Source organism: Castanea sativa, chromosome 7 (genome assembly GCF_040712315.1).
Source record: "Castanea sativa cultivar Marrone di Chiusa Pesio chromosome 7, ASM4071231v1".
NCBI classification, from domain to species: domain Eukaryota; kingdom Viridiplantae; phylum Streptophyta; class Magnoliopsida; order Fagales; family Fagaceae; genus Castanea; species Castanea sativa.
In genome coordinates, this window is record NC_134019.1 from 3394871 (window position 1) to 3466959 (window position 72089).

The window sequence follows — 72089 nt, forward strand, 5'->3', positions numbered from 1 at the left end:
TTATTTTTTAGGAAATATAATTGTATTGTATGAATGAGATATTTCCTAAAATATATCATAAGTTTTATTCTCATGTTACCACTCACAACCAAACTAATAAATAAGTTTAGTTATACTATTACAACACATTTTATTCCCGGTAATAAAGATTGTCATTCCTGTTGTAATCCACATTAAGTGTAAAATGTAAAGTAAGTGTAAGCCCATTTTTATGAACAAAGTTCCCTACAAACTCATCATATATCTTTATATTGAGTGTGAATTTTGAAAATCTAACCGTTAGATTGCATGCTCTTATTACATTCTTAATGCTTGCAAAATTTCAAGAAGATCAAAAATCAATTACTATGTCATCAAATAAATGTTATAATTTCAAGTTTTTGTGATCTAAAGTTGTATATAAAAAATAAGTTAATTGATCAAATAGTAAATAACATCCAATTTGAACGAAATTTGATACGTATGTTAAGAACATAAAGAACATGAAATTCAACGGTTAGATTTTCAAAATTCACAAAAAAAAAAAATATATATATATATATATACACGAAAAGTTTGAAGAGTAACTTTGTTCCATTTTTATCTATTTTCTCTTTTGGGAAGATAAATGACAATTTTGTAAATAAAGTGATCCGTAGTTCGAAACCCAACAGCCCTAATTCTCTTCTTTTTTTCTTGTAATTTTTCCTCCACCGCGCACCACCGCTGCAAAAACCAGTGAAGGAAAACGAAAACAATGGAAGAGGGAGAAGAACTTCGTCCAATGAATTAAGATTAAGAAGGAGAAGAAGGATGCTCCAGTTGTGTGAACAATTACTTCAGAGCCATCGAAACCATCGGATTGCAATGGCGATAGGGTGGTTACGGTTTTCGGAGTTCGATTATTATTGTGTGGAGACAATTACTTCAGAGCCATCGAAACCATCTCTAAGCTCTGTGGAGAAGATGATGAAAATTCAGCGTTTGTTTTTCCTCAACTCACTTTCTTAAGGTCAAAATACTAAACAATGCTCCTCCTACTTTTACTAATGATGTTATTGCTGAATTTCAGACTGTTTGGCAATTTCTATGAATAAAATGACATTTAAACTTGTTGGGTGCATTGTAAAATTGCTATCTACAGAAACTATATAATTGATGATTGTTATGCACATTTGCTAAATGCCTCTCATCAGACCTTGCTGCAGCAAAGACTTTGTTATGTATGTTGGAGGGCATGTTTTGGGCTTTGAATTGGTGTCCTAGAATCCATGAAATGCCTGATTATCTTATTAAATGTGAGGTGTGTGTGTGTGTAAATGTTGCTTTGTTGGAATTCTTTTTGGGGCATTTGTGTAAGCTTTACTTTTAATTGATACTTCTCAAAAAAAAAAAAAAAAATCTCTGCTATGATGTTTAGATAGTTTTTCCTTTTTTCTTTTTCTTTTTTTGGGCAAGTAAGAATTATTTTATTAAAGAGAAGATTGTTTATCCTAAAATGATGCTAAGAAATTTGATATTGGAATTCATCATCGACGGTTGAATGTATATTTTATAATTGGTTTTAAATATTATTAGATATTCAATTTGACTTTGGGAATTGTTAGGGAGGATTTGGGAAAAGTTTATAATTCTTACCTGATTGATACTTGAACATTGAGGAAACGTTTATCCATCTTTGATATTTACCACGAAAAAACCATTCTAGTTTTTTTTGGTAATCTTCGTTATTCTATATTATTATTCCCAGTTTCTTTAAAGAAAGCACACACACTCACATGTATGTTTGTTTGTTTGTTTGTATGTATGAATGTATGGGTTCTAAATGTTATTTGCAAAAGGCCAAATCTTTTTTTTTGGTTAGGCAGTGTGCCATTTAAGAAATTTGATGTAGTGTCATTTAGGCAATTTTTTGTGGTATTATGGGTAACAACTAAAGTGGTTAGTTGGGATAGTTAGAGGACATTGTCCTCATTAGTCCTGTTGAGCATTGTTCCACATTTATTGCTTTGTAGCAAAATTCTGTTTGCAAGAAAGAAAAATTAGATATACTGCTTTATTAGACTTTTAGATGTTGTGTGGTTTGATTTTGTGCAGAGAATTTGTGACAAATTATTTTGATTATTCACGTTAAATCATTTTTATGTGATTTCTTTCTGGTTTCTTACTTTCCAGTATATTGCGGTTGCTGCTCATCCTCCTGGGTCTTCATATCACAAGAATGGTGCCCCACTTACTACTAGAGGTGTAATTCAGATATGGTGTATTTTAAATGTCGACGTAAATGAGGAAGAGAAGCCACCTTCAATAGAAAAGTCAAAATGGGGAAATAAAAACAATGGGGCAATGAAGGATGAATCAACATTACCAAAGAGGCCTAGAGGAAGGCCTAGAAAAAATCTGATAGAAGAATCTCTTGATAATTTGGACTGCAACGGCCAGTATGTTGAAGCTCTTGGTGTTCAACTCCCAGAAGATTTATCAGAAGCACATGCTGTGGATGGGGTTTCTCGGAATGCCCAGGAACCAGCTGAACAAGAAGAACGTGGTAAAAAACAAAAAAGTTACAAGCAAGCAGCATCTGCAGGTGATCCAACACTTGAAAGTCCTGTCCAGGGAAGAAAATCGAAACAAATGAAACGAGCAGGGAGTCACAGCGATAACACAAGTTCACTGTCATTGACACGAAATGAAGACATGGGATCTTCTGTTTTGAATCATCAAATACAACACAACTCTGGACAGGAACCTGCTGCAAGTGATAATGTGTCACCCAATGGTTCCTTGGGAATTCACTCAGGCAGTTCCTTGATTTCAAAGGATGTCGCTTTGCCAAGAGTAGTATTATGCCTAGCTCATAATGGTAAGGTTGCATGGGATATCAAATGGAGGCCTTATAATGTATCTGAATTCAAATTTAAGCATCGGATGGGCTATCTTGCTGCCTTGCTGGGCAACGGATCTCTGGAAGTGTAAGAAGTCTGCTTCAGTTGTCCAGTTTCCATGTTCCTTTAATACTCTGTCTCAGCTTCTCTTGTCCATATCTGTTACGTCCTTTTTAGATGCTTTTGCAATTTCTTCTTTTCCCTTTTATTAGTTCAATTCTTTTGAAGTTGTTGGATCCTTTTCCTTGTTCGAGAATCTCGTCCCTAAGACCTTTTGTGATAGGTTTGCAATTTCTCTTTTCCCTTCTACTAACTGGACATTCAAGGATACTATTTTAATTTATGATCTATGTTATTATGAGGTTATAACTTATAGGATGTATGTAATAGCACCGATTGTCATGTTGAGGTTTCAAATATTTGCGTTTGCTCACACTGAGAATATATACTTGGTTCTGAACTAGTTTCAATATGTCAAATACTAAAAGCGACGATTACAATTGAGAAATGACAATATTACTTATCAAAAAAAAAAAAAAAATCAAGAAGTGACAATATTTTGAAATGAAATGCGTGGATAAGAAGTATATTGTGTTTGTGTAGAGGTGTCAAAAGGCGGGCATTGGTAAGTGAAAATAAAATCTAAAAAATTATCCTAGTTTGAATATCAAACTACTTTAACATTGTAAAATTGTTGTATTGCAATTTGCAACAAATTAAACTTATATTGACCGGTATCCTTTTCTGATTATGTCCACATATTACATCAATCTTCTGCACCAATTGCATGCTTCTGTAGTTCTAAAATATTTGTTACATTCTGTTATTTGTATCTTTTTTATGCCAACACTATATCTATCAATGCTGGTGGGAGGTTCTTCTTCCTCGAACAATGATAGTTCTCTATTCTTCTGTGCATCAGGAAGGTATTGATCCCCGTTTTGTAAAATTGGAGCCTGTATTTAGATGCTCAATCTTGAAATGCGGTGGCATACAGAGGTAGTGCAGTTTCTACCTTTTTTATGAATACTATGGGATTTACTGAAATTGAACAAAAAGTTATCTTGGCAATGGACTCTAGCTCAACAGGCATTTCCTCCCTCAATAAAGAATGGGGTAGAGGGTTTGTAAAACATGAAAATCTTCGTCCCTTTTTGCTACAGCCTTCAGGGAACTTGACATATTTAAATAATGTTGAAATGCATCATGTTCCTCTAACTATTTGCTACACGCGACCATCGTTGTTGACCTTGTTATTTAGTTTACTTTACAGTTTACATGATTAAAGGCTGATTTGCACTCAACTCTTGTTTTGTTATGTAGCATCCCTCTGACAATGGAGTGGTCAGCTTCACCCCCGCATGATTACCTGCTTGCTGGATGCCATGATGGAACAGTAATATTTTCATTTTAATATCTTGTTCTTTTTTTTCTTTTTTCTTTTTTGATAAGTAAGAATGATATCTATACAAAAGGCTACAGAGAAAATACATAAAAGAAAAAATAGCAACAGATTAATTACAAAAGTAAAAGCGAGCTAAGAAAAGAAGGGAGAAAATCACTAATCGTGAGTCCCCAAGCCCGAGACCAATCAAAAAGAGTTCCACTGAAAGAACCAAGCATCTGATCACCGGAACTATCCAAATCCTCAAAAGTCTGTCGATTCCGTTCCTTCCAAATACACCATAGTATGCACCACAGAACTAAATTCCAGATCTGAGACGAATGCTTCCCCAACCAATTCTTCCAGCCAAAAAGCAAATCTAGAATCGATCTAGGTATGACCCACGACAATCCAAAAGTTATAAAAACAAAGCTCTACAACCGATAAACCATCTCACAATGAAGAAGTAAGTGGTCTATTGTCTTCCCACAGTGTCGAAACATAATGCACCAGTCCACAAAATCCAAGCCCCTCAATCTCAAATTATCACCCGTTAGGATCTTATTCCAAGTTACACACCAAACGAAAAAAGAAACACGCCTAGGGACCTTAACCCTCCATATACCTTTCCAAGGAGAGACAACTGAGGGAGAATCCCGCAACTTGTTATAATATGACCAGATGTCAAAATCCCCATTAGGCTTTAACTTCCATCTCATCCGGCCTCCAACATCCATTGAAGGAGAATACTGCATTTTTTCTGCTTGGCTTCAGATTGCATCCTAGATGATATGCGTCTGTGCTTAATCAAGCTTTGGAATAATTGGGAATAAGGGAATAGGTTTTTGTTTTTGGTACAATGACATCTGGTCTGGACATTCTTGGTTTAGAACTTAAGAAGTTTGTCTTACATTAGGTTGCTTTATGGAAGCTCTGCAAGTTGTTCATCTGAAGGTAATGGGCAAATTGTAATATTGTTTCTTGGATTGGAATTATGGTGCAATATGAATTTCTCATGTGAATTTCATTTCCATTTTTTGCTCCGCAGATATGAGGCCATTGCTTTGCTTCAGTGCAGATACAGTTCCTATTACAGCATTTTCCTGGGCTCCACTTGAAAGGTAAGTGAAGCCAGAAGATGGCATTATTAAAATAAAATTTAGTTGTATTATGAAATATTCAGCTCTATGATTTTTTTTAGGCAAAATGTTAATGGTGGTGATTTTATATGGGACCCAGTAAGTCTGATTTTTTATTTTGAAGAGAATAACTTTCATCTGCAATTGTTTTTTCCTCTCTCTCTTTGTTTAGCTGTGATTTTGGTTTGTATGACCAACAACCTTATCTACAAACTGTAAAATGTTATCGTGTGATAATCTGAACTATTGTATGCATTTAATTTGAATCGAATATATCTTTTTTATTTGAGTTTGAGAATTATGAAAAAAATTCAGAAGGAATTGGCCATGGATTATTGATTATAAATCTCTATGAAATTCAAATTAAAGTCTGCTTTAATAGCAAATTTAAAATCACTTGCCTTTATTTGGCTGGTGGCTAACATCTGTGATGATGAAGACCACTGTTTTATTTGTAGAATCTATCATGCCTAAAATGGTTTTCTTATGTTGTTGACTTCAATTTTGGAGTGCATGCATTGCAACTCTTTTGAATTTATTTGAAAGTATGAAGAGAAATAGCCAAGAAATGAGAAAATATGGGTACTGGATGATTCCCCCCCACCCCCCCTTTTCTGTGGGCATGGGTTGGCTAAATTATTATTGTTGGAAAGTATAATTCACTTTCCATGTCATTGAAAACCAAATCAAGACATTGTAGAGAAAATTGTAGGATTGAGACAATCAATATGCAATTCAAGTTTAAATTGTTTTTTACTTTTGTATGTAATCCTATTATAAATATGGATTCCATTGTAATGTATTATCATGAAAAGTGTATGAGAAAATGCAGCCCTTTAGGCTCCTGTCCCGTGGTTGTGGGCCATCAAGCCAAACCACGTAATGCTCTATGTTCTCTCTATTTCTCTCTCATTGCTCCTGCTCTCACATCTCTAAATATTTTCTATTTCTCCTTTAATTTCTGCAATTATGTAATCACAATTGTTGTTATTACTGTTACTTTGCTTGATGAAAATATATAACTTGCTGTTGTTTATGATTATCAGTGTTCCAGAGATTGCAAATGTTATAGTTACTGCTGGATATGGAGGCCTAAAGTTTTGGGACTTATGGTACATATGATGCCTCTACTGTTTACATTCTCATCGATATGCGTTCAGCGGCTTTAGCCTTTTAACAGTTTTAAGCTTTGATGGTTTTGTAGCTCACATTCCTTTCATCTGAATAAAGATGCTTGGAATTGTATACAATTTAATTTATTGCACAAAAATATTTGAATATCTGAGTAAGTAGAACTTTAGTCAAATTTGTTACAAGTATCCATGATATACCTGTATGCTGTGCACTTGGGTAATAGTAAGTCCTTTTAAAGTACATAGATTGACATTCTTGAGAAGTTAAACTTCAATAAATTTCTATATACTTTGATTTGGGATCCACAAACTTTCATTGAATGATCTTGCTACGAGGGACAAAAGTTTCTTGTAACCTGAAAATTTTAGTCTCTGAATTTGTCAAACTTGCCGTTTTATATTGTGTCAGCTTGTTTTGATGATATATTTTAACGTGTCTTTATTTCCCGGGGGGAGTAATAAATGACCACAATCTGCAGCAAATTGAATCTTAATTCTTAATTATTGGTTTGGAAAGCACTCATCTAGCATTTGGTATTTAGTTCTGTTGTGCTTAATGTGGTGTATTTGGAGGGAGCAAAATTGGCGGATTTTTGAGGACATGGAAAAATCTGATGACCAGTTGCTTGCTTCTGTTAGTGGTTCTCTTTTTGACTGGTCTAAGGCTTGGAGACTCACCTCTAGTAATTCTCTCCCTTTGTTCCTTGGTTCTCTCCTTTGTAATTAGCTTTTTCTTTGTCTTTTCGTTTATTTTTCTATAATCTTTGGTCTGCCTTATGCTCTTTTTGTATGAGGTAGCTTTTTGAATATACATCTTTCTTACTTTTCAAAAAAAAAAACGTATTGATGTCTTGGTTTGATGATAAAGAGCAATTATAATGGAGCAGAGATGCCATGGTTGAAATTTTGTCATATCTATTAAAAAAAATGGAAAGTTAACGGATACCCTAACGGTATTTATTTAGGAAATATTTTCAAAAAATTTTTACAGGAAAAGAAAAAGGCAACTGATATTTTTGATAGTTTTTTATATTTCTCATGAAAGTGACATCAAATTTTCCTAAAATGGTCCATTAACAAATGCCCTAAGGCACCCCGTTAAACGGACCCTTTTAACTTGTTAACATCAGGGATATATGGTCCTTTTAGTGGGGAGGAGGTAGAAATGTCCTCATATAACCTTCTTAAGCTTCACTTCCAATATTCCATTTTGCCTGGATTTTGAAATTACAGAAATAGCCATGCTCTATGGATGATGAAATTTGAATGTGATGACTAGCAATATGCATGTCTTTGGGGAACACAGACATTATTGTGCACAAATTTATTGTTTTAATTAGTCATATGAATTATGCTTGTTGCATTTACTTCATTGCTTTGTTTTGAGTAATTAATCTTCACTTCGAGGTTCAAAGTTTTGATCGATTAGTAAGATAGGTTCTTTAGTTGATTTGACTCATTTCAGCCTCCTAGTTAGGTGACTGTCATTTTTTTATCTAGATAAGATTTCCCCCCAGTTCCTTAAATCCCTTTTTGGACCAGTATCTCAAATTTATATTTCCCAGAACTTTGGAAGTACTTAAAATTAAAAATAGAAATAATATAAAACTTTGAAGTTAAAGATTGCATTCTCGGAAACTTGATCTAATCCTGCAATGAAATTTCTTGCTTTGTGTAGGTTCCATTTATGGTATATTTTTCCATCTTGTCATGATTTTTAAGGAGATTAAGTGCTGAGATTTACAAGTCCATTTACGAAACATTGAAGCTAGGGTATCTCAAAGTTACATGGGGACTGGATAATCAGTTGGGATTAATATTTTAGAGTTTGATATGTTTAATTTATCAGTAGTGGTATAATGGTATGCCATACTCAAGCTATAACATTAAATTGTTTGCAGCGATCCATTCCGTCCTTTGTGGGACCTCAATCCTGTGCCAAGGAACATATATAGTTTAGATGTGTTATTGTATCCTTTGATGATGGAACAATGAGAATTCTCAGCTTATTTAAGGCTGCATATGATGTTCTTGTCACTGGAAAGTCCTTCAGTGGGACAAAACAATGAGGGTTGCACAGTTATTACTGTTCATCATTTGCCATCTGGAGTGTTCAAGTGTCACAACTAACAGGTAGATCCATAGGCTTTTATATGATTCTAGTAAAATTTGCTTGTATCACAGCCAGAAATGAGATTATGAGAATACATTGACTCAGTTTTCATACTTAAAACAAAGCTAGTAAACTACATCAACCTTTTCTTTTTAATATTCAAAATTATATCTGGATTAGCTCTAATGTTTCACTATTAGCAATTTGTTTCTTTGCATTTTTAATTTTGCATTCAGAAAGTATAAAAAGTGAGATTGATAGACCCTAAGAAGTTAATCTAGTACAGTCTAAATGCCAATGAGATCTAGCTCAAATGGTAAATGCTCACCTTGTAGTAAGAATTAGGTAGAGGGTGAGGTTGTAGGTTCAATACCCATTGGGTGCGTAACTTATCAATAAAAATATCTATTACAATCTGAATTGCCGCATGCATACAAAGTAAAATCTAGATTGTTAGATCCACATTTTAGTTTCTACACTCCATAGAATGTTTCCTTGTTTAAATTAAGCATCAGTTGATTGAAACTACAGAATGCATAAATCCTAATCCTTCCTTTTAAAAATGGCTTATGAATATTTCTGGATTGGCCTTTCTTGTCAAATTATTAAGCTACTCCTCAGGCAAAATAATGGATGATTAACAATGAAAATTTTATGCAAATTTGTGCAGTTATACATTGTCATCCAAAGTAAAATTTTATAGTGGATGGATGGTCATAGTTTTCACCTTTGATTATATCTCCTAAAACTCTGCATTAGGTCAATTGAACTGCTAATTTCCGGTATCAATTATTAACCAACTGTTGAATTTTGTTTTGAATGTCAGGCATGGTTGCATATTGCAGTGCAGATGGCACTGTTCTCCATTTTCAGGTCAGTTTTAGTTCCTACTATGAATCTTTTCCTTTTTCTTTTTGCTTTATTAATTGGTAAGTTATGCATGTACTAAGTGGGTCTTGAAAATGTTAAAATATGACGTTTGTTTTTTTTTGGACCAATATTTTACTTATTCTTGATAGCAGAGGGCAGAGCAATTTATTAGTTAAACTTGTCTAGTTAGAAGGTCCAACTTTTACCTGATCATGATAATAATGAAAATCAAAAAACGTTTTAATGGCTTATGTTCTAGGGACTAGGGAGTCTTTAAGCACTGTAAATTATCCACAATTCAGATAATTGTGTTCAAGAACTCATGCTTTGGCCCAATGGTTGGACACAGAGGGACCCCTTTCTAATAAATATCCTTCATTATTAGGACTAGAGACATAAAAGTGGAATATATAATAATTATATGCAGTTCTACGTTGATGCTAAGGTTTTAATAAATATGATTCTGTTGTGTTTATATTAGCTTACAAGCAAAGCAGTGGACAAAGTTTTCTCACGAAATCGGACCCCCCATTTTCTTTGTGGGTCACTAACCGAAGAGGAATCAGCTATCACAATCAACACTCCGTTACCTAATACCCCTTTCCTATTGAAGAATTCACTTAACAAAAGTGGGGACATCCCTTTATCCATGCTGGAGGTTATATCCGTGGCACAACAGGTGAAAAGAGGAAAGGATAAGATGGCAAAAGGTCCTAGCATGGATGCTCAAACTTCTTCTAATTGTCATGTCAATCTTATTGCAGCCCTTTGTTATGGCAATGACCCTGGTACAGAATCTGGACCTGAGGAAGCATTGACATATTCTAAGAGCAAAAAGAGACCAACTTGTAGAAGTGGCAATAACAGTAATCGAGAAGATGACCAAACCTTGGTATGCAGAGATGAAGAGCCATCAAAAACAGAGGGAAAAGAAAATGGAAAGATAGAAGCTCGGACTAATGAAGTTTTCCCTCTGAAAATGGTAGCAATGCATAAGGTAAGGTGGAACATGAACAAGGGTAGTGAGAGATGGCTGTGCTATGGTGGCGCGGCTGGACTTGTACGTTGTTGGGAGATTGTTTTGTCTGATTTTGATAGGAAATTGGCCATGAAGAGATGATGCAAGTCCCTAATTGTTCATGTAATCTATTCTGCGTGGGTGGATGCATGGGTTTCTTTTTTTGCTTCCCTGCACTTTCAAGTGCAACCGACCTGCCATGGAAGTGTGGAATGATTTATTTTACTATATTTAATTAAAATATAGTAAAATAAATAATTCAACATATATAGTTGTTCTTTTAAATATGATTTTATTTTCAATAGTTAGAACAGAGAGAGGGGATTTGAACCCTAGACACTAAGATGTGCTAACCAACTAAGCCACAAGACCCTTGTCTTTTAATTATGAATTTATTATACAAATTTGTATTATATCCGAACATATGTTCATCTACGGTTTTTTAACCATATATTTAAAAAAATATTTTAAAACCTTCAAATAAAAGTCATATATACTTGTTATATATATTTAGTCTCGTTACAAACATATTATTAGTAAGCTTTATACTCATTTGATGGGTTTTGAATTCACGACCTTGCTCTCTACTCAAACTCACACTCCTGAGAAGAAGCATAACATTTGAACTAAAGTTTATGAGCTCTTTAGTCTTGTTTCCACGGATTTTATTGAGCCAAGATCAATATTGTATTAAAAAAACTCAATCAACTAAAACTCTAAATTGCTTTTTTCTTGATAAAAAGTATTGTAAGTGTATTGAATCATTATTAACAATAAAATTTTGCTAATAGCTAGAGATTTTAACAAACCAATCTTTGACATGGGAGATTTTCAATGTTCGTCACTTCATTTGATTTACACACCAAATAATGTCTCTCTTTATAAATACCTAGACATTTTCATCCCAAATAAATTCATCTTTACTAAACTTTTTTGTTTTTTGCTAATAATATTTTTACTCATCGTTGTCATACAATATGCAATACGTATTGTCTCGTGTATTAAAAATTTATATTATAAGAGCATACCAAAAGTTCTTATAAATCGTGTGATACAAAGGTGTGTATCATATGTATTGGAAGATACATGAACATATGGTTGAAAATAGGTTTTTAAGTGGAATTATTGGGCTACTACTATATTCGGCCAATACAAAGATTTAGATGAAATTATTGGGCCACTAGCCTACTACTACTTTAGCCCAATAGAAAGGTCTGGCACAAAGAGTTTTATTATTATTTTTTCTTCCTAAAATCACATATTTATCTACTTTCAGATTTTATTTTCCTTGGCTCTCTCTCTCTCTCTCTCTCTCTCTCTCTCTCTCTCTCTCTCTCTCTCTCTCTCTCTCTCTCTCTCTCTCTCTCTCTCTCTCTCTCTCTCTCTCTCTCTCAGAGACAATGATAAATATGATGAGGAAATTTTTTTTATTTTGCTTTATATATTATATATTAACACATTTACATTTGATAATTTGAATATGGATGTTATAAATATATTTTCATGTTTTGTCTGTCCTCTCAAATATTATAGCATAAGTGATCATTAAGGTAATAATTAGTTGCACATGTTCCAATTTTATAATAAATATAACATTTAAATATATATATTTTTCAAAAATGTTATATAGTATTAGTGTATTTTACGAAACATGATACAATCAGATATACAATATATAAAAATGACAAATGATTTGCGATATAATTCATATTTTGACAATTATGCATTTACTTCTATTAATATTTGACAGTTATGCATTTAATAATAATGATAAAAAATAAAAAAAAGATAAAATCCTATTTAAGATTATTATGTAATAACAAATTAAGTGAATTAGCTATCATCATCATTAAAAAAAAAAAAAAAAAAAAAGGAGAGAGATGTTAACAAAAACTAAATTAGTAATTTGCATCTTAAAAATTAAAAAGAATTATTTTTAAATAAGAAAATCTATTATATAGAAAGTTAAATATAAAATCTGTGTGCTCAAAGCTCAACTCTTCCTTAGAAAGTTCTGTTTTTTTAGCTGATGGATCAAATGGGCCGAAATTCCAATGAAAAAGTGGGCAGACATATGCAAACCAAGAGGTAAAGGTGGTCTACTAGGACTAAGGAGGATGAGGAATTTCAACAATGCTTTGCTTGCAAAATTGGGAAGGGAATGTCTTGACAGAAACTTTTACTCAATCCCAAAAGCAAATTCCATCTTCTGCCTGTGGAAGCACATTTGTGATAGTAGGAATCTCATCAAGAGAGCAAGCTGTGATCTCACTACAATTTAGTAGTTGTGGTAAACAAATACTACAAATATTTTTGGTGTGGTTTTGCCTGAACCAAAAGAAACATAGATTCTACTACCCTAGTAACAATGCCCATGTCTATTCAATGGAATGAAACATCTTCAAAACACCAATTATCAAGTCTTTCATCCTCAACCTCATATTATTTAGGAAAAGTTACATTTTAAAATCCTAAAGTTTTAAAAGTAATAAATTAAACTCCTAGGTTTTAAAAAATAACAAATTAAACACTATAGGAGGAACTTCCAGTGCTGTTACAGAATGCAAAGCCAGCACATTTAGATGCAACTGACATACCAAATTTAGGTAACTTACAAATATTTTCCCTTGAAAATGGTGATCATTGCTGACTTCATTTTAATTGAGATTAAGGCTTAGGTGGGTTGAGTTAAATATTTAGCAAGGGCAATTTAGACGTAGCAGTCAAGTTTTTTTTTTTTTTTAGACTGGATGAACAATTCCAAGGATTTTGGGATACAACAATATAAAATGGTTTCAAATCTGACAAGAAAGGAAAATAATTCATTTGAATGCTCTTTTTTTCCTTTTTGGATTGAAAATAGAACACCGTATGGAAGCAGATTTATATAAACGAGTCAATTTTCTTAACAGATATCTAGGCTTGATGTCAGTTTTACATTTGTCACATAGAGAAAGATTGATTCATCCTTTCTTGAGAACAGAGTAATTGAGTACACCTTGTGCAAATAAAAGCTCAAATCTCCAACTTTTATGATAAGATAACTTGCAACTTTTGTCTAGACAATCCTGCAAAGAATAAATGGGATTTGTTGCCATAAAAAGATCACGAGTGCGTAAATATTGCAACAAGTACATCATCAACATTTCTTATAAATTTGTGCATAGATAGGAGGGTGTGTTGAATGAGAGAGGTGTTGTTTTGCTGGAAAAATAACACATCTATTACGCTTCCCACCATATTAACCCACAATTGGAATATTCACTATCAATACTTTTCCTTCCCACTGTAGATTTATCATGATCAGGGATGTCAAACCTGTATTTCAATTTTTTTTCCAAAGATTTTATTGATTGTATCTTTCTTGTTGCTCACACAGACCACTTAAAAATATAAATTATAAACAGATGGGACTTATACTTGGGATATACGAATTCAGGCATGTGATAGACATAAGTACCATGATGGCCCTCCTTACCGAGATTGTGCACCATTTAGTTTGAAGCAGTTATATCATTACGAAGGTTTTTTTTTCTTTTGGAACCCCTTGAGGTTTTAGATACAGATGAAAATAGTGGACAGAATGAAAAGAAAATCGCATATGATAATATATTGTTCTACAATCACAACCACCTTTCTTTATCAGTGTCACTCTTAAAATGCATTAAAGAAAATCGTTCAATTGATGAAATAATCTCTTAAACAAAATAAAAATGTAAAGAAAGATTTCCCAACCATTCAGTAATTTCATCATTTGTTCTTATGTGAATAAATGATAAGAACTGTGCATTATTGGGTGTGCTACTCTTTTATAAATTGCATATAATTTACTGTATAAAGTTCAGAATACATTTAGGCCCGAAGAGGTTCTAAAATAAAAAGATGTGATTAGTATTTCACTATTTTCCCTCTTCCAATTACCCTGGTTCAATTTCATCTCTTACTACAAATTTGAAATATAACAGGTTCAATAGCATTTCAGCATCCTCCTCTTTTTGATATCTCTAGTTATATCTTATCACTCACAACAAACATTAAATACACTTGACCTAATAAAAGACAGTCAACCATTAAGCAAGTATTTGTATTAATAATTCATTCATTCTTAAATTTGATAGAAGAAAGAATTTATAATAAGTTTAAAACAGACCCAACAAAATCTCATGTTGCACCCTTCAAAAGAGTAGAAGTTCTAACTAGTACGCCAAGATGCAACTTTGTAGTTATCATTAGCAACTTCTCTTAGCATGAAGAAATCTAAATTCTATCTAATCAAAGAACCACATTATAAAAACGTTAGAGTCTGTATTCCCCCTTGAAAATTCAAATAAACTTTGTGAGACCCCCTTTTAATGTATTATTGTGAGAACACAAGAAATGTCTCGTGCATGCTCAAATTGTACATCTCGGTTTCCATAGCAAAGAACAGGTAAACATCTCACAATTTCAATCTCAGCAAAAAATAGTATGCACCATCTTCTGAAGTAATACATAGCAGAAAAGTAACATCCATATGGTCTTAACCTAATTCAAGTGTAGTGTAGAAAAAGGTTACCAAACAAACATTTTATCAAACCAATCTTTTATATTGTCAATACTTCCACAGGCTGACAAAACAACATTTTATGAATAGCCGAAAAAGCTGCTACCCACCACCAAAGAGCCCAAAGAACATTTCTTCAAACATCTTGTGTCCAATAGCTCACCCATGGTTCAAAACTAAAAACACAAGACCATATTCAATATCATGCCTTGAGAATAAAATGGCCCATATAACAGTCAATACAGTATTTTACAGAAGGAGGAAAAAAGGGTCCCAAAATAAATAAGGCTAGCATCTTGTAACATTTTGTGCTTGATTAGGACACATTCTAAATACCAAGTCATTACAAAACAAGCTAACATGAGAAGCTCTTCAACACAACTCAATTACAGACTTTGAGTAACAAGGGAAAATTTTCTCATTTTAAAAATTCCAGAAAACTTGGTCTCTTTTTTTATTTAAAGCAAAAATTACAAATGCCATTAGAGAAACTTAGATGGTCTTCTGATAGCTTCTTGTGCTGTATATAACAAGAGTGCATGAATAAGATGTATCTACAAGGCCAAAGTACACAAACATAATTCTTCTTTCATTGAGAACTTCCCATTAGCTAGTCCTCCTGTATGCACTCATTTTCTGAAGTTCAAATTTATCATGCTTCTGACGATTGTCCCTCCTACCTCTCAAATTCTTAAGTTGTGCAAGTCCAATCTTGGTACATACAAAACTGGGAAGTCCAACTTCTCAACAGCTTTCCTACCTGATCATCTCAATCCAATATCTTGGTTCTAGTTGAAATTGCTTTACAATTTTTATAAAAGGCTCTATCAAATAAGCAAACTCTTCTCTTGCTTCTTCCAAATCATAACAAGCTGTTTGCCCCATATTGTTGCATAGGATAAAAGTATTTTTCCTTTCTCGAGTTCTCATTAAAAAGAGGTGTTGGTTTGGACCAAAAGGACTATCTTTTTTGCCAACTTTACAGGATACATTTCATGAGTATCAACCTCATAAATTGATCAGCTTTCCTACCTGATCATCTCAATCCAATATCTTGGTTCTAGTTGAGATTGCTTTACAATTTTTATAAAAGGCTCTATCAAATAAGCAAACTCTTCTCTTGCTTCTTCCAAATCATAACAAGCTGTTTGCCCCATATTGTTGCATAGGATAAAAGTATTTTTCCTTTCTCGAGTTCTCATTAAAAAGAGGTGTTGGTTTGGACCAAAAGGACTATCTTTTTTGCCAACTTTACAGGATACATTTCATGAGTATCAACCTCATAAATTGATATTTCAATAAAATGCCATTCTTTTAGAGCTTTATGGCTATCCTTATTCATGTTAACTAAAATATACTTAAACTCCTTGAAAGTGAAATCTTGAGGCTATCCCAACAAATATGATCTGTTGTAAGTTTAATATAATCCTAAATGGCCAAGAATTACTACTTTCTGACAAACTGATACAAACTTCCTTACCACTGTTACTACAACCATCTTCTCCTACGCCACTTCCTACCCTCCATTTTCTTCATCATGGAAATGAAATAGAAGTAAAGTAAGAGAGAGAAGGGTATGGAAAATGCTAAATCATTCAAAGACAATACTGATTTAGTGGATGTGAGTTTACATTAAGTCCATCAATAAAATGCTATATCAGTCAAATACAACACTGACTGTCTGGGGCTATGCTCTGAAATTTATCTAAAGAGATTAAAAGCCATTGAGCTTTAAAATATCCAATAAAAAAAAAAAAGTATGACACTACATTGATTTTTTTAATCAAAGTAAATTTTTATTTTGTAGATCTCAAGCTACTCAATTTTCAAATAATGTAATCATCACTTGGAATGAAAAAAATACCCATAGCTTGGGATACATGTATATAGAGTTTGTCATCACAATACCAAGCATCTTTTGGAAATGCTTCTGCAAGTGACTGAAAACTTTTTGCACTAAGGTTCTCATCCCTTGCAACTAGAGAAAGATAACCATGTACTAATTTTCCAATGGAAAATAGGTGTAAATTTGCTTGGAACAAAAGAAACATAAGATTCTACTGCCCTAATAACAATGCCCACATGATAGCCATTATCATTGGTTCCATAATTCTTAACCAAAAGATTTGGAACATGTCTATTTTTTTTTATAAGTAATAATTCAACAAGTGCACCGGGAGTATACTAGCTGATAGTTAAGGGATAATTCTAAAATTATAATAATCAATAAGGTCAAATAAATTTGAAAGGAAAAACCTCCCTGAAGCTTTCATCCACTCAAGCAGAGTCTTTATGAAATGCTCTTTTAACTCTAACAATGTCTGTTTCACAGCCTTCACAGCTCCTTGCATTTCTTTCCCAACAAATGCACCATGTCAAGTAGTGAGGAATGGCTTCCAATATTGCATAGTTATGACGTCTTCCTAAGTGACCTTGCCAACAAGCTAGTAAGTCAACCTCCTAGGCATCACCCACTGGATCCCAAACATAGCAAATACCATATATATCCCACTGTTCTCTTACAATAGGACAATGCAACAAAAGATGATCCACTATCTCCTTGTCTTTCTTGCACATACAACACCACCTTACCAAAATAATGTTACGTTTACTTAAGTTCTCCGCAGTTGAGATATTACCCAAAGCAGCAACCCAAATGGAAAAAGTCACCTTAGTGGGTACTTTGTGCTTCCAGAAGCTTTTCCAAGGGAATTTTCAGCTTCAGAGGGGGCTAAAACTCTATAATAATATGATCTAACTTCAAACTCTTCGTGAGTAGATGGCCTCCAACATAATTTATCCACTCCCACTCCATCCACTTTAGATGAATACAAAAGATCCAAGAAAATAGAGAGAGATTTCAATTTCCAATCCTGAATCGCTTGAGAATAATTTTGCTCCCTATGAATTGAACCATCTCTGACCTGCAATTGTTCAGCTCTGTAGCTTCCTTGTTTCAAGCAAGACGACACAAGTCAGGAAAAGACCCTTTGAGGGTAGTTTCACCACACCGAATATCCAACCAAAATTTTATATTAGTACCATCTCCCACCTTGTATTTGATATGCGAAGAAAATTTGTCCCACTCACGTTGTATGTATTTCCAAAGACTCACCCCATAAGCCTCTTGAGCAGCCTTCATGCTCCAACCACCCCCCATTGAGACATACTTTAGATCTATCACACGTCTACATAAAGCTTCCCTTTCTGAGCCAAACCTCCATAATCATTTCCCTAATAGGGCTTCATTGAATAATCTGATCTTCCTAATAGCCAACCCACTATCTGATATGATAAACACAGTTTATTCCAATTCTCGAAATGGAATTTGGATTCTCCCCTAATCCAATCCAAATAAAATCACACTGTAATCTCTCGATGCGTAGGGCTACATCTGCAGGAATAGGTAATAGAGATAGGAAATACGTTGGTAAATTAGAGTGTACTTTTATGAAGGGTTACTTTACCTCCCTTAGATAAGTACATGTGTGTCCACCCTGCTAATCGTCTCTCCATCTTTTCCAAATCATCATTCCAAATGGACTTCTATTTAAATTTAGCACCCAATGGTAATCCCAAGCATTTCATTGGAAAACTTGCTGTTTCACACCCCCAAGATATTATCTAGAGCCTCCAAGTTCAACACAGCCCCAACTGGGACCAAATCATATTTTCCCAACTTACCTTTCAGCCTAGATATAACTTCAAACCAGTTAAAAAGAAATTACAAATGCCAAATTCATCCAGGATCTTTTTCACAAAATATCAGAGTGTCGTCTGCAAACAGTAAATGAGAAATCAAAAGATTATTCCTCCCTTCCCTGCCCATTGAGAAACCCACTGCTTTCTCCATCATTTTGCTCAAAGCTTCCATAACAAGAACAAAGAGCAATAGGGATAATGGATCACCTTGACAAATCCTTCTGGAGCTTCCAAAAAGACTATGCGGACTTCCATTTACCAATAGGGAAAAGTGCACTGCTGAAATGCAAAAATAAATCCGATTCCTCCACTTATCAAAAAAGCCGCATCTCTGCAAAAGAAAGAGAAGAAATCCCCAATATAAATGATCATATGCTTTCTCTAAATCCAATTTACACAACACTCTCGGAATTCCTACCTTTAGTCTGCTATCTAAGCATTCATTAGTTTAACGCAACATCTAAACTTTGTCTATCCTAAACAAATGCATTTTGCAATCCTAAAATTATTTTTCCCAACATCATTTGCAGTCTTTAGGTTAGAACTTTAGCAATAAGCTTGTAGACTCCACCTATTAAACTAATGAGACTAAAATCCTTCTCCTCCATAGCTTTTGAGTTCTGATAAGAACTTCAGAGTTCAATAAGAACGATGAATGTTGCATTTAGACTCTTTTCAAATTGCCCATACCCATGAAACTCCCTGAAAACAGCCAGAATATCACGTTTCACTATCACCATTTGGTCCCAAGGCTTTATCACCATTGGAGCCCTTCACTGCATTGAATGTCATGCAGCCAAGGCCAAGGCACGCTGCCAAGGCCAAGGCAGCCTCTCATGGGCAAGCAGCCAAGGCCAAGGCAGCCCCATGGGCATGCTGCCAAGGCCAAGGCACGCTACCAAAGCCAAGGCAGCCTCTCATAGGCAAGCAGCCAAGGCCAAGGCAGCTCCATGGGCATGTTGCCAAGGCCAAGGCAGCCTCTCATGGGCAAGCATCCTCCTCAAAAGTTCTATCTAACCAATCAGCCCATCTAGAAGTGAATGTCAATAAACATCCTCTTTGAATCATTTTCATAAAACCCAGAAATATGCTCCCTAAGCATCTTGATTAGAAGCGAGACTGCCATTAATAAGAATCCAATTCATTGAATTCAAAAATCAATTGATTCTTCTTTACAATCATATGGCCAAACTCCTCTTCATTCCACTTCTGTAAATCCTCTTCCAAGGCTAAAGATTTGGAACATGACACTGCTCCAACATAGAAGCAATATTCAATAACTCAGAATTGAAGTTTATCCTTAAACCAACCTTGAGAAGGTGCAAGTCCCAGTCATTAATTTCCCAAAGGACATTACATTACATTCCAACTTCTTGTCCCCCCTCGCCCTATCTTATCAGAAACGATTCGCTAAAGATTCTCTATCAATGGAACTAGCCTACAAGACAGGCAAAGCCACCCTTAAAGGCTGATCTCCGTGCCAATGGTCACTTCAGAACTATCATAGCCAACATCAAAATTAATTTTCTGTAGAAATTTGTCATATTTATCCTAGTGCTTTTCCACATACTACATCCATGTCTGGGGAGTGGTGGGGGATATACTAGATATCTGGAGGTTACCTAGCTTAGTTGCTTTGCTTGATTTAATGTAGCAACCTTATCACATAGATGCCAGTCTTGACCATTAACTCTAGATGTCACTAACAGAATCTATTACGCCAGTTGTGGATCTAAAACCATACTGTCAAAAGGCAATAGCAAGAAATTTTTTATTTTTATTTTTTCTAAACTTCAATGCCTTTGATGTAAGAATATGAGTGAATAATATGACTACTACTAAAATCTTAGACAACACCGCCAACAGTACATTCTCTTTTAGTTACAATCCATCTACAATTTATCAGTGTCTTATTGTTCTATATTTTATATATTACAAATTTGTTTCTTAAAAAAAATAGTAAATCTCTGCACATACATAAATAGTAGACCTTTTGTTTTTCTTCCACTTTTTTTTGGGGGGGGGGGGGGAGGTGTTGAACAAGTGAGCTATTTGACATGTAAAATTCTAGATAATAATACAAAATGGATAATTTAAAAGCCAATTAGACTTGTAATACATTTTATTGGCGCTAAGTTCTATGACTCCATAGCCTACAATAACTTGCATTCAGATTTAAATCCACCTTCACCTAACCATCCTCCCATTGTTCTAACAATCTTTTTTTAAGTTTCTTACATATAAGATATTAGTGAAGAAATGGTGGGAAAGAAAAGAACAATTTTGTGGAAGTATCTACCTAACACTAATATTGAGCTATAACTCATAAATAAATTCTAATACCTTCTACGAGTATGCAAAGCTTTCCTTGAAATATCCAAGCTATTATAGCATCCAAACTTGAAGGACTGTGCCAAGTATAAACACTTGAGAAGTCAAATATAGCTCTTGTTCTCTGTCATTCTTGTGCTGATCAGCCACATTAATAAGATCCAGGATAAGTCCTTTCTATTCCCTCTACAAAGCATTTCAATTCAAGTGATACCGATCATATTATTTCCCATTGTTCATAAAATTCCTCTATCTTAGACCTTTTCATCAAAGAAGAACCCTCCATCTCTTAAGTGCTAACATCCTAAGCTAGATGATGGACAGTGTATGACCCATTATAGTTATCACAAAGATTCAACTTGAAAAAACATAATTTTTGACTTAAGCACTCTCTAATTTCAGCCTTGATTGTTGTGATAAAACAAGGTTATAAAATGAATTCATGAGCTGCACTACTATGAAGCAAAAGACTGAATTGATTAATAAATTTGGCAACACAAATAAGCTTTCTCAAAAGGGGGGAAAATAAAATGAAAGTTCCCCCTAAACTACACAAATGGACTGCCATAATAACACATTAGATTCAACAACAAAGAACTAAGGCTAAACCCAAATTGAAAATAAACAAATAAAAATTAAAACAACATCTGTCTTTCTATAAACAATTATCATGAATGCTAAATTACAGTGGGCACTTTGATAGACCATTGTGTCATTGAGGGTTGTCTTTACAATCAAATTAAGGTGTAGCATCTCTAAATAGAAAGCTATTTTATGGGTTTCTTTTGACATTTGGGTTTTTCTTAAGAATACATTTGGAATGAGCAGGATAACTGCAATCTTCACAGTAGTAGAACCATTGCTTGGGATCTCGTTCTTCTTCACAGATGTCACAGTAATATTCGCCGGAGTCATCTTCAGGAGTACAATGTAGAGTGAAGGGATGCTCATGTTGGTTGTACCATGCGGTTTGTGGTACTGTAGCACATTTGAAGTCTAGAACAAATTCACAAGTGGTACAACGGAACACTCTGTAATTTTCAGAACCACAAATACTACACTTCTGTTCATAGTTTGTGATTGAAAGGTAAAGAGGATGCTTATGACAAGCATGAGTAAGGGTGTTTGAGATCAAACTACAATGAAAATCGGCCACATAGAAGTAGCATTTAGAACACTTATAGTATAAGCCATTGCATATCTGCCAACAGGCATAACAATGACTAAATCCTTTGCTATAAGTGAGGGTGAGTAGGTGTTGATGAAGTGGGTGTTGTTTTATTTTGGGTAATTTAGTACAAGATATATGAAGAAAGAAGCTACAATTGACACAACTATAAAAAGATGGAGTGAGAATAGCTCGTACGCACCCGTCGCAAATTTTGTTATTTGGAACCTCATCAGTAAGCTTTAAGTGATGCTCATGGCTGAAGTGTTCGATTTCTGTGGCAATTTCAATTTCGTCCTCCCCCACAGCAGTTTTTATGACTTTGCAAATTTATGAGTCAACGAATTGATGGAGCTTTGAATCTTCATTTTCCAGCATAGCTTTTGACTCGGCGGACTCCTCCTCTTTAAATTCCAGCAAATTTATGTCCTCCCTGTTTCCCCCGCTCATAGCACAATGGAGATGGGCAGCGAAATCGCATCTGGAGCAATAGTAAAGGCCATAGTTTGTGTCCACTTTTAGAAAACAGAGTTGACATAATTGGGAGTTGGATTGATGGAGTTCAAGAGAATGGATGAGGTTGAGCAGGTGATTGTGCCGTATGACTTTGAGTCTGCCTGGGAAGCCATCACATCTTCTATGAATCAAGAAACCACAAGGGGTACACACATAGGGCATACCCTTGTCTTCTTTGCCACAAAGGTCACAAGTGAACATCATCCACCTCCATAAGGGAATCAATGGGTGGTGGTGGACTTCAGATGCTTCCGTGGCGGGCGCTAAAGAACCACATTTGATGTGAAGCTTAAAGTTGCATCGGTAACAAAAATAACAGTATCCCCAACGTTTTTCTTTGCAGACATCACAATTGCTCTTTTCTCCCTCAGGATGATCTGTCTCTTCATCAAAGAGAATAAGAGGATGTAATGGGTGCAAGGGATGGTGCAGCAACCCAAGGGGTAGTTCCGCACATGATTTATGATGCCTGTAGTCGTAGTCTCTGCATTCTTTACAACTATAGCTAGGACCCAATATTGGTTCTCTGCACCCAAGACAAATTTTGCCGTAAATTCTGTCTTCGTTGAAGACCAACGGATGCTCCGGATGAATAAAATGTTGAAGCTGCTTCATCTTCTAATGACATACACAGACACAATAAAACAAACAGAGAGAGAGAGACAGAGAGAAGCGCACATTAGATATTTGATTGATTCAAGTGTGGGGAGCATTTGTTTTGGTCTCTCGTGTTTTTGTAAATAGCAACAGATGTAAACATAAATGGTGAGATGATGATGTTAGCATTTTGGGCTTATAGTAGAACCTTCCATTCTGGATAACCCATAACACATGATGGTTGGTGGGCTTGGTTTTGCTCAAGTTTATTTTTGGGGTTTTGTGGGCTTGTTATTTTGGGCTTTCATGAATTAAATGAAATGCTGTGTAAAAATATTTTTTTTATTTAATTCTGGTTGTAGGCTAGCATTTTGTTTTTATACATTAAATAAATTTTTACTACATATTATCTTCCTCCCTAAAACATAATCCACATCTTCTCTTACTGTTATCCCCTAAATTATATTAATATATATTTAATTCTAGTTGTCATATAAAAATATATTGTTGCTTATTTTTTTACAATGTAAAAAATGGAAGGCAATATTAGAGAGTTAAAAATGTGTAGATATATATAAGTTTTTTTTAATAAATTTTTTAAAAACTTGTATTTTCAATTAACGATGTAGTTATATTTGAACAATGTGTAGATTTTTTGGCAAAATATTATTATGGAAAAAAGTTATCAAGTAATATAATTTTGTGTAAGTTACCTAATTTATACAAATGATTCACATTTTCTCTCACAATTAATTATACCCAAATTATCATATTATTTAATTTATTTACCATAACAATGTAGTTTTGATTTTTAAAATTTTTTAATTAAAAAGTAAGAAAAATTAATAAAAAATATTTTTTCTATAAAATTAAATTAAAATTGTATTTTCAAATTTTTAAACAAAAAAAAAATTCAGTAAAATCCCAGAGACAATGAAATGGAAAGAAAAATGAGAGAAAAACTCAGAAGATTGGGAATAGACAAAATGAGTGATAACCCAAATGATGAAATGGAAAGAAAAGTGAGAAAAGGTGTCACTCGATGAAGAAGATGACCATGTTTTAGAAGGTGATGGAAAAAATGCAAAAACAAAGTTAAAAAAGTGCTTTCTTAGGAGTCAAGTAATCCTAAGTCTTTCCCAATGCCTTCCTAATATCCCAAGCAAGGATATATCCTAACAATTTTTAACACAAGGCAAGATGAATATTTTAATAGGCATTGCCTTCGAGTTATACTTAAGGTAACTTTTACAAAATTATACTACTTTGTAACTTTTTTTCCATAATAATATTTTGCAAAACATATTATTTGTTCAAATGTCATTTTTGTATCTATCATGCTTCACAAATATCAAGGTGATTGGATACTACAAATTCACTAATCTATATATCAAGAACTCAAATTATAGTATTTTGGGTTTTTTTTTTTTTAATTTGAACAAATGGTAGGTGTTTTATCAAAATATTATTAAGGAAAAAAGTTATCATATAGTAAGATTTTGTAAAAGTTATCGTAAGTGTAACTTGAACGCAATGCCTATCAAATTTATAACCAAAAATATAAATAAAAATAGTTATTCTATTACAACATTTAATATTTATAATAATATGAATTTCTATTCCTAACATAATTTCCATGTAGCATACCAAACATGGCCTCAAGTTTTTTTTTTTTTTTTTGGACAAGTGTTAATCAATCATATTAACAATATGAATTTTGTCCTCATATCTTGGACCATTTTTATCAAGGGGAAGTCTAAACACATGTGAGAGGGTGTTAAAATATTAGTTAAATAATTAAATCTACAATTTTATTTTTCTCATAACACTTCCAAACTAACATTTTATTTTTTGTCACTCACTTACAAGATTTTTTTGCCCATATCTCTTCAAGTTATTAATATATGAGATTCAATCTCTTAGCATTGTCATATATTTTTTAGTCCTCTTTTTTAGGATTTCTTTTAACATGTTGCTTCGAAATAATTTCTTATCTTAAAAACAAAGCAAGATTCTAGCGGATGTAGACGACCCCTCCCCCCCCCCCCCAAAAAAAACTCCCCGCCCAACACACACAAAGAAAAAGGGAAAGAAAAAAAGAAGAAGAAGATTCTATTGTTAGCATCAAGCATGACCTTATAAGAAGTATATGACACCACCATCATTTGAAAATTCTAAAACAAAAGCAAAAGGTAAAAGAAAAGCAATAGGCGTGCTAAACAATATACGAGTCAAATGCTTCTCTCTCTCTCTCTCTCTCATTTGTTAGGTATTCCTTTCCTATATTATTAGTATCTAAACATTTCCTTTAATTGCCAAGGAATAAAAAAAAATTTAAAAGAAGAAGAAAATGATAAAGATCTTGAAAGAAAGGTAATGGGCCTTGCTATTTAATCTTAATTAAGATGCTACTCTCCCTTTGCCACCATTTCTTTTTCTATAATCTTATTACTTTTCATATTTTTATTTGTTAGACAATATTTTTAGTATCTTCTGTGATCTGTTCCAAGATGAATGACAATTAGAAACCAATATACTTTAGGGAACTACATAACTTTTATGATTGCCCAAAATATATTCAATTAATTTTTAAAATGAATCGTTCCAAATATAAAAGTTATATTGCATGTATCTAATTTAGTTAGAGCATTGTTCACCTTGTTTACCTTAAAAAAGGTAAATCATGATATTTTCAAACTTCATTAGTAAATTCTAATTCCTTTTATATATTTACAAATTTTCCAATAATAAATAAATATACGTGTGTGTGTGTGTGTAGAGAGAGAGAGAGAGAGAGAGAGAGAGAGGTAGGTTGAGAGTTATATACCCTAAATTAAAAATGTTCTAGCTTGTTTAGAAAATGAATTCATAGAATAAGGTTGGGAGTTGTATATCCTAAATTAAAACTAGGGCATAGACGAAAAAAAAAATTATTGGAGACCAATAGATACCTTTATAATTTTGTATTTATTTGATATGGCACGGGAACTCAAACTATGCTCACAAAGTCCTCACTTCCTCTAGTGCTACAGTGTCTCCAATCTCATGCGCTACTCAATTTGATGTGCAAAAGTAAGGATTAAACACTGTGAGAAAGAAAGTGTAAAAGAGAGTTTGAGAAGGGGAATAAAGGTGTTGACATAAAATTGAAATTTAAATTGGCGGTGGGGATTAGTATGGTTTAGTCTCCCCTTATGCTTACCAAATATTAAGCTAATTTATCATGATTTTCAAATATCAATGTCATTAGCCATAAAAAATAAAAAGACTCACTAATTTATGACGAGCTTTTTTTTTTTTTTTTTTTGTATTCCTAAATGTACTAAAAAAATAAACTTATAGACTTATTAGTATATGGCATCCAATTGTTGTGAAATTTTGCATGTGATTAACCTATAATAGACATTTAATAAAATTATGGATTCCACATAATAGTGATTTATAAAAAGTACACATAATGTACCTTTTATCAAGTTTACATTAGATGTTTCATGAACCAAACCCATTAGCAATAAATATCATTAATTCAAGTGAAAATTAAGATGTAGATAAACCCAAAATTCATTGCATTTTAAACATTTATAAGAAAAATTAAGAAGTAAAACTATAGACGTATAACAAAATTTGGAGAAACAACCATCAATATTTACAGGAACAAGAATAAAATTTTGGGTTAAAAACACCCTTAGGGAAGCTTCCAAGCTATCTCTAATTTCAATTTTGTTAATGTGAAGTTCATATTGAGCTCATCTACTTTATATAGACTTAATGGAATTGCATTCTAAGGATAAATATATGATATGCCTTCATGCCAAAACAAACAAAAAAAGCATCTCCAACACCAAAGACAAAGAATTAGAGAAAGAAAAAGAAAAGCATATGCTTGCCTTCTATACGCAATAAGGAAAGTAACTTATGCTTGTCAACCTAGATGTATATACTTATTTTCCTCTTTTCTCTAATTTTTTTTTTTTAAACTTTTAAGTGTCATAATAATATTTACTTTCCTCCCCCCCCCCCCCCTCCCTCCCCCAAAAAAAAAGCATCTCCAACGCCAAAGACAAGGAATTAGAGAAAGAAAAAGAAAAGCATATGCTTGCCTTCTATATGCAAGAAGGAAAGAAACTTATGCTTGTCAACCTAGATGTATATACTTATCTACCTCTTTTCTCTAATTTTTTTTTAACTTTTAAATGACATAATAATCATTATTTTTCCTCCCCCCTCCCCCCCAACATATCTACACTAACTTTTTTTTATATTCATTTCATGAAATTTCTTTGCCCATATTTATCTATGGTATACACCATCACTATCAATGCTATTGCCGGTATCACCACCACTTCATTTTTCTCACCTCAATGTTGTCACCATCATTCACCAGTGTTTGCCATTATCACCACCGCCACCAATACCATCATGTTTAAAAAAATCATGATACTCTAATTCCCAAAAAAAAAAAAATACTAAATTCTAAATTTTTAGATATACTCATTTAATCAATAAAAATTAATTGACATGTCTAAGATTTCCATTATTTAATAAAATTTAAGAATTTTTGGAATTTGGAAGAGAAAAAATGCTCAACGAAAAAGTGCTATGGAACTCTATGTAGATATATAAAGTCATTCATTCTTATAATTAAATCCATAGGAAGTCAATCTACATTTCATCAAAAACTTGTTTATAAATCAATTTGACATCCATCAAACAGAGGTAAAATTATAGAATACTCCAAAAGCACCACAGAGGCATACTCCCTCTTCTTATATGAATTGTAGATTCTATTATAAATTTAATTAATGAGACCCACAATTATATGATAGAATGAGTATGTATTTATGGTACTCCAGAGTATTCTGTAATTACCCTAAATAGAGGAGGTAGAGAGAGAAAATATTGTTTAGATAAGAAAAACCTAAATGAAACATGTCAACAATTTTACATTAATTTTCTAGAATAATGGAAGTGAATAGCAAAAATAGACTAATATTTCAAATTAAGACAATTTTATAAGTTTGTGATTTTAATTAACAAAATTAAAAGTTTAATTTTACCATTTTTTTTAAAAGATAAATGGCCATTTGGTAAATAAAGTGATCCATAATTTGAAACCCAGTAGCCCCCAATTAGTTCCTCTTTTTCTTTTTTTTTTCTTTTCTTAAACTAGTGAAAACAATATTTTAGCTTAGTAATATTATCGATATTTAGTTGTATTTCTTGTAATATTGAACAATATCATGCCCAAAAACATTAGAGATACATAAAAGAATCCATGTATGGCTGTATGTATGAGAAAAGTGTGAAAGAGAGGTTGAGAAGGGGAATAAAAAGCACGCATAAGAATTAAAATTTGAAATGGAGGTGGGGGAATTGGTGTGGTCTAGTCTCCCCTTAAGTTAATGTATCATGCTTTTCGAATATTAATATGATTGGTGGGCATTAAAATCTCACTAACCTATAAATTGCTTAATATTTAGTTTCTTACTTGGGTGTGTGTGTGTGTTTTTTTTTTAATTCCTAAATATACTAAACAAATAAGTGTATGGACTTCTCATAAAAAAAAAAAAAAAGAGTGTATGGACTAAATAGCAAGTGGCATTCAATTATTGTGAAATTTTGCATGTGATTAATCTATAATGAATGTTTAATAAATATGTCGACTCCTCAAAATAGTGATTTATAAAAAGTAGAGTGATATATCTTTTATCAAAATTGCATAAAAAAATAACATGAACCAAACCCATTTAGCAATAAAAATCATTTATTCAAGTGCAAATTAATAAGTAAATAGGCTCAAAGTTTATTGCATTTTTAATAGTTTTGACAAAAATGAAGCAGGTAAAGCAACCAAATGTTTATAGATAGCAATAGAAAAACAAAGACATACAAAAAAAGCTGGAGAAGTGACCATTAATACTTACATGAACAAGAATATGATTTTGGCTTCAATATACCCCTAGGGAACCTTCCAAGTTAGCCTTGATTTCAAATTTGTTAGTACAAAGTTTATGTAAGGATCACCTATAACATCTACTATATATAGACTAGATGGTGTTACTATATATAGACTAGATGGCTCGTTAATTTCAACAAGCCATGATTATTCCATTGTGTCATAAAAGAAAAGCATCTCCAACACCAAAGACAAAGAATTGGAGAAAGAAAAAGAAAAGGATATGCTTGCCTTCTATATGCAAAAAGGCAATGAATTTATGCTTGCCAACCTAGATGTATATACTAGTCTTCTTTTTTCTCTAATCTTTTTTTTTTTTTTTTGAAAGAAAAAAAAAACCTTTTTTCATGCCTAGATGTCATTATAATATTTATTTTCCCTTTTTCCCCCTAAACACGTCTACACTAACATTTTGTTTTTATGAATTTTATTTGCTCATCTTTATCTATGTTATACACCATTTACTATCAATGTTATTGTCACTATCACCACCACCCCATTTTTCTCATCTCAATGTTGTCACCATCACCTCCACCATCATTCATCGCCATTGTCATTACCACCACTACCACCAATAATATCATGATACCATACCATCACCATAATCAAGTTATTGTTATCATCATTGCTATAAAGGCCTTAATTCTTTACCCTTTGTTTATGTTTTTAAAAAACCATAACTCTCTAATTAAAAAAAAAAACCAATTGAATACTAAATTCTAAAATTTTAGATATAATCATTTAATCAATGAAAAATTAATTGACTTGTTTGAAATTTCCATCATTTAGTAAAATCTAAGAATTTTGGGAACTTGGAAGTCTTTTTTTTATTATTATTTTTATAGGATTTCCTATAATATGTTGTTTTAAAAACATTTCTTATGTGTAAATCAAACCAAGCATTGGTTTGGGTTTAAACACCCAATTTTATTTTATTTTTTATGAACACCACCACAATTCCCGCCCCCCCCCCCCCCCCCAAAAAAAAAAAAGAGATTTTGCTGCATGTTCCCTCAAAAGTCTCATACTTGCAATTGAAGGCAATGAAAAAAAGCAAGATTTTGTCATTAGCATCAAGTAAAGGCTTATTCTTGCACTTGAAGGTTATAAATGTGGATATTTTGTGGGTGAAGGTGAGCAATTTACCCCTAGAATATATATATATATATATATATATATATATATATATATATATATTTGTTGTGTTGTTGCTTACAAAAGCCTCATACTTGAAACTAAAGGCTATTAGAAAACAATTTTTTTTTTATTAGCTCCACATAAAGGCTCATACTTGCACTTAAAGGTGGAAAGGTATTCCGACTTGTTAAGCAAACTAGATTCATATTCCTCTCTCTATTTGTTTTCTTTTTCTATATTCTTATTATCTTACTGTTTTCATTCTTTCACATGATGTCTTATTTTCTTTTACAGTTTTTTCTCCGCTTGACTATATTAGAAAATAGAAATTATGTTTTAATGGAGAGAGAGAGAGAGAGACTACTAACACTATCTATCAAAAAAAGAAAAAAAAATCTTGACAAAAAAGTGCTATGGAGCTCTATGCGAGACATATAAAGCCATTCATTCTTACAATTAAATGTTTAGGGCCTAATTTTTTCTTTCTTTCTTTCCCTCCTTTTTTTTCTTTGTTGCATTTTGGACTATATCACAACTTTTTCTTTGTTTAGGGCCTAATTCACTATTAAACCCTCACAATTTTCCACGTTAGCACAATATTTAAATAAAATTATCATTTATTTTAATAAAATTATCATTTTATTTTAATAAAATTATTTTTGTTTAGTCCAAACTTAACAAGAAGTGAAACTCTATCTCTCTAACAAGTCCCACTTAAACTCAAACTCATTATTATCATTTTTTTAAAACAATATTATTTTTGTTTAATCCAAACTTAACAAGGAGTGAAACTCTATCTCTCTAACAAGTTCAACTTAAACTCAAACATTGATAATCTATATATATATATATATATATATAACCGAAGCTTCTAACTTTTGATTGACCTCTCCACAATGTTACACATCAGCATTATTTAAAAAAAAATAAACAGTCTTAAAAAAACTCCCTCCCCAAGAAACTCCCAAAGAAACAAAACCCGATAATAATGGTACATAAAATAATAGTAGTAAATGGTGACATCATTATCCCTTTATCTTAAATTACACATTTACATCTATGAAAACCACGTAAATTATTTATTGTGTTTTAGATAAATTTTGGCTGTGAAACGGATGGGCTTAGGATTTATCTAACATCATACATATTTTAATTGGAGTTTGAGTTGACTTTCTGAATTTGCATATATCATGTAAAACATGGAGTTTGAGTTTGATTAAATATCTAACTAATTAAAAAAAAGAAAAAAGTTTGACCTCTCCAAAACTTGCCACATCATTAGTATTTTTTTAAAACAATATTATTTTCTTAAAACAAAATTATGTAACTTTTTTTTCTAAATAACAATATCAACTTCAACCTAAGAAGGCCTAATCTTTCACATAAACAGCTAAACTCTAAACTTAATAAATGGTGAAACTCTATCTCTCTAACAAGAATAACTTAAACTCAAACTCAAAGGTTGATAATTTATCTCCAAATTTGCGAGGTTAATCATGAACACTAAAAAAGCAGCCCAAATCCCAATTTTTTTTTTTTTTTTTAAAGCCAAGTAGAAGTATGAGCTTTTCTTCAGTTATTTTCTTCTCCTCTACTTTGTCAAAATTTTATTTTATTTTATGGTTTTCATGTATTTTTTTAAAAGTGATTTTCATCTCCGTACAACTATTACCTATTCCCATATCCTGTTTACACACCACATTAACCCTTGAGATAAGAAGAAATATATATGTTTCAACAATATATAAGCCAATACGCACCAGGTTGCTTAAGAATAAGTAGGTTTTGAGTCAAATAAGTAGGTTTTGAGTCAATAAGTAGGTTTTGAGCCAAATTGCTAAACATTAAAAAATAAAGTAGATAAACTTACATAATAATTGAATTTTTGTCTTTGAAAATGAGGTAGGAGGCACCAAATTTCACCCTATCAAAACAAAATGTGTAAATATAAACTTCAACTATCCACAATTTGACCTGTTTTGGAGAGAAACGGTGATAAGTCAAATCATTTTCTTTTTTTTTCTTTTTTTTGAAGAAAAGTCTAATTGATTTCAAGTTTATGTCCCAGCATGGGCCATAAACTCACATGTTGAGATTCTTTTATGACGATTATATTGTAGCCTTCTTTACGAGAGAAGACCTGTCTTCTTTATGTGACCCAATTGACTCATGAACATCAGTAATGATAACACTTTCTTTTTCTTGAATAAATTAGAAACAAATTACTTGTCAAGAATAATATTAGGGATACATGGATTCTAGTTAGCTCAACTAGTAAAGTTTTTTATAGTTGAATAAGAGTCTGGAGTTTAATCTCAGCTTATACCAAAAACCGATTAATGTTTTGGTCTATTGATAAAGAGTTATTATTAGAAGCAAACACCATAGGTCGAAACTTTCTAAAAAAATGTAAATTGCAAATTATACTCCTAAAGTTTAAGGTTGCTTGGATTTTACACCCCAAAGTTTCAAAACTTTGATTTTAAACCCTAAAGTTTGGTTCCGTTAGCAATTCATTCCCCTCGGTTAGTTTCTACTGTTAAGTGACACGTGTATGTTGACGTGTTTTATTTTTGCCAAATCAGCCCCAAAACTACAGCGTTTCAATAAAAAATAAAAGCTTACAGAACTCCAATCCTAAACTACACCATTTCAGTCAAATTTTAAAATCTCAAATCACTCGTATCATCACTTTAGCTACTCCCAAATCACAAAATAGGCCTCATCGTGAGGACCCATCCACCACTACAACATAAATACTCAACAACAAGCTAACAAAATAAAAAGTATCTCTAGAGCAGATTCATCCGACTACAAAAATGGGGTCTGTGGAGCTAGATACCCTTCATTTTTTTTTCTTGGGACTTTCCGGTTTGATATACACAGCATGAAGCTTTGAAAGCAAAGGTCAAATAGGACTACATATAGGCGGAAATTCTGTTTAACGATTAGCAGAGAAGTGATTTCATTATCACTTTTTTTTTTTTTTTTTTGGGTTTGTTCTAAACTTATTAAAGACTGATTTTTCAAAATTGGGAGGACTACCTCTAAAATCTTCACGGTATGTCATCTTAGACAATGATGTTTTCAACTACTTTTTGGTTTATATGGAATTATGGATGGTATTGAGTTTGCTGGTGTAACAAATGTGCACTTGATAACGACCTCTCAATATCATTCAATCTAAATTAATGCCTCGAAAATTCAAAGAGTAATATAATGGCTCAAGAATCAAGATCCCTATATCTCCACATTGTTTCTTCTTTGTCTAGCGACTCCTCTATCCTTAATGAATTAGCTTGAATCCCAATTTTACGATCACAGGATTGAGTTATTATTACTTGTAAATTTTTTGAACCCCTTGAAACACGGCCTCAATGCCAGAATCAGGAATAATTAAAAGTGAAGTGTGATTTGAGGAGGTAGTAAGAATGTGTTCGACACAAGTGAAAAAAAAGAACTGGCAAAATTGGACCCAACCCAAAGGATAAATACCCCACCAGGATTTGAAATTTTTGTCCGACATAAAAATTAGGTTGACTTGTGATCCGACCAATTTTTTAAAATTTCTTTAAAAAAAATAATCAGATTTGTTTGTTTCGGCCTTGACGGAGCATTGGTCATCATTGCGTATTCTACCATTAAAATATTGCTTTTGGATTTAAAGTATTGTAAGGTGATTTCCTTTGACTCGTACTATATATTAGGTTGTAATACCTCTATAATTTAATTTGAAAACTCAAATGAGTGAGGATTTCTTGTGCCTCAATTCGTTTTGCATTTGGCATGAGGAAAAATGATGTCATGTTTTATATTTTATTACCTGTATTTTGTATGTATGATATTTTTAACACGCAGGTGTTGCCATTTTATAACATGCAAAATCGCCTCATAATAGTATATGCCTGAAAGATGATTATGGTCTTAACACTAAATCGTCTTTCAGAAAGATGCTTTCACTAATAAACTTAAAAAAATGATAAACAAAAGACAATTTTAGATGAGTTCATTTTGTAAGAGCATCCACACCAGCTCCTTCATTTTACACATTCACTTTTACACTAAAAATCCACTTTTTTTATTTTACACATCTAATTTTACAAAACATCCACATCAGTTCATCTATCCTACCACCTTTTTTAATTAAATAATTAATTTTCTTTAATATTTTATTATTTTCCCCCAACTACCTCTTAAATTACCGCTCTCTCTCTCTCCCAGCTCATTTCTCACTTTTGCTCTCTCTCTCTAAACCCATCTCTCAGACTCTCCCTCTCCCTCTCCCTCTCCCTCTCCATCAACTCCCTCTCCGATCACCAGCTCAGATCACCATCCGCGAGTCCGATCGGCGAGCTCAGATCACCATCCACGAGCTCCGATCGCCGATCCGCGAGCTCCGATCGCCGATCCTCGAGCTCCGATCGCGATCCGCGAGCTCCGATCGCCGATCCGCCAGCTCCGATCGCCGATCCGCCAGCGTCCGCGAGCTCCGATCCAGCATCCGCGAGCTCCGATCCAAAGCAAAACCCACGAGCTCCGACCAGTCAAGCACCGATCCGTGTTTGTTTGTGTATGTCTGTGTTTTTTTTTTTTTTGAGCAAAGTATATCTCTGTATATTCTGTGTTGAGAAAAATATGAGAGAATGAGTCTGTTGAAAACGGATCAGAGAGAGAAAAAAAGGAGCGAAGGAGAAATGATAAAATATTGTATAAACGAGCTACAGTAACCGTGTAAATATACACGGTACTGTAGCTCGGGGATGGTTTTACACTATTTTACCCAGTTTTAGCTCCACTGATGTAGCTCAAAATGTGTAAAATTGAAAAAATTTTGCATTATACATGATTATCCACCAACTGATGTAGATGCTAACTATGCAAATTAACATTGAAATCAATATTTGGAAATGTCAGTTTCAATACTTCTCCTAATATTTTCAAACATCGCTATTTTGGCATAAACAAAGTTTTGACGCCTCTTCCAAAAATAAAACAAAAACAAAAAGTTTTTTTTTGGTAAATTATAAATTAAACTCTTAAAGTTTGTGGTATTTAGATTTTACCTCTTAAAATTTCAGTATTTAAATTTTACCCCTTGAAGTTTGAAAGTGTCTAGATTTTAATTCTAAAATCCAAACACTCTCAAATTTCAGGAATTCTGAAATTTCAAGGTGTAAAATTCAAACACCTCTAAACTTTAGAAGTGTAATTTGTAATTTACCCTCTTTTTTTTTTCTTTTTCTTTTTTTTCTAGAAGTAAAACAAAAAGTATTTTGTTCATCCTGGAGAGGCTTTTGTTATGGACTAAATGCAGTGCAGCCTCTATGGGCTCACTTTATCATTGAAAGGAGGACGAATCAATTTAGCCCAGCAAAGGAAGAATCAATTGAGCTTGAGCTTGATTCTTATTATGCCTGTTACAAATTATTATGCCTCGGTGCAGTACAGCCTCTATGCCCACTTTATAATTGAAGCCCGAGCTTGATTAACTGCATATGAGAAGAGAATCTAGCCCACCGTCACATGGGCCATGTTTACTAGGTAGCTACACTATCAATTTAGCCCAGCAAGAGAAGAATCTATCGAACTTTATCCACACACACAAAAAAAAAACATAAATCTGTGATGCAGATCAGTGAAGGGAGAAGAAAATATTTTAATATTTTATGTTGTTTTATCATTCCTAGTGGAATTAGGATTTATTTGCTTTTATAAGGTCAAATAAAATCATTTTCCTAGTTGAATTAGGATTTTTAATTGTTTTTCTTTTTCTAGTTAAATTGTTTTTCCTTTTTCAAGTAGAAGTAAGTTTATTATTTCTTTTTTTAAAAGAAGAAGGAGAAATTTTATTCCTATAAGTACTCTTTATAGAGAGGTTGATTATTGTTATGTGTTGATTAATAAAAGCTTGTTAGAGAGATTTTCTCTATTATTTTACCTACTAGCCTAATGTTTTTGTAGAACTTAGGTTTCGTGGAAGAGTTGTAGTAATTGTGTGTTACAGATTTTGCTTTTACAGGCCTACGCTGCATCTGTCATTATTTTTTTTTAGAATTTCAACCAATGATGTTTGCTTCTAATAATAGTTATTTATCATCAAATCAAACAACAATCGGTTATTAGTATAAGTAGAAAATGAATCTTAGGTCCCTTATTCATCCAGTAAAGACTTTACGAGCTAACTGGAACCCACAACATAAATCCATCATTAATCTTACTGCTTCAAACAATTTAAAGACGAAAAAAAAAGTATAATATATTTGTATATTATAAAAGATAGAATATAAATAGGTACAAGAACAAATTAGGTCAACTAGTTAAAATTAAAGTCATAAATTAAACTCCCAACCCTGCTGTGTATTTGACACCCGTAGATGGTAACCACAAGTTCCCTTCAATGAATTGAGCCACAGTAAAGTTGTTAACTTGACTCGATTGCTTGAATGCATGGTAGCCGGGCCACTTAACTCGGTTAATTAGGCCTGCCCCTGGCCCATTATTCATGTACTCACCATAGTACAATGTACCCAAATGCAAAGTACCATTCCACTCAAGCCACCCTTCGGGCCTTGTGGCATTGCTAATGTAAGATTGCATTATAATGGTTCTTGAATATGCTTTCCATGGTCTACCAAGGTATGTGTACGTAGAATTAACTGAGGGTGCCAAATCTGAATCTGCTGAGATGTTACAAAACTGGATGGAGAAACCAGTTGGTTCACTTGGGTCCTTACGGCCTTGAGCAGTTACAGTGTTCTTTTGGTTGGGTAGGCCTTTCTTGACTCGAATGTCACAATTTTGGAACACCACAGAACCATCGCCAAATATGAAATCAATGGTGCCACTTATACGACATTCTCTGTAAAATTGGCGCATGGTGTGTGTATATAGTGTGTCTTGGTATCCCCTTATCCCACATCGGAAGAAAACCGATAAGTCGGAGTCGGATCTTAGTGCTACTGCTTGGTGTTTCTCTGGCCCTGCAGTGTTCTCGAATGTCATGTCTCGCGCTATGAACCCTTTCCCACTCACAGCTGCAAACAAAATACGTAAATGGCATTAAAAATTTTATGTATACATTTTTCATGCCAAGACTCTTATAGCTCAATCAATACTTTCTAATCAAATTTTAGATTGTTGGCTTCTTGCTTCGTAGTTCATATATAGTAGGGCCTTGCTTTCTTCTTACTCTTAGACCAATCATAGTGAGAGAAAAAGCAATATTTATTAGTTGCAAACTCCTAATAAACAAGTAACATGGCATATCTTACTTTATGGTCGACCCCATTGACAAACAGAAAAAGAACAACCAAATCTAGATTCAGAAAAGAAAAAAAGAACATTCAAATCTAGCTAGATTCAGACAAGAGCCTCTCTGTTATTCGAAACATTAACCATGTTTGAATGGTATCCTTAGTCTTTACTCTTACTCCAGCATATATTCTTGCTGTTGTTTCACCACAAAGACAACACATGAATAGGGTATCATTGATTTATAAATTTTATACATGTGTAGCCATAAATTCAGTAGAACATGCACAACCCCAACTTTAACTTGATGGGACTAAAGCGGATCAAATGTATCACTTTAATAATTTAATTTCACCGGCCCACATTAATTAGCATGCATTAATGTCTTTTTTTCACTTAACATCATTAGCTAACGAGTCTTTTATTACAAAATAATGGTATCATTCTAGCTCCTTCGGCTGAATTGTCCATGTTGATTGGAGATTGATTTGTAATATTTTCATCCCAACATCTAAAACTAACGAGTCTTTTAATACAATATAACTGTATAATTCTTATTTTTAGTTGAATTGTCCAAGTTGATTGGAGATTGATTTGCAATTTTCATCCCATCATCTACAATCAATGTCAAGATTAACAAATAAGTGTGCTCTTTCGTTTGAGTTGTAAGGTGCACTAGTGAATAAGTCAACATAGACATACTAATTTCCATGACTTTGAAATTTTCATCCCAATTAACCAGCCACTTATCTATCAATTTTAACATTGATTTGGATGATAGTGTGGATATTTTAAATCTATCACAAATTAATTAGGGTGTTAGATTAAAACTATTTACAAAACAAAATGAACAGCCAATCTTTTTTACTTTTTTTTTTTCCTCAATAATAAGATGGGAAAAAGCAAAATAAAAAGATACTTACCAAAGGTTGCTGAGCGAAATGTGGTCCAACCATCAACATTATTATGATTACCGGTTATGATAGTAGCATCCATACCATCTCCGATCATCATAAGGTTCCATTTCTTCTTCTTGATCTCCACTGTCTCATTATAGACACCCTTCTTGATGTATATAACATAACGCCGCATGCTATAATCAGGAGCGTCTTTGATTGCATCCATCACTTTTGTGTGATTCCCACTCCCATCTGCAGCTACTATAACATCAACCGTATACCCATTTGCTTGTAGCAATTTTCTGTCCTCGGATATCACCCATGACGGAAATTGCTCGTTAGCATTGCCTGACAGCCTACGCCTACGGGGGTCATTAGTAACCGGGTGCACCATGTGTAAAAGTTGTTGAACCAAAGAAGTCACTTGGTTAAGGCCATCGTCTATCAATCCTGCCACAATGCTACTGGTACCTTCAAATCCCTCAATGCATGTGTCTTGATTAACAAGTGCAGCACTTAACCATGTCCTTAAATCAGAACTTAGATCTCCAGTGCTATTATGATTACCTGTAAATTAATAATATATAAATTATAGATAGCTTATTAGGAAGCAAAAAATGAATTAGACAAAGGTAATCATGACTTTAAAACAAGATAATACAATGTGTTTTGGCATGCAATGGACATTTACTCAATTGATGAAATAATGAAAGTTAAGTTCACGAGAGTGCTAGCTAGCTATTACGCGATGAGATGAGCTAGCTTTAGAGGTACAACTCTAAACCTATCCATATCAATGACCCAATTCCAGTACAAAATGTTCCCCTTTGGACAAAGTCATCACCACCATACCAAAATAATGAGTCTTTTAATACAAAATAATGAGTCTTTCGTTCTTTTATTTTTATCTTTTTTTGTTTTTTTTACTATGCATGCATACCATACTTCTTTCTATAATTGCACAAATTCACTATTGACAAGTATAAACAAAATGAATATCTGACATAGCTTTAAATCGTACGAAATTACTTTATGTACCTTTGGGATTTTGGGAAGCTGAGAGAGACAATGCTAACTCATCAGCCGAGAAGTCAAGTAAATCAAGGCAGTCGGAAATGGCATTAGAAACGCGTAAATCGCCAAAAAGATTAGTAAAGGGAGAGATAATGGAAACCACGGTTTGCACAGCATCGATGGTGGTCTTCACAGAGCTGAGGAACTCGGATGTTGGTACTTTTAAGCACCACTGGTGGGTGTTTTTATGTAAGGGCCAATCTTATTGCTTGGATGAGTAAAAAACAAAATTATGTATCTCTGTCAACTGCAGAAGCAGAATATATTGATGCTAGACGTTGTTGTTCACAACTTCTTCGGATGAAAAAGCTTTTAAGTGACTATGGGATATCATAGGACACCATGATGGTCTATTGTGATAATTCTAGTGCTATCGATATCTCTAAGAACCCTGTTCAACATTCTAAGACTAAGTACATAGAGATTAGATATCACTTTATTAGAGATCTGGTTGAAATAAAGATTGTGACTCTTGAATATATCCCTACTGAACGTCAGAATGCTAACATCTTTACCAAACCTCTTGATAGAAGTAAGTTTAAGATACTTCGTCAAATGATTGGTGTGATTCTGTGTCCTTGGTCATTTTTGGCTCTTTTGGTCCTTGTGCTTCATCTCAATACTCTTTGTGACCATTCTTCTTTTGCTGTTTTGTTTTCTTTTTGCTTTTAGGATTTACATTGCATTACATTCATGCATTTCATGATAGGTTGTTTTTGCTATTAAAAAAAAAAAAGGGAAGGAAAAATGTGTTTTGTATCATATATTTTGGATTTGCAATCAATGTTGGCCTATTATCTTTACATAACATGCTTATGTACCTTGTTTAGCTTGGATGAACTTATTTTACTGCACTTTGCTACATTTAGCTATGTAGTGCATGTTGTGTATGAGTTGTTTATAGTTTTTTATCACATGCTTTTAATCATTAGGACTGGAACTTAATGAGAAAGGCATAAATAACCATCTCACCACTGTTTACTAGTCAATTATGAACACCTTAGTGCATATCATAAAATTTTGTGCTCAAGATAGTGTAGCATATGCACAAATAAATAAAATTGATGTGTACATTATCTGGCTATAATAAAGATGACACAAATAAATAAAATTGGTTTGTACATTATCTGACTTAAATATCAATTTAACAATGAAATAAAATTGGTGTGTACATTATGAGGCAAAATAAAAAGAAACTTACATGATTGCTAGCTTGTTTTCTAGGAGATGTGAGAGTTATATGATATAACTCTTTAGGTAATAGTCTCTTTCAAATTTATGTGATGAATAATGTAGAAATTGTGATTGATTACTATCTACATATCACCTCACATGTATCTCATGCTATTACTAGTTGCACACACTACATAAGTTATTTTTTGCTAAACTTAGTACGTGATATTGTGTGTGAATTTATTTTGGCCATCCAAGATTATATGCTCCTTGATTTTGATGCAAAAGATGTCTAATTTTTTAGTTTTGGGGACAAAAGTGTGAAAATCTTGTTTTTCGAAGATCTGGGTTGAATTCAAGTGTTTTTGAAAAAATTTAAACTCATACTCATGCATTTCATTCATGAAATAAAGTTGTTTGAGTGTTTTCTGCATAAAATTTCATTTGTTTTTCAAAAAAAAGTCACTTTTCAAGATTTTCGATCAATCGGAGCTATCGCTCGACCAATCGAAATTGCAATTAAAATTTGGTCTGAATCTGTCTAGCTTGATTGGTGCTCGATTGATGATCGATCGATTGAATCTATTTTTTGATCGATCGAAACTCAATTTCGACCGATCGAATTTTGAAAGTTGAGTTTTATAAAAAGCTTCTCCTCACGTGTTCTTCACTATTTCAAAAGCTTTTCCAAACTTTTTCTTACTTTCTCTCCTCGACTAATCCAATTTAAGATTTTTCTCACTTTCTCTCCTCGACCGATCCAATCTAAGATTTTTTGTTGTTTTCCTCCAAATTTTTCTCCAAGGTTTTTGTCCTCAAGCATTGGTAAGTCCTTTATTCTTTTTTCAATTTAATCACACGTTTCATGCATTTTTATTCACAATTTCGAACAAAGCATTTTAGGGATTTTTGATTATATCAATTGTTTTTTTTAACATTTTTAATCAATGGGTATTTTTTCTTAGTTCATATACATGTGATCCTCATGCATTAATTTGATCAATTTTGTGATTTGAGGAAAATTAAAATTTCTAGGGCTTGGAACTTTGCTCAATTAGGCTTAAATTGGTAAAATTGACTTGTGTTTTTGATAGATTAACTCATTATATGATGTTTTCTAACTAGTATAATGGTTAATTGATCAATTTGGTTAAAGTTTTTGAAATTGGGTTTTTCAAATTTGGGGTTTTTGGACTAAAACTCTATGTTCAAGTCAATTGGTTGTTTATAAAGTAAAATTGAACAAATTTCAATGCATTAGAGCATGCATCATATGTGCATTCATTACATGCATCAAATAGATTGTTATATATTGAGATTTTTGTGCTCTAACCCTCTCTAATGCAAGTTGCCCTTGTTTTTTTTTTCTTTGTTTTTTTTTTTCCTTTCTTTTTAAACCCTTAGTATCATGGTTAGGAAGACTAGAGCCAACAACAAAACCACCACTCCTTCTACCCCTGAGTTCCAGAGTGATAGGTTTAGAACCATTAAGTGTCAAGAAACCTATGAGAAATGGAACATCTTTAGGTCTGTTTAGGCTGAGAGCAAGGTCATTTTAGATGAGCTTGATCAGGAGATTCATAGGAATTTTGAGCGTAGGGGTTGGTTACCTCTTTTAGATGTCGAGCATCCTCCTCCGACAGCTTTGACTAGAGAGTTCTACTCAAACCTCTCTGTCCATTTTGATGATGCCAACATTCAGTTTGTGAAAAGTTGAATAAGAGGTGAAGAGTATGTCATTACTCCTCAAGTAGTGCTTTTTGCTCTTGGTGTACCTTTGGTACAGTAGCTCGTGTACCCTTACTCAGAGTCTCCTCCCCTTGATGACATTATGTCACTCATTACTAGTACTTCCATTAGATGGGGTACTAATCCTCGTATCACTTTCCATGAGCTTACCAAGCTCAATTATTTGTTTTTCCGAATTTCTTGTCATAATATTTGGCCTATCTCTCACCTTCATACTATTCCCATTGAGAGATGTGTGTTTTTGTATGCTCTCGTCACTGATGCTCCTATGAGTTTTTCTTCTCTTTTCATTAGCTCATTATTTGAGGTTCATAAGAGTAGTGCCAAATACCATGGTTTGTTTTTCCCGGTTTTCATTTATAGGATTTTGTTAGATTTAAGTTTAGATGATTTTCTCGCATCTGAGCCTGTCCATATCATAGCTCCTATAGGTGCCACCTTCCTTAGGCAAAGAGCTACTCAGTTGAAAGCTAGCTCTAAATGCCCTGGAGTCGAGTCTTCTACAAGTGATGCATCTAGGCCTCCTCCTTTCGATGATCCTTCTGCTGAGACTTATGTAGACCCCACAGCTGCCATGGATCCTCCACCGTCTACATCGAGCGACTCCTTTATACGTGCCACTTTGGATACGATTGTGACTGTCAGGCCGCGTATGGATAGAGTTTGTTGGATTTGCTTAATGAGGTTGCAGCCTTATAAGCAGATTTGGCACATGCTAGAGGCTCTACCCCACATGCTCCACCTTTTGATGATGATTCTTAATTGCCCTTTGGCAATTCGTCACAAAAAGGGGGAGCACATACAAATGGAGATAGGGGGAGATTTGGAGATTATAGATTGTATCTAGAAGTTTCATGATGTATTTTTTGTTATGGCATATGATGTATTTCTTTTTTAGCTTTGATGTATTTATTTTTATGGGTTGTTTATGTTAGGGGGAGACATTTTTTTTTGTTTAGTTGTTTTATTGTTTCTTGTTTCACATATGGTACATTTGATTATTGATTTATATTCATGAGGTTATTCATGATATATGTCTTCTATTTTAAGTTTTGTGAAATCAAGAAGTTTAATTTTGGTTTACTTGTATTTTCCACACATGCGTTTATGTGTTTGTTGAGTGTTTTAGGAACTTATAGGTTAATTCAGTTGTGACTGCTGTTTATATTGGCAACTGATAGATAGTAGTTAGGTTGAATTGTATTTAGGGCTTTTTAAATTTGAATGGGCTGTTTTACTTTAAGCATTTTAGGTTTTTGTAATGTGTTTTTGCATGAATTTCCAAAGGGAGAGATTGTTAGGTTCTAAGACCTTAAGGACTAATGTATTAGAACTTTGATATGTATTGTGTTGGCAAACTATGATCAAAACATGGAGTCTAGGTTTAGGCTTGCTCAAAGTGTTTTTAATTGTAAAATTGGAATCGAGTAATTGCATGATTTATTGGACAAAATCTACAAGGCTCGATTGATCAAAAATTAGACTCGATCGATCGAACCACGTACAGATTTATTTTTCTGCAGAATTTCCAATTCAGCCCAAGCCTGTTTGATGTGTAGGGTTAAGTGCTTTATTTCACATATAAAAGGAAAAACCCTAGCTACGTTTTAGAAGTCTTTTTGAGTGTCGTGTGTTGAATTTTTTGTGAGATCTAAAGGTATTTACCTTCATACACACACATAGGGTTATCAAGATCAAGATTCACGTCAAGAGTTTGATGATCGCTTTAGGTGCTGCTTAAAGAACTTAAAGAAGACCCGAGACCCTTGAGTAGAGTCTCAAAGTCATAAGTAGGAGAACTTGTGGTTGCAGCAAATCAAGGAAAGAAGTAGTCCGTGGACTAGAAACTGTTACGTGGTTATGGTAGTAAGTTTTCTACAGGACGTAGCAATAGGATGTTAGTGGTCTAAGTTTTATTGTAAAAATTTCAATTCTTTCATAGTGAATATGTTTTTACCTTGAGGATAGCTAGGTTAAATCCTCCTTAGGTTTTTTACCGGTTAGGTTTTCCTAGGCTATCATATTATTGTGTTCTTTATATTTCTACATTATTTACATGATATGATTTAAATGTATTAACCTAGGTCTGATTAATTTATCTAAGTAATCACTTGGTTATATAACTAGGTTAAACATCTTGCGTTTAAGGGTTCTAAAACTTTACATGATTTATTTTGCATTAAATTATGCAACAATTTTCTTGGACTCTAAAGTCATAGATTACCCTAAATTCTCTCATATAAGCGACATTATGTTGTCATATCTTATTTGGTACTTAACTCCAAACTAAAAAAAAAAAAAAAAAAAAAAGTCCAGCCTGGAGAACAAAAAAAAAAATTGGTGAATTAATGATTACGACATTGAGAGGAAAATATGATTTTGAGAAAATTGGAAAACTAAACAATTTGAACCCAAAAAAAAAAAGAAAAGCACTTCCAATTTGACTCTATCGAAACTATTTTATATTATGTTTTACTAAACAACAACAACAACAAAAAGAGGTGCTTTTTAGGGTATGATTTGTTTCCCATTTACTTAGCTATATAGCAGCTAAACATACAAGCACAGCTAGCCTCCAATTTCTTTTAAATTATTATAACTGAAATTTGTAAAAATAAAGGAAAATAAATGAAATGATATATTTTCCAATCTTAATGTTTAAACTTATTGTAGAAATTAAGGAAAACTAAATCATTAATAAGATCTTTTGTTTTTTTTTTTTTTTTTCGAAGTTACTTCCAAAGATAAGGCTAGTACATAGAGGGATGGGGGCACCTTGAAGTATTGGTGGTCCATAGACAAGAGTTTTTAAATATCTCTATCATCAAGATGAGACACTAATTGACTTTTGATTTAGACGGGATTTAAACCCAAGATCTTTTACTTAACACCAAGATACTTTATTAGTTGAGCTAATTCTAGAATCCACAATTTATGGACAAGTTAGTCACACTTCTTAATGTGGTTAACGTCTTCAATATGACAATATCCCTTAAATTTATGTATATATTAACAAAAAAAAAAATTTAAATTAATTTTTTAAAGAGGGAGGGTCATAGGCTCATATGTATGGGTTAATGCTTTTTTTTTTTTTTTTATAGGGGTTTAGTTGCTTATTTCTTTTTTCCTTTTTGTGTGTTTGACTAGCTTAAATCTTGAGAGGGGCTTAAGAATTACTTTTGGAACACTAAAATTTTAATGTTTGTGTGTGTGTTGAGAGAATTTCAACCTATGACGTCCGCTCCTAATGAGAATTTCACCATTTGATATTGGTGTGTTTTTGGTGTGCTAAATGCTAACATTTTAGCATTTAGCACATCTGGTGCTAATGCTCTTAAACGCTCAATTCCTCTAAAGGCTTTATACTAAATCTAATTACTTTAATCAATCGCTTTTGAGTCTTTAGACTCTTGATAGATAAATCACAGTTATATGCATAATTGTAAGTATCGTATGATACATATCATATCATGTACAAAAAAGTTTTGTATCATTAGGGCGTATAAAAAATTCTCTTAAATAATACGATACATAGGTGCATATATTCAGAATTTATAATGAATACACATTTTATATTTTTATATCTATAATTTTTTTATAATTTTACTAGGTGTACGATATGATACAAAATACAGAAAAATAAAAAATCAATTCATAATATGATTTACGTTTTAACAACTATGGTTATATGTATTAGAATGACCTTTCCTTTGAGAAAGTAAAATTATTTTTGCCATAAGACAATTCCATTTAATTATTACATTTTTTTTTATACTAGATCAAAGTTAAACCCCATGATCGTAAGGAAATGCAGTGGAATCCAACCATTCATCACCACTAATGAACTCTGACACCGTGAAATTATACGTAGCATCAACATCCATTTTGTGATACCCTTTCCATTGAACTCTATCATCAGTTGATGAGCCAGGCCCACCATTGTCATACTCCCCGTAGTACAAAGTTTCTAATTCTTGATCATCATTATCATCAGACCATTGTGTCCACCCAACCGGGTTAATGAAGGAGTCAATGTGAGAATTTAGATAGACTGTTCGAGAGTACACCCTCCATGGCCTTCCTAGGTAGCTTTTCACGTTGCTAGAATTAGAGTACAAATCATTTGTAGCAAGAATTGAACAGTTTTGGATGGAAATTCCAGTGTCCTCATCTGGGCTGTCACGAGACTGTGCTATGATAACTGTGAATTGGCCAGGCATTGGCATTTGAGACCAAATATTACATCCTTGGAATATCACTGCTGCATTCCCAAGTATGAAATCTATAGTCCCCAATATGTCACACTCTCGTTAGAATTGTCGAAAGGAATGGACATACAATGTATCCTGGTAACCATTAATATGACACTTGTACAAAGCTGCAAAGTTCGCATTTACTCTTAAGGCAACTGCTTGATGTTTCTTTGCTCCAGCCTTATTCTCAATACATATGTCTCGTGCCAGAAAGCCATCACCAGACACCGCTGAAATCCAATTTAATTCAATTTGAACATGAAAATAAATTAATACATATTAAATAAATATAATACAAATTGAGTGTCAATGGCAAAAGATAAATAAAACAATAGACATAATAATTTTTTTTAACATATTTCAACTTAATAATATATGAAAACATAACTCATCACTTTTTTAAATCCTAAAAATTATATATGATTGATTTTGAATTAAATTGCGCAACAATTTCCTTGGACTCTAAAGTCATAGATTACCCTAAATTCTCTTATATAAGCAACATTATGTTGTCATATCTTATTTGGTACCTAACTCCAAACCAAAAAAATAAAAAAGTCCAGCTTGGAGAACCAAAAAAAAAATGGTGAATTAATGATTACGACATTGAGAGGAAAATATGATTTTGAGAAAATAATTGAAAAACTAAACATTTTGAACCCAAAAAAAAAAAAATAGCACTTCCAATTTGACTCTATGGAAACTATTTTATATTCTGTTTTACTAAACAACAACAACAAAAAAGAAAAAGTAAAAGAAAAAAAAAAAGATGTGATTTTTAGAGTATGATTTGTTTCCCATTTACTTAGCTATACAGCAGCTAAACATACAAGCACAACTAGCCTCCAATTTCGTTTAAATTATTATAACTGCAATTTGTAAAAATGAAGGAAAATAAATGAAATGATATATTTTCCAATCTTAATGTTTAAATTTATTGTAGTAAGGAAAACTAAATCATTAATAAGATCTTTCTTTTCTTTTTTTCGAAATTACTTCCAAAGATAAGACTAGTACATAGAGGGATGGAGGCACCTTAATTAAAGTATTGGTGGTCCATAAACAAGAGTTTTTAAATATCTCTATCATCAAGACTAGACATTAATTGACTTTTGATTTAGACAGAATTCAATCCCAAAATCTTTTACTTGACACCAAAATATTTTATTAGTTGAACTAATTCTAGAATCCACAATTTATGGACAAGTCAGCCACACTTTTTAAGGTGGTTAACGTCTTCAATATGACAATACCCCTTAAATTTATGTATTTATTAACAAAACGTTTTTTTTTAATTTAAGTTTTTAAAGAGGGAGGGCCATAGGATCATATGTATATTAAGAAAATTTCAACATATAACTTTGGCTCTTAAGTTGGTTAAATATATATAAATGTAATACAGAAGGCTAAACATACCTAGAGTTGCAGATCTGAAAGTTGTCCAGCCGTCCCCCACGCTCCTCTTACCAGTAATTATAGTGATATCAGCTCCATCTCCGAGCAGAACAATGTGGGTCTTGTAAGATGGGATTTCCACATTTTCTTCATAAAGTCCTTGTTTCACATAGATATGTGTTTTATCGTTGCTGTTGTTTGGAGCAAAGTTGATAGCATCAGTGATGGTGGTGAAGTTTCCAGTTCCATCAGCAGCCACAGTCAGCACCTTACTCGGGTCAATTTCACTCTCCAATATCCGAGTCCGACGCTTTAATTTCTTTGAAATCCACGTTGGAACACCCAAGTCCATGAGGCGCCTTTTATCATGGCTTTTTTGACTAGACAAAATGGAAAGAGCATTACTTACATGCATATAAGTTTCATTTATGGAACTCAGTAGGGCTGGCTTCAGAGGACCCGAAGCTGAATCCAAACCCTCCAAGCATGTGTTCTTGTTTGTGAGTGCTGCGCTAAGGTATGCTATTGCATCGGCAAGTTTCCGTTGATTAATGGGTGCATCCTGCGGGACTAGGGACACTGTTCTTTGTAAACAAGACATGGTGATTTGTTGGAGTTCCTTGCAGTCCGGGATGGTTCCTTTTTGTTTTTCGATGATATTATTTGAGTTTCCCGCATCCAAGAGCAGACTGGAAAGCTTTCCAGACTCCGATATTGCGGTTTGGAGGGTGTAAAGGAGGTAGGTGTTGGTGTTTGGAATGGCCTCATCTGAGATATTGGTGGAGAGTTTCAGTGAGTCAAAACAGACATCTGGGTATGGTGTGGTTTTGCATACAGATTTTATGGAGGACGAATGTTGGGAATTTTTCATAGAAGAAGAAGAGTTGAGAGCCCATGTTCTTGACAAGCTGATTGCGGAGAGGAGCAAACAAAGTTTCAGAATATTGGAGGAAGCCATCAAAGTTTGATGAGACAAATTGAAGTGTAGACTGACATATATAGATTAAAAGGGCTTACCTAAACAACGTGTAACACGTGATATTACGGTTATTGTGTGTAACACATGCAGTGGCAGAGCCACATTATAGGTTCGCCTCCCAAAATTTTGAAATATTTTAGTATCCTATATATATATATATATATATATATATATATATATATATATATATATATATATATATATGTTATAAATCGGTTAAGGTGGGCCAAAGAAAAATGAGATTTCCCACCCACCCCCCAAATTTGAGTTGCTCTCCAATGACATTAGAAAGAAAAAAAAATTGGCTTCCCCCAAGAAAAAAATAAAAATAAATAGCTTAATCTATCCAAAACAAATTTTAAATTTTTTTTTTTTAAAAGCTACATAAGAATCATCCATTATTATTTTTTCCCTTTTTTTATCTTTTCATTTATACATCCAATCAATTGAGTTACAAAGCTTCTGGCTCTATTATATTTAAAAATGTAATTATTTTTCTCTTTGGATTATTTTCCGTACATGTTTAGAGTAAAGTAGACAATTTGTGTGTACTCATTAAAGTTTAGAAAGATTATGTTCATTAGAAAAAAAAATAAATAAATAAATAACAAGTTCTTACTAATCTAATTGTATATGAATATGTTTTGAATTTATCTAAACCGATTTATGAATACCATAGTTTGGCCCCCCCAAGCCAAAATTCCTAGCTCCGTCACTATACACATGTGATGTTAGGGATATTGTTGAGTCTTTTTAAATTTAAAAAAAAAAAAAAAACTTTATCTCTCGATATGTTTAGAATATCTTTTTTTAGCTTGACTTGACAATTAAAATATATAATATATGTAATTTTAGTCACGTCACTCTATTAGTAAATTATATGATGTCTAATTCAAATAATAAATTATACGCACCTATATATAATCACGTAATAAGTTGAAAAATATGACTTCAAACATTGTAAAATTCTTTGGACGATGGAGAGGGTTACCACGCATGGCATAATGCACAAAAATGTCTTTTAACAAGACTAATACTTGTTGCGCACACTGTTCATTCTAACTGAAAACATGACTTTAAACCATTATTTCAAACTTAAAAACATGACTTTGAAAGTTACTTTTTCGATTATAATGGCCTAATGGGAAGTGTGTGCTTGCACTAGTGTATCCAACAAACAAAGCCCTTTTAATAGTGTTATTTCAGCAACTTGTTCTATTTATTTATTTATTTATTATTTGCGTCTATTTTTTCCCCAATTCCAAGGTTTATTAGATCAGAGTTAAGGAGTGATTAGTGGAAGAAATTGTGTTTTTCAGGCCATTATAACGGAAAAAGTAACTATGCAAGTAGGACTCTGTGCTTTTGGAGCAGTCAAGTCTTTTAAGTTCTTACCGAGACAAATGCAATATGCAAGTGGGACTTTTTGTGCTTATATGGTGTTAAAGACTCTTTTTTCACCCCACGTGTCACTACCTTATTAGCAACTTATGTCACATCAACATATTATTGATTTTTTGGGTAAATCTATTTAAAACTCAAAATAAGCTTATATTTTATCAATTACATAGATTGGGCTCACATGGCTCGTGAGCCCAATGAATCGGGCGGATTCATGGTCCACATTTCTTTTTCATCAATCGAGATCATAACTCATGATATCATCAACATCAACATATGAATAGGGCTCACACAATGAATCAAAGCTCACGGCTCATATTACCTCTCTCATATTCATGGAAAGCAGCTTCTTCAACAAAAGCTCATATTCACACAAAACGACAACAAAACCCAAGGTACGTTATTTCATCTTCGGATTATGATCCAAGCTCATGAGTCTCTTTGGGAAAATTTTGGGAGTTGTGGTTTAGAGGGCTAAGAGGTATGTTCAGTAAAGTTCTAGCGGTTTAAAGTTGATAAAAGAAACATGTTGCTTGGCATGTCTTCTTCAACTCCCTGAGCTCTGACGAGTGCGTGTGTAGCGGGCAATATATGGTAAACATCTCTTATCACATAGCACATAAAATGATAAAACTCTCCATTGCTTTTTTCCTAAAACTTAATATTCATCATATGACAAATACTCAATATCCTCAGCCATCTAAATGCTGAGAAAATAACTATCAATTCAATCTCCAACTGTTTCTATACAAATTTAGAAACTTAATTATATTATTCTACATAAACTAAATTACTACTTTCAGCTAAAATCCAACTCAAACACATGGCCTATTCTGATTGCCTATTTTTAATCTCCAAATACATAGAATATTCATGATATCTCTAATACCCAGCTGCTGTTTGCCACAATCAGACCAAATATTCCTCTGCTAGCTGCTAAAGCAGAGCACTAAATGCTCTTCTTGCTCACCAAGATTAAGTCACAACACAATGGGACCTTGACCAAATCTCTAAAACTTCATTAACTATCAACCAATCATTCTCTTATTTACTAAAACTGTGTTGTAATAGAACCTTGGACCAAAAATACAAACACCCAAAAAATGAACACTACAAAAAACTAGACCTATAGTGGCTTTTTCTTAGTGGCGTTTGTAAAAAATGCCGCTATAGGTATCCTATAGTGGCGTTTTCTATAAACACTGCTATAAGCATATCTATATCTACGTTTGGGAGTCCTATAGTGGCGTTTTAAAAAACTGGGTCTCTAGCAGCGTTTCAAATGGCCTATGGCAGCGTTTTTAAAACGCCACTATAAGCCCTTGTAAGACCAAGACCTATAGCCAAACGCCACTATAGCCCAACACCAAAAAAAAAACAAAAAAAAAAACCCCCAAATGTTCCCAAGCTTACAAATACTACGGCATATTCTAGGAATATGCCATAGAATATTCTAGGAACATTCCATGGCATGTTCTACAATATTTCAAAAAAAAACAAAAACAAAAGCTAAATGGTCATGGTTTCAAGGTAAAAAAATATGGAATATTCCTAGAATATGCCTAGAATATTCTATGACATATTCCAAAATATTTGAATAATAGATATATATATATATATATATATATATATATAAATGTATATATTATTATATATTTATAATTAAATGAGACATGGTATGTCCACAATATTTTTACAACTTTTTTCACAACAAATCATAAGTGGTTAGTTGTTCTTTCTCAACAAAAAAAAAAAAGTAGTTAATTATTATTAGTTCAAATTTAAACTTAACACTAAGATTACTTTTTTGCCTCAACAATAACAACGGATAATAACCTACTATTTAAAATTTGGTGTAAAAATATTGTGAACATATCATTTCTCTATTTAAATATATATATATATACACACACACACACACACATATGAGGGACCAACAAAAAAATTAAAAAAAAATGTAAAAAAAATTTCAGAATTCAAAATTCAAACCCACCTAACCCACTCACCTTATCAATCCATTTTCTCCACGTCCTTATTCTTCAGACTTGTTTCTTTTCTTTTCTTTTCTTTTTTTCCTTTTTTTTCTTTCTTTTTCTCCCTTATCTCCACTCCTTCATCTTTCTTCTTTTCTCTCTTTTTTTGTCCTTCTTTCACTACACACCTGAATTTATTCTTTTCTCTTCCTCTCCATTTTGATTTTATTTCTCCTATTTTATTTGTGGTGGTGTCAATGTTAGTGGGTTTTGGATTTGAAGATGCTGTTGCAACTTGTTAATTTTGTTTAAATTTGTAAATGATGCTGCTATTATGGGATTTGTGATTGAAGAAAGAGTGATATTGTGTTTGATGCCATTGGTTGTATAGTTGCAAGTAAGTATTTTTTTTATAAAAAAATTTAATGATTGTTTTGGTCTATCCCTTGTTTGTTGTCAACTTTGCTTCATGGGTCTCTGAGATTTTTGATTAATTTTTGTGAATTCTTTGGCTTTTTATTATTGATAGGCATAGAGATCTCAAGTGTGATAATATCTTTGTTAATAGAACCAACAAAGTAGTGAAAAATTCAAAATCTATTTGATGATTTCTTTTTGCAGGTTAATTGGTCTATGGCGGCTAAATGTGGGGTGGAGTTGCTTTTTTTTTTTTTTTTTTTTATGTGAGCATGTTGTGTTTGATTTTGAATTTTTTTTTTAGGTGGGTTTGTGTTTCATTTTGAATTTGCTGGGCTAGCTATAGTGTTTGTATTTTGTCTTATTTATGTATTTTGTTTTGTTTTGTTTTTTTATCTTTTTATTTAATTACAATTTTAATTCAATTAAAAAAAACATTTGATTACCAAAAATTAATTTTTGGTAATCAATTTTTTTTTGTTGGTGGTTTTTGGCTATAGTGGCACTTGTTAAACGCCACTATTGTATGTACCGTCACTATAGACCTATAGTGGCATTTCTAAACACCACTATAGACCAATTTTTTTATTCTTAAAAAAGGCTATAGTAGCGTTTGACAAACGCCACTATAGCCTTTTTTAAAAATAAAAAAATTGGTCTAAACGCCACTATAGGTCTGTAGTGGCGGTACAATAGTGGCATTTGTAAACGCCATTATAGCAAACGCTGCTATAGCCTAAATGTGCCTATAGTGGCTTTTTAGTACCTATAGTGGCGTTTCACAAACGCCACTATAGACCCAGTTTTTTGTAGTGGAAGCATTTCCAATAGAATCCCAGCAGTGTATTCAGCACTTGACACCTGATTGAAACTGATATCGCCAGCCATTTAATGCTGAAATCCTAGCAGTCAGCTACTATACCCAAAATAGCAAGACATCCTTAAAAGAGATCTTACCATTTTCAGCCAAATTCATGAAATATCCATCCTAGCAGCCTGACATCTGACCTCATCTGCTTCCGCCCCAAGCAATAGCTGTCTTGTAACAACTGTCTTATGATAGCTTTTCCTGTCAGCTGGGACAACTTTTCCTGATAGCTTGGACAACCTTTTCAAATTAGTTGTGACAGCTAACCCTAACCCAACAACTTTAACATTACAAATTTTCCTTATTTGGCTAAAACCCAAAACCAACTAAGTGATTATCTCTTTCTTGCTAAAATATTTTCATTTTCTGCTTCTCTTTCCCCAGCAACTACTACCCAAAACAGCAAGAACATCTTAAAACTAAACATACCATTCTTGGCCAAATCCTAGGATGGATTTTCTGAAGATTCATTGCTATTTATGACAGATTTTGGTTGAGATTATTTGCTAAAATACCCTCTTAAACTCTGCTATAATTAAAACCCTTCATCAACACATCAAGACAACCAAGAGGGAAGGACAACTCTCTCATGAACTTATCCATTCTCTCTCTCTCTCTCTCTCTCTCTCTCTCTCTCATTATCTTCTTAAGCTCTTAATGAAATTTTGAGCTTCTAAGTTTCTAGTTTCCAAATTAGGAGCTAAACTCTTTAGTCCTTAGTTCATAAATGCCCTTCATAAGCCATCATATATCTTCCAGCAGAAGATCCCAATAGCAAATCCCAATAACATTGCTAAACACACTACAACACTGCTAAACACAATACAACACTATTACCCTCACTCTCCATATTCAGAAAATACACCTATCTTACTGCTCCTATCTCCAAATACTTAAACACATCTCCATACTCTTCTCTTACAAAATCTTTACTCTTGGAAAGCAATCTCTACAACTTCTCCAACTGTTATAATCTCATATTTTTACTATCTTTAACCTTCATAGCTTTCATACTTCCATATATCATACATATTAAATACTACATCCCACAAAACATCTATATCTTTTACCATCTCCACACTTCTCAAGAGATATCAAACACTCATACTAAAAGCCCTTCTCATGGAAGGCATAAATCTCTAATGCTAAAACCCTTCTCCTAGAAGGCACCAAAATCTCATATCAAAGTCCTTCTCATGGGAGGCACAAATCCATCTTACATAAAGCATTTCTTTTAGAAGGCACAAATACTTCATCCAAAAGCTCTTCTTATAGAAGGCAACACTATTCATAACTTCACAACAACTAAAAGAGCATTGTCAAGGGAAAAACTCATTTAAGTGCATGATAAGAGGGGCAAACTTAACTAGCTCCTACACACAGCTGGACATACTCTCTCTCCCTCCAGTTGCACCCATTTTTCCTCCTCAATCTTGAAATTATCATGACAAACTGCCTCTCTACCACTAGGGTCACTCTGCTGGAATATTATCAACTAACAGAAGTTGTACAGCTGGAGTTACAAACCACACAAAGATAAGTGATTTTGCTTCCATATCTTTAAATTTACATCATTGAATATATGATTACTTCACCTTTAAATACATATTACTTTATTTCAACTATTATTACAACCATTGATCAAAGCTATTATATCAAACACATATTACATATTTATTCAACAATTATCTTGATTCTTAAATTTTGGCTTTAATGGTTTTGTAGGCTTAAAAGTACGCCGGTAGCCATTGGACCATGTGGCCCAATGTTGAGTTCCGAATGCAACTCCCCAAACAAACCCAGTTCTAGTAAGGTCACCCCTCCAAAGGACTACACATGGCTGAGCAACTGAAAAAGGCCCCCGAACATATGGTAACTAACCATTAAACATGCTTAATAATGTAATATATGTACACTATGTTCGTATAAAGTTCACATTTTTTTTCCTTTTTAAGAATGCATACCACTAACACATGATTTTCCATGATGTGTAGACAATCAAAACCCTTTTAAATTTATTGGGATAAACCCCCCCCCTCCCCAAAAAAATCGCTAGATGGTAATGAATTGTGGTAAAAGTTGTGAAAAATATTATGATACTAACATTTCTCTTGTTCTAGAACAATAGGATTCTCTCAATTTCACCCACACACATACCATTTTATTTCAAGCTTAGGATCCTTTCTATTTTCACTATAAAAATGGCAACAATCAAATTTACTTAAAAATGGTGTTTATATATATATATATATATATATATATATATATATATATATATATATTATAAAAATGAAGCCTTTGACTTTTGTTGACTTCATAATATATTGACACATAAGATTTGCTACTCTCAAAAATTAACACATCATTTTTAATTTTTTTAATTTATTTAAAATTTTCCTAAAAAACCTAAACCCTACAAGCAAGTAATGAAAACCCGAATACAAAATTACATCTCTAAAAAACACGCAGAAAACTACACCACCAACAACATACCCACCAAGCCAATGAAGCCAACTCAACCGAAAGCACCTAATCATGTCATCATGTTGAGCCCAAAAAGAATTGGGAAGATTGAGTAGTGTTTGTGGTACACATTCCCCAAAGAATACATATCGAAGTTATGGAAACATGGGGGTAAAAGAAAATTAATAGTTCTACTACTGCTGAGATGAATCGGAGGACAAAGGTCATGAACAACATTGCAATTGATTACTTCTACTGGCATTGAGACTGAGCATCAGAGGCCAAGTTGATGGTTCGTGGGATCAAGAGATGTGCACCTCTTCCTACAATTAAATGTTTAGCTTCCTTTCATTTTTGACCTAATTATTAACTCCTACTTGGTCCCCAAGTTCAGCCATTATCACTAACTAGTATGTAACCCATGCATAGACTAATAGGCATAGATGCATTTAAAAATAAATATATTTTTTTAATCATAAAATATATATATATATATATATATAAGTGATTGAATTATTTGAAAATGATAGGCCAAGAATATATTGACCCCTTTGGTAAATTAATCAATTAATTAGTCAAGCTAATTAATTATATTCAATTACATGCAATAAGCGTGATAACACAAACAAATCACCAGCTAAAGTAAATGCAGTGAAAAATAAATTTGACACAGGTAATTTGTATACGAATGGAGAAAATCATCGAGGCAAAACCCCATTGGGTGAATTTAAAGTCACTACTCCCAAGAATCTATTATTATCAAAATAAGCGTTTACAAGTAAAGAAATCTCAGTACCTTATACCAACCTACAGTTGAACCCTTACCCCAATACCCAATTAGACTTGTAATGTAATGACAATCTCTCATTTCAATGCATGGCTCCCAATACACGACTAACTAATCGATACACGGATCTCAGTATGTGACTTACTCTTTTGCACAAATTCAAATACGTGACTAACACACCAACTTAAGGAAGACGTTGGCTGCAAAGTTTTTCAATTCATCCAACAATGAAGATCAAGAAACTCCTTGATTATAAAACCCTTGGCGCAAAGACCCAGCAACTTCTTCAAAGAATATGATGAACTAGGGTAAATTATCTCCAATCACAATATGCATGAATAATCACTTTGCATCACTTGAGACAGCCCTTAAAACAATCCTTATATATGTCTAGGGTTGTGAAAAAGGAAACCCTACACAAATAAACTTGGATATGCATGAAAAAAAATCTGGAAATCTAAATTTTGTAATTCTTGATAGATACTATTTCTATTGAGTAGCTATCGAGATTCGTCATTAAATCTCGATAGATATCTATCTGTCGAGTTATTTGTCAAGTTTTAATGAACAACACTTTTTCACTTGTTTATTGAACAGATTTGTATAGTTTTAATACTAAACTTGAACTCTTATTCCTTGAAGTACTAAACCGATCCTAAATCTATCCAATTACAAGTAAAGTACGTTTTGTCAAGGGATTAGCCAATTTACATAACATATGTTCTAACAAGTTCCACATATGTCCTAACAGAAAAAATAAACATATTTTTTTAATCATAAAATATATATATATATATATATATATATATATATATATATATAATTGATTGAATTATTAGAAAAAATAAACATAATTTGATGGATATTAAAATTACTGTCTAATTTTAATGCTACTTATGATCATTTTTATTCTAATTTTTAATAAGATAGAATGTGTGGTGTTTTTTTTTGAGTAGATATATGATTGGTTTTTTGTTTTTTATTTTAACATTTTATTAGTATTGGTCTCTTAGTATTTTTCACTCATTAACTCATTTGACATAAAGATTAAAAAACTTCAATAGACATATGGCACAAAATTAACCCACAATTAAAATTTAATTTGGGATCTAATAGAATTTTGTGATCTAATAGAATTTTGTCTTAACTTTGAGTTTTAATACACACACACACACACACACACACACACACACACACACACATATAGGCTTGGGTTCAAGTTACACTTGGTCTAACTTTAAACAATGTTACACCACTCAATATTTTTTAAGTGGATGTGAATATTGAAAAATCCACCATTGGATTACATTATCTTCACATATTCTCTATGCTTGTAAAATTTCAAGGTGATCAAAGATTAATAGTCATGTAATCAATCAGATGTTAAAATTGAAGTTGTTGTAGTTTAAAATAATGTATAAAAGGTGAGTTTATGGATCAAATTGTAAATAACATCTAATTAATATGAAAGTTGGCATGCATGTTAAAAACATATAGAACATGTAATTCAATGGTTGAATTTTCAAAATATTAATTCAATAACAAGTTATTGGGTGGTGTAACATTACTTAAAGTTACACCAGGTGTAACTTGAACCCAACCCATATATATATGTGTGTGTGCGCGTATATATATATATATATATATATATATATATATATATATTAGTCTCAATTAAGGTTAAAGTCCCTTAATTTAAGCAATTAGTGATTAATTTTCACCTGAGTTAAATTATGTGCATGCAACCTTATGGTAAGTTGTAGTCCAAACCAATAGGAAAATGACACGTCACTAATTTTAAATTGGTCAATAATTAGACCAATTAGATTTGATTGTCCATAACCACATGGCCAGACTTAATTCATGAGGGTGCATCTTTATTGTTGAAATTTGTTTTCTTGAAATCTTTCAATCCAATAGTCCAATTGAGGTTCGTAACCAATCTTTTTGGTTGTTATGATATTGAGACTAATTTGGCGAGAAGTAATCAAGGATCCAATAGCCAAAATTAATATATGCTACCCTCACATGTGAATTTACCATTTTACCCCTTATGTGAAATTAAATGCAATTTGCAAAATAAGATATTTACACATAGATTTATAATCTATTATATTTATAATCATCTAAAGGCATTAAAATAAGGCTAATTGATTTAATTAATTAACTTTAAGTGGCAAGACTTTTTATAGATAAATCACCATTACGTGTATTACAATGACCTACTACATAATGTTATTTGTTACCTTTGAGGAACTAAAACTATATATTTTGGCCATAAGATTGGCATAAAATAAAGACCAAAGTGAATTTCATTTATTCAATGACTCTTTATACTATTCATCATAAGGAAATGTAGTGGAATGCAACCATTCATCACCACTAATGAACTCAGACACCGTGAAATTACATGCATCATCATCGTCCATTATGTGATATCCTAGCCAAGTAACTCTATCATCCGTTAATGAGCCAGGCCCGTAATTTTCGTACTCCCCATAATACAAAGTGTTTAATTCTTGATTATCATCATCATCGAAAGACTGCGTCCACCCAGCTGGGTCAATGAAGTCATCAATGTAGGAATTTAGGTAGACTGTTCGAGAGTACGTCCCCCATGGCCTTCCTAGGTAGCTTTTCACTCTACTAGAACTAGAAGATAAATCATCCAATTTAAAAATTGAACAATTCTGGAAGGAGATTCCAGTGTCCTCATCTAGGCTATCACGAGATTGTGCTGTAATAACCGTAAATTGGCCAGACATTGGCATTTTGGAAAAAAATTTACACCCTTGAAATACAGCTGCTGCATTCCCAAATATAAAATCTATAGTGCCCCATATGTCACACTCTCGATAGAGTTGTCGAAACGAATGGACATATAATGTATTCTCAAAACCTTTAATGAAGCACCTGTACAATGCGACATAGTCCGCATTTACTCTCAAGGCAACTGCTTTATGTTTCTTCGCTCCAGCCTTGTTCTCAATACATATGTCTTGTGCCAAAAAGTGTTCACCAGACACCGCTAAAATTCAATTTATTAAATCATTAATTAGTTAGAGGTTTTAAAGAAAATTAAAAAAAAAAAAAATAGAAACTTAGAAAGATTCTAAAGTTAGTACTTATTTTTTTACAAAAGCTTAAAAATTAATGTGACATGAAATATCAATGGTGCCACTTCAACAACATATAAAAAAGTGTATAATTATTTTAGGAGAGATGATGGGAATCTAACAAATTTTGCAATATAACCTTTACAAATTGGTATGTCACCATACATAAAAAATAAAGTAAATAAAAAATTCAAGACATTCATTTATTATACTTACACATTACATACCATTCTTTCGCTAAGTAGTTCAATATATGTTTGTATTTCAATAATTTCATCAAAATGAAACTCTATTAAAGTTTCAAGAGGCTCACTAAAGTTTTAAAAAAATTAAATATATTTTTCTTTAATAGACAAGTGGATAACTATCGAATATACCACATTTTTTACTATTAACTATTTTTTAACAGATTTGTAACACATGGCTCTTTTATTCTTATCAAATATGCAAATATTACTTATATTTTTTATAATTTGGAAACTGTGAGAAGATAAATTTGAATTTTGGATTTTTTTTTTTAAAGCACTAGAAGCGTGAATTAAGTTACATGGCACTTTGACACATAAATGATGGCCAAAATGACAAAATATCTCATTCGCCCAAAAGTTCCAGCAAAATGTCTTTGTTTTGAAATTATTTAGGGATATACCTTTGTTTTGAAACTTGACTTTTTAAAAATCGAGTTTCAATGAAAAACTCAATTTAACCAAAATCGAGTTACTTGCAAAAACTTACATGGAACTCGAGTTCATTGGACTCAAGTTCCATGTAAGTTTTTGCAAGTTTTTTGCCTATAATTCAATTTTCTAAAAATTGAGTTTTAATAATTTTTTATTGAAACTCGATTTTTAGAAAATTGAGTTTAAAAAAGAGGTATATCCCTAAATAGTTTTAAATAGGGGCATTTTACTACTTGTTTTGGGCAAAAAGGGATATTTTGCCATTTTGGCCCATAAATGATATACAATAAAAGCAGGACAACTTCAGTTATGAAAAAGCTTTACGGTTCAATCAAGCAAATTACTTTCTGATGTCATTATGGAGAGCACTTTTGGTTAGCTAGTTGATCTTTTGAATTCAGATAGGATTTGCCAACCGGAAGTCGCGGGGTTTCTTGAGGATATTACTCGTATTTGTGGAAATTTTTGCTATATATGCTTTGTTAGTCTACCTTTTTGGTGTAATTAAGCTGCTCTAATTCTTGCTAGTGTTGCTAAAAAAAAATGAGTAGACCATTGTTTTTATTAAAAGAATGCTAATCTTTTCTTTTTCATTGTACAACTTTAGGTCCTTTCATAATATTGTTCTAGTAATATTGTTTAAGTGTTGTGAAAATACGTATGAATGACAAAGTATTGTAAAAATACGAAAGCTATTGTTCAAACAATATTACCAAATAAACTCTTTTATCTCTAATAAATAAAGTCTACTGTCGTTTCAACTTATATCTCATGTGTGTTAGATGTTTGTACAATTTTGAATTAAAAAATGTACTTTTTTTTTCTAACATATGATCCTATATTAAGCACAGGGGCACAATACAACTAAACTAGTATAAAAGTAAAACAGAAGACATGCAATGCAATTAAAATATTAATTTAATTAGTTAAACATACCAAGAGTTGTAGATTTGAAAGTGGTCCAGCCATCGGCCACGCTTCTCTTGAGTAATTCTTAGGTACTCTCGGAGCACGAAAAATGGTGCTCCTTCCTCTCACATTCATGATGGGGTCCGCTCATTAAATTCATGGTAGGGTCTACCATGAATGTGAGAGGAGAGAGCACCATTTCACTATACTCCGGAAGTACCTAAGAATTTTCCGCTTCTCTTACCAGTAATTATAGTGGCATCAGTTCTATCTCCTCGCAGAAAAATGTTTCTCTTGTAAGTTGGGATTTCCACATTTTCCTCATAAACCCCTTTTTTGATATAGATAATTGTTTTATCATTGCTATGTTTGGAGCAAAGTTGATAGCATCAGTGATGGTGGTGAAGTTTCCAGTTCCATCAGCAGCTACGGTCAGCATCTTGCTTGGGTCACATTCACTCTCCAATATCCGAGTCCGACTCTCTAATTTTTTTTGAAATCCACGATGGAACACCCATGTCCTTGAGGCGCCTATTATTAAAGCAGAGGCGCCTATTGTTATGGCTTTCTTGGCTAGACAGAATGGAAAGAGCATTACTTACATGCTTATAAGTGTCACGCACGGCACTCACTAGGGTTAGCAACAAAGGACCCGAAGCTGAATCCAAGGCTTCCAAGCATGTGTTCTTGTTTGTGAGTGCTGCGCTAAGGTAAGCTGCTGCATCGGCTTGTTTCCGTTGATTAATGGGTGCATCCTGGATTAGGGACACTGATCTTTGTAAAGAGGACAAGGTGATTTGGTGGAGTTCCTTGCAGTCCTGGATGGTACCTCTTTGTTTTTCGATGACATTATTTGGGTTTCCGGCATCCAACAACATATTGGAAAGCTTTTCAGACTTCGATATTGCGGTGTGGAGGGTGTTAAGGAGGTAGGTGGTGATGCTTGGACTAATCTCATTTGAGATATTGGAGTGTATCAATGAGTCAATACAGACATCTGGGTATGGTGTCGTGTTGCAGGTAGATACTATGGAGGACAAATTTTGGGAACATTTCAAAGAAGAAGAAGAGTTGAGAGCCCATGTTCTTGACAAGCTGACTGCAGAGAGACGCAAAAAAAGTTTCAGAATATTGGACGAAGCCATCATAGTTTGATGAGACAAATTGAAGTTTAGATTAGAAAGGCCCAAGTGTGTGTGTGTGTATATATATATATATGCGCGCGCGCGCTTGAAATTATAGACAATGTGTGAACAGAGTGTACAAGAATAAGCGTGTAAAAATATTTTCCCATTGCTGAGCCTGAGCTCCATAAGTAAAATAATGCAATTCGGAACATTAACGACTTAAAGTTATGTTGTATACTTTTTTTTAAAGACTTTAAAAGTAATGAATTGGATTACACAGACTTTGATAGCAGAGTGTGGAAAAACATTCTTTTACACTTATTTGCAATTACCATTTCACACATATCTACAATTGACGTGGAAATAGTGTCCTTATATTAAAAAAAAAAAAAAAAAATCTGCATTTTAACGTATAAAAGTGAACATAAAAGAGAGAAAAAAATAGCAGATATCTGATGATCAAAACCTTAATGACAATGCTATATGCTTCTTTTCTTTTCTTTCACCGAAAACATAGAGCAGTGATGTCAAAGTTCTACGCTTCGGATGGAGAAGGCCAACGTGCACAGCATGATGAGAAATAAGGTTTAACAACGTGCATCACAGTTTTCACATCATTTTAAACAACAATATTCAAACACCTAAAGATACCTTTATTTTCTCGCATTCCAAGATTTATTTGATCGAGAGTCAGGAGTGATGGATGGAAGACCGAAGACCCTAAGTTCCCCTTAAAATTTGTTTTTCAGGACATTGCCTTTCGGAGCAAAGTATTCAAAGTTCTAAGTTTTAACGCTTACGAGGGGGCAAATGCAATTATGCAAGTAGGACTCTTGGTGCTTATATGGGTAACTGTAACTGACCAACAGTTCTTTTTCCCTTTTTAGATTAGGAAACTATTCACTGTATAATATAACATACACTTTTCAAATAAAGTTCACAGTTTTACCACGGTGATCCAGTGGCTATTGCCCTACTCTCAAATAATTTGGTACAGCATACAAGATCAACTGCAACTGATGATCTAAAGCTTTAAGTGGGATCTCAGAGTCACAAACGGGGTGTTTGCACGCAACAAATTTAGATAGAAGAGTCATTCGAAGCTGCATGTAGTCACGTAAACAAGTACTAGAAGAGATTGCTTTAGATTTAGGAAAAAATCTATTGTAAAACTTTCATTCTATTTGGTGAATTTGTTCCTTGAAGATTGTTTAGGTTAAATCTTCCACAAGTTTTTTACCTTGAAACAGGACGGTTTCATTAGTTTTCTTGAGTCATCATATCACTTGTCTTATTTACTTTTTTGCACTTAGTGATATGCTTGTTTGTGTTTAACCTAGATCTACATAATAAACCTAAGTAACAACTTATTTAATTAATTAAATTAAACAATCTAAGTGTTTAGGGGTTTAAATAATCAAACAGTTTAGATTATGTCATGTCATCAATTTTGACAAAACTCCCTAAAATATTTTGTTTTTAAAATTAATTTGAGTGGTGGTTGTGCAGCTATAGACACCGAAATTTATGTAGACTTTTCATACCCCTTAGACATGCACAATTACATAGGCCCACCACAAAACACTAGAGGGAGAAATGTGAAACAATATACATTATTTTTTGTGTTAATAGACATACCGCTATAACTCAAAAACCCACATTGTAGCCAAGAACCTTGTAGCTTAGTTAGTTACAATTTTCTTCTATTTCCAAGACATTTAGGGTTAAAATCCTCCTCTTCTATTGTAACAATCAAATTATTAAAAAAAATAGATTGATACATTGTCAAGGTGAACAAATCAAACATATCAAAATACATTGTTTAGTTACATTTTCTTTGAATTTACCCTACTCTTTGTGGTTCATGCTCGATACTCCGAGAATTTTATCACTACAATTTCCTGCACATGGGAGTGAGCAAGTAGACGATAAGGGGCTATTTGCTTATTTCTAATAATTTAAGGGGAACACTGTGAATGACCCAATAGTTAAGAGAGGGAAAATATAAATTACTTCATTATGTCATCTTTTTTCATTTTTAATATCTAAAAACCTTTTATCAATTTGATTACCAAACAGGTATAATAAAATTTTCTTTTAAAAAAAAATGGGTGTAATAACTTTTTTTTTTATAGAAGAAGATGGGTGTAACAACTTGAAAACACTTTATCATTATAATTTATCTAACAGTACTTAAAATGCTAAAGAAACTTTTTAATTAAAATTCTTTATCTAAAACTCTGCCTCCAAATCCAATATTAATTTTAAGTCAGGCAATCTTCAGTCATTATTTTATCATTCCATACAACTTACAAGAGAAGATTTCTCACACTATCAAAAGGAATCAGAATATTATATGAAATAAGATCCATTTCCAAAATTTAAACAAATGTAAGGTATGTTGTTTTATTTTTTTAAGTACGATAGAATTTCTATATTAAAAAAAATTGCCAAACAAACTAATTGAAATTCACTATTTAGGTTTCTCAACAAAAAAAAAAAACTATTTAGCATTTAATTGATTTTGTATAATTTATATGGTTCAGATATTTTAAATGACACATGTTTTATATTTTTGCACAAAAAGTTTTAAAACAGAAATTATGGACTTTTTGATAATATTATTTTAATAATGTAATTTATGTTTTGTGAAAATATATGTTGTATTGTTTAAACAGTTTATTTATACAATACTAATAAGACGGGCTAAGAATTTAAGAAACAGGGTATCTTCAGGGTATCTTCGTATATCTTTTCCCTCATCCTATAGCATTCCCCTTCAGGTTTTTCCTTTTTGGTATGCACAATTTGACCTTTTCTACAGACCACGTCCCCCTCCTCATGTCTCCTTATGTCCCAGCATGTGCCAAAATCTCACATGTTGAGATTCTTTTATGACAACTATATATTATAGCCTACTCTACGAGAAGACCTGTCTTCTTTATGTGACCTAACTGACTTTTTTTTTTGGAAGAAACTGACTTATGAATTATGAACATCAATAATGATAACATTTTCTTTTTCTTGAATAAATGCCGGACAAATTACTTTTCTACCGATTAAGAATAATATTACCACCGCGCACTTTTAGTATGATAGTCATTCTACAGGTATAAATATTTGTGGTGGAGTATGAGAGGCAAGAGCCGGGGTTCAAGTCTCTTGAAGGGAGTTTCACACACATATACACTTAGATTAGGTTAGAATAGAAATTCTATTTTGTATCAAAAAAAATTAAGAATAATGTTAGGGAGATAATTTTATTTTACAATTATTTATATGGTTTTTTTTATTAAAGATATTTATCTAGGTCCGTCACTGCCAATGCCAATAGGCTATGTTGTGAGTAAATGTGAGAATGACAAAAATTAACTACAAAATTGGTTGTAATCGAAATCTATAACTTTACTCAATAAAAATAAACATTACTACATATTTTGAAAATCTAACTGTTAAATTGCATGTTCTTTATGCTTTTAATACACATATCAAATTTTGTGTCAATCAGATATTATTTACTATATAATCTATAAGTTTATATTTTATACATAATTTTAAATTATAAAAACTCGCAATTTAAATAATTTACTAATGATATAGTTATTTGACATAAATAATGATCTTTAATTTTCTAGAATATTTGCAAACATGGAGAAATATGAGGAAGATATAATCTAATAATAGATTTGTCAAAAGTTACCTTCAATAAAAAAAAATATTGAGTAAGGTTGTAATCTAAAGGTACAACTAATTTTGTAGCTAAATTTTGTCCATGTGAAAATTTTGTGTTCCTACCATGGTTTTAAAAACCAAACTGGCCAAAGAACTGAAAAAGGTACTAGTTCCTGGTTTTTTTTGGTTCTTAACCAATTTTGATAGTTTTTTGTCGGTTTTCTTGGTTTTTACTGAACCGATTTTTAGTTCAACCAGTCCAGTCTGGTTATTAAAACATGCAATGGTTACTACTTACTATAATAATTGACCAATTAATCAAGACAAGATTCTCAAAAGAAAAAAATAAAAATCAAGACACCAAGTCTACTTAAGAAGAATAATTTTTTTATCAAAAAAAAAAAAAAATTTGTTGTAAATTAGCATTTTGGTCTCTATCATTTTAAATGTGTCAATTTCTTAATATTTTGGTATTATATCAAAATAGGCGAGGTCATTGTTAAGATAATGAATCAATGATGAAAAATTCTTATGTAACTGACGGCAAAATAAAAAATTATTCTTATGCCTAGGATGCTGTGTAGACTGCCACAAGGCTGCTTAAGTGCCACCAGTTTGGACTCAAAGAATGAGTCGTAGATATTTCGTTTTTTGGACGTTTAAGGTCAGGTAGAGTACACAAAATATACCTTACTCCTTGGCCACGAGTACACAATACCTTCAAACTGGATTTCATCCATAATATCCTTGAACACTCTCTCCGCATTGTTTCTTCTTTGTTTAGCAACTCCTCTATCCTTAATGAATTAGCTTGAATCCCAATCTTAGGATCACAGGATTGACTTATTACTTGTAATTGCTCTCTTTTAACCTTTATCAGCGAAGAAACATTGCCAAAATGCTGCCTTTGCGACAAGCCTTTAAGTCTTTTGAACAGTGGACTAGCTTCTGCAATTAAAGAGTGCCAGGCTTCCTTCATAACTTGGTTTACTTAAAAAAAAAAAAAAAAAGTTTTTTTTTTGGGATAAATTATCATTTTGGTTCTAAACATTTACACTATATGTCAATTTAATTCTTATTATTTTAAATGTCTTAGATTGGTCCATAAAATTTTGGTATTATGTTAAAATAGTCAATGTCATTAAGTAATAGGTAAAAAATGGTAACATGACTAATGTGGCCTAAATACAATTTTGTTATTTAATTTTACTTTCGTTTAATTTATTTTTTTTAACTTTTAAATTTTTTCAATTTAGTTCTGTTAGTCTCGTCAGAAAATGGAATTAAGTGTTTCTTTAAGCCACGACCTAAAGTCCTCTACATACTGTATATGTGCCTTTAATTTCTAATAGACGAGCTGCCTTGTTAAAGCCAAAGGCGTTAAGCTAAATCTTTTTTCTTTTTTTGTGAGATAGACATTGGTTTAATCAATTGCCTTTGAGTCGCAAGACTCTTGATAGATTATTCACCATTATATCATATATATGCATTAGAATGACCTACTACACGATCTAATTAGTTACCTTTGAAGAAGTAAAATTATATTGGCCATAACTTTGGTACAAAAATAGAGATAAAAAAAAAAAAAAAAAAAAAAAAAGAAGCCAATTCCATATAATTAATGCCTCTTTATACTAGATCAAAATTATTGAACCCCATCAGGGTATGGAAATGAAGTGGAATCCAACCATTCATCATTATTGATGAACTCTGATACCCTGAAATTATATGCATCTTTTTTATTCATTCTGTGATACCCTTTCCAAGTAACTCTATCATTTGTTGATGATCCAGGCCCATTATTCTCATACTCCCCGTAATACAAAGTGTCTAATTCTTGATCATCATTATCATCACCATTAGACCACTGTATCCACCTAGTTGGGTCAATAAATTTGTCAATGTAAGAATTTAGGAAGACTGTCTGAGAGTACTCCCTCCATGGCCTTCCTAGTTAGCTTTGCATGGTGCTAGAACTTGAGTACAAATCATTAGTAGCGGAAATTGAACAATTCTAGAAGGAAATTCCAGTGTTCTCATCTAAGTTATCACGAGATTGTGCTATGATAACTGTATATTGACCATGCATTGGCATTTTAGACACAATATTACATCCTTGAAATACCACCGCTGCATTCCCAAGTACAAAATCTATAGTCCTTGATATATAACACTCTTGGTAGAATTGTCGAAAGGAATGGACATACAATGTACGCTGGTAACCATTGATGTAGCACCTGTACAAAGCTGCAAAGTCTGCATTTACTCTCAAAGCAACTGCTTGATGTTTCTTTGCTCCAGCAGTTTTCTCGATAGTTATGTCCCACACTAGAAAGCCATCGCCAGACACAACTAAAGTTTAATTTTAATTCAATTTGAGACAATCATAGATTAATACTTGTTAAATAAATTTGATGTATATTTAGTGTTAACAACGGAATATAAATGAAATAATAGACATAATAATTGTTTGTTAACATATTTCAACTTAATAATGTAGGAAAAAATAACTCATCACTCTTTTAAATCTTAAAAATTATTTATGATTGATTTTTCCCTAAATTTTGCAACAATTTCCTTAGACTCTAAAATCATAGAGTACTACCCTATATTTTCACATATAAACAACATTATGTTGTCATATCTTATTTGGTGCATAATTCTAAACCCCCAAAAAATTGATGAATTATTTAATACGAAAGTGAGAGAAAAATATGATTTTGAGAAATGAAAAACCGAAAAATTTGACATCAAAATAGTACTTCCAATTCGACTCTATCAAAACTATTTTATAGTATGTAATACTCAACCAAAAAATAAAAAACAAACAATAGAGGTGACTTTTAGAGTATAATTTGTTTCCTGTTTACTTGGCCATATAGCAGCTGAACAAGTAAACATAGCCAGCCTCCAATTTTTATTTTTATTTTTAAATTCTTATAATCAAAACCAGTAAAAAATAAAGGAAAAGAAATGAAATGATATATTTTCCTATCTTAATGTTTAAACATTTTGTAGTAAGGAAAACTAAATCATTTATAACTTATAAGATTGTTTAAAAACAATATTTTATTTTTTCAAAATTACTTCAAAAGATAGAGTATATATGGAGAGGGATGGAGCCCCAGGGCACCTTGAAGTATTGATGGTTCATGTACAAGTTTTTTTTATTTTTTAGATACAATAAAATTTCAATTTACGATGTTTATTTCATGTCTTATGATGGTTGCTTTCTTTAATCAAACTGAGATACTAATTGGTTTTTGGTATAAGCAAGGTTTAAACCATAGATTTTTTATTTGACGATAAAATTTTTAACCAGTTGATCTTATTAGAACTCACGATATATGTACAACTTAACTCTTGAGAGGGGGTTTGGTTTTAAATGCTTATTCAGCGTGTGTTTGGTTTTAAATCCAAATAGAGTTGATAATTACTATAAAAAGTTTATACAATAGGAAAAAATATTTAGGGCCAGGTCAGGGGATGGCCCTGGCCCTTGCTCTAAATGTGGCTCCCTCTTGAGAATGATACAAATTGTTAGATATATAAATGCTAAACATACCAAGAGTTGCAGATCTGAAAGTTGTCCAGCCATCCCCCACGCTTCTGTTACCAGTAATTTTAGTGGCATCAGTTCCTTCTCCACGCAGAAAAATGTTAGGCTTGTTACTCGGGATTTCCACATTTTCCTCATAAACCCCTTGTTTCACATAGATAATTGTTTTATCATTGCTATTGATTGTATGAAGAAGAAGAAGAAGAAAAAGAAGAAGAACCAGAAGAAGAAAAAAAAGGTAAGGATAGTGAAAGAAAGGTAATGGGCCTCGCTAATTAACCTTAAACCAAATGCTACTCTCCCTTTGTTACCATTTCTTTTTCTATATTCCTATTACAATTCATATTTCCATTTGTTTACAATATTTTTAACATTTTTTTTTCATGATGAATGACATTTAGAAACCAATAAACTTTAAGGAACTATATAACTGTTATGTTTGCTCAAAATACATTCAATTAATTCTTAAAATCAATCATTCCAAACATGAAAGTTATATTGCATGTACCTAATCCCGTTAGAGCATTGTTGACCTTATTTACTATTATAAAGAAAATGGTAAATCATGATATTTTCAAACTTCATTAGTAAATTCTAATTCCTTTTATATGTTTACAATTTTTTTAGAATATATATATACACACGTTTTCCAATATAGAGTCTATAAAAATTTAAAAATGTTCTAGTTTGTTTAGAAAATGAATTTATAGAATAGGGCTGGGAGTGATATGCCTTAAATTAATACTAAAGCATAGGCAAAAAAAAATTATTGGAAACCAATAGATGCCTTTATAAATTTGTGTATATTTGATATGGCATTGGAATTCAAACTATGATCACAAAGTCCTTAGTCCTCAGCTCCTCTATTGCTATGATGTCTCCAATCTCATGTGCTACTCAATTTGATGTGAAAAAGTAAGGATTAAACAGTGTAAGAAAGAAAGTGTAAAAAAGAGTTTAAGAAGAGGAATAAATGTGTGGACATAAAAAAAAAAAAAAAATTGAAAATTGAAATGATGGTGGGGATTAGTGTGGTGTAGTGACTTTAGTCTCACCTTATGCTTACCAAATATTAAGCTAGTTTATCATGCTTTTCAAATATCAAAGTCACTAACTAAAAAGACTCACTAATATATGACAAGCTTAATTTTTTGTTTGTTTTTTGTATTCCTAAATATACTAAACAAATAAACTTATAGACTAAATAGTATATAGCATTCAATTGTTGTGAAAGCTTGCATGTGATTAACCTATAATAGACATTTAATAAAATTATAGATTCCACGTAATAGTGATTTATAAAAAGTAAACATCATGAACCTTTTATCAAGGTTGCATTAGATGTCTCATGAACCAAACCTATTAGCAATAAATATCGCTAATTCAAGTGAAAATTAAGAAGTAAATAAACCCAAAATTCATTGCATTTTTAACATTTATAAGAAAATTTAAGAAAGTAAAGCAACCTATTGTTTATGAATAGTATTAAAAAACCATAGATGTACAACAAAAGTTGGAGAAACAATTATCAATACTTATAGGAACAAAAATCAAACTTTGGCTTTAAAACACCTCTAGGGAAGCTTCCAAGTTAGCCCTAATTTGAATTTTGTTAATGTCAAGTTTATATGAAGCTCATCCAAGCTTCTATTATATATATAGATTTGATGGTGTTGGTGTTGCTTTCTAAGGATAAATTTATCAAATTCTATCATGCCAAAATAGAAAAGCATCTCCAACACTGTAGACAAAGAATTGGAGAAAGAAAAAGAAAAGAATATGCTTGCCTTCTATATGCAAGAAAGCAATGAACTTATTCTTCCCAACCTAGATGTATATACTAGTCTTCTCTATTCTCTAATATTTTCTTTTA

General features: G+C 32.5%; 3 protein-coding genes and 3 pseudogenes across 3 annotated transcripts in view; 1 reads left to right on the plus strand and 5 right to left on the minus strand.

Moving 5' to 3' along the window:
* Positions 1-846: 846 nt before the first annotated feature.
* Positions 847-10806, plus strand: LOC142643217 (uncharacterized; annotated as a pseudogene).
* Positions 10807-18803: 7997 nt separating this feature from the next.
* LOC142643218 (uncharacterized) lies at positions 18804-23396 on the minus strand. Its single transcript, XM_075817759.1, has 4 exons — positions 22608-23396; positions 21911-22298; positions 19943-20016; positions 18804-19097 (listed from the first exon to the last, which is right to left on the minus strand). The coding sequence occupies exons 1-4, from the start codon at positions 23394-23396 to the stop codon at positions 18804-18806; spliced, it is 1545 nt and encodes a 514-aa protein (XP_075673874.1).
* Positions 23397-36718: 13322 nt separating this feature from the next.
* On the minus strand, positions 36719-38875 carry LOC142642738 (pectinesterase/pectinesterase inhibitor PPE8B-like). The gene is made up of 2 exons (XM_075817152.1): positions 38646-38875; positions 36719-37505 (listed from the first exon to the last, which is right to left on the minus strand). Exons 1-2 carry the CDS (start codon positions 38845-38847, stop codon positions 36808-36810), a joined length of 900 nt encoding a protein of 299 aa, XP_075673267.1. The 5' UTR covers positions 38848-38875; the 3' UTR covers positions 36719-36807.
* A 7527-nt stretch (positions 38876-46402) lies between these two features.
* LOC142642186 (putative pectinesterase/pectinesterase inhibitor 12) lies at positions 46403-49223 on the minus strand (annotated as a pseudogene).
* Positions 49224-59489: 10266 nt separating this feature from the next.
* On the minus strand, positions 59490-63003 carry LOC142642197 (putative pectinesterase/pectinesterase inhibitor 12; annotated as a pseudogene).
* A 5299-nt stretch (positions 63004-68302) lies between these two features.
* Positions 68303-72089, minus strand: part of LOC142643220 (putative pectinesterase/pectinesterase inhibitor 12) — a 6582-nt gene continuing 2795 nt past the window's right edge. The window contains exons 2-4 of the mRNA XM_075817760.1: positions 70223-70392; positions 68865-69009; positions 68303-68534 (exon numbers count right to left, since the gene is read on the minus strand). Coding sequence (XP_075673875.1) covers positions 68303-68534; positions 68865-69009; positions 70223-70392 — 547 coding nt within the window. The remainder of the gene's footprint in view (positions 68535-68864; positions 69010-70222; positions 70393-72089) is intronic.

Bases quoted from the DNA above. Each gene is read 5' to 3' on its own strand.
- LOC142643218 (XM_075817759.1), bottom strand. From the start codon at position 23,396: ATGAAGCAGCTTCAACATTTTATTCATCCGGAGCATCCGTTGGTCTTC. The intron at 20,017-21,910 runs GTATTCTTAAGA...ATGTTGGAGCAG, and splicing joins TTATCCTGCTCATTCCAAAT to TGTCATGTTCCAAATCTTTA. The intron at 19,098-19,942 runs GTAAAGAAGAAT...TTTCTTTTGCAG, and splicing joins AGGAGTTTGGCCATATGATT to AGATGCGGCTTTTTTGATAA.
- LOC142642738 (XM_075817152.1), bottom strand. From the start codon at position 38,847: ATGGATGCAATCAAAGACGCTCCTGATTATAGCATGCGGCGTTATGTT. The intron at 37,506-38,645 runs GTAAGTATCTTT...TTTTGTTTGCAG, and splicing joins ATTTCGCTCAGCAACCTTTG to CTGTGAGTGGGAAAGGGTTC.